Source organism: Lactuca sativa, chromosome 1, assembly GCF_002870075.4.
Source record: "Lactuca sativa cultivar Salinas chromosome 1, Lsat_Salinas_v11, whole genome shotgun sequence".
NCBI lineage: Eukaryota > Viridiplantae > Streptophyta > Magnoliopsida > Asterales > Asteraceae > Lactuca > Lactuca sativa.
In genome coordinates, this window is record NC_056623.2 from 27,264,887 (window position 1) to 27,336,975 (window position 72,089).

At 35.7% G+C, this 72,089-nt stretch overlaps 5 protein-coding genes across 5 annotated transcripts; 1 reads left to right on the top strand and 4 right to left on the bottom strand.

The window, feature by feature from the left end:
* Positions 1-21,578: 21,578 nt before the first annotated feature.
* LOC111876173 (uncharacterized acetyltransferase At3g50280) lies at positions 21,579-23,075 on the bottom strand. Its single transcript, XM_023872698.3, has one exon. The coding sequence runs from the start codon at positions 22,958-22,960 to the stop codon at positions 21,599-21,601; it is 1,362 nt and encodes a 453-aa protein (XP_023728466.2). The 5' UTR covers positions 22,961-23,075; the 3' UTR covers positions 21,579-21,598.
* Positions 23,076-29,018: 5,943 nt separating this feature from the next.
* On the top strand, positions 29,019-29,571 carry LOC111876314 (uncharacterized). The gene is made up of 2 exons (XM_023872862.3): positions 29,019-29,189; positions 29,274-29,571. Exons 1-2 carry the CDS (start codon positions 29,034-29,036, stop codon positions 29,508-29,510), a joined length of 393 nt encoding a protein of 130 aa, XP_023728630.2. The 5' UTR covers positions 29,019-29,033; the 3' UTR covers positions 29,511-29,571.
* Positions 29,572-30,285: 714 nt separating this feature from the next.
* LOC111876305 (uncharacterized) lies at positions 30,286-33,859 on the bottom strand. The gene is made up of 5 exons (XM_052769210.1): positions 33,796-33,859; positions 32,078-33,638; positions 31,540-32,006; positions 30,979-31,454; positions 30,286-30,897 (listed from the first exon to the last, which is right to left on the bottom strand). The coding sequence occupies exons 2-5, from the start codon at positions 32,135-32,137 to the stop codon at positions 30,833-30,835; spliced, it is 1,068 nt and encodes a 355-aa protein (XP_052625170.1). The 5' UTR covers positions 32,138-33,638; positions 33,796-33,859; the 3' UTR covers positions 30,286-30,832.
* Positions 33,860-33,878: 19 nt separating this feature from the next.
* Positions 33,879-37,431, bottom strand: LOC111876172 (polyadenylate-binding protein 2). Its single transcript, XM_023872697.3, has 8 exons — positions 36,838-37,431; positions 36,217-36,335; positions 35,473-36,129; positions 35,295-35,372; positions 35,137-35,226; positions 34,745-35,062; positions 34,414-34,656; positions 33,879-34,346 (listed from the first exon to the last, which is right to left on the bottom strand). Exons 1-8 carry the CDS (start codon positions 37,166-37,168, stop codon positions 34,080-34,082), a joined length of 2,103 nt encoding a protein of 700 aa, XP_023728465.1. The 5' UTR covers positions 37,169-37,431; the 3' UTR covers positions 33,879-34,079.
* A 33,265-nt stretch (positions 37,432-70,696) lies between these two features.
* Positions 70,697-71,537, bottom strand: LOC111876171 (ethylene-responsive transcription factor ERF010). The gene has a single exon (XM_023872695.3). The coding sequence runs from the start codon at positions 71,376-71,378 to the stop codon at positions 70,926-70,928; it is 453 nt and encodes a 150-aa protein (XP_023728463.1). The 5' UTR covers positions 71,379-71,537; the 3' UTR covers positions 70,697-70,925.
* Between the last annotated feature and the right edge of the window lie 552 nt (positions 71,538-72,089).

Below are 72,089 nucleotides of genomic sequence, written 5' to 3' on the forward strand. Positions count from 1 at the left end.
AATGAAGTCAGTTCCGGACTTCGGTCCGATGCAGTCAGTTCCGGACTTCGGTCTGATGCAGTCAGTCCCGGACTTCGGTCCGATGCAGTCAGCTCCGGACTTCGGTCCGATGCAGTCAGTTCCGGACTTCGGTCCGATGCAGCTAGTTCCGAACTTTGGTCCGATGTAGTGGGCAAGGCCCAGTATGTGCTTTATATGTATTGTATGGTATGTGGTAGTTTGGGGGAGCTCACTAAGCTTCGTGCTTACGGTTTTTAGTTTTGGTTTCAGGTACTCAGTTTTCAAAAGAGGAGCTCGGAGAGGTTGCAGTGCACACACCATTTGTTCAGCCTGGGATGTTTATACTCTGATATATTTGACAGTTGTTATGATATTTTGAGATATATTGTTTATGATTCTTATACGACGTCGATGAATATGGTTTTATTATTGATTTAAAACGAAATTTTCAGACTGTATTTTTGGGATGTTACAAGTTGGTATCAGAGCCTTGGTTTGAGGGATTCAGACATACTTGAGAGTGTGTCTGGACTCAAACTAAGGAAGTGGTATAGAGTTTTCAAAAGAGAAACCATGGTTACAAAAGGATTTTGAGAAAAGAAAACAATTTTAGAAAAGTATAAAGAAAAGAGTTTTAGAAAAAGCAAAAAGAGTTTTGAAAAGAGAAAAGGATGTGGTGCATGCAATCAGCCGAGCTCAAGTAAGTACTCCCAAATTACCCATACAAGTTATGTTATGATTATCAGTTCCAGTTTCAGTTTCAATTTCAGCTTCAGTTTCAGTAGAACAGCATGCTAGAATAGGACTAAGGATCTAGGATGATGCCTTATGTGCCTGCTTTATGTGTTTCAGCTTGATAAGAATTTCATGCTAGTAATGAGTAGACAGTAGTAGGATAACCTGTGTAGGTTATGCCTGATAGTATGAGCTTAGCATTGTATGCTAGTACAGTTTCTGGTTATGAGAATAGTTTTGCCTGAGTATGTTTCCTTTATCCGAATGCTGCTTGCTTTGTGCTTTGTGGGACTCTGAGTGATGGGAGTTAGCCATTAGGTGAATACGTCACACCACATGTGATCAGGGTTGAATAATCTCAGAGTGCTGGATTTGGCCCTATTGCGCAGCTCTTGTTTGAGTCCAACCGTTGTAGGGACGAGTCTTTTACTTGAAGGATTATCTGAGCCTCGTCACATGTGATGGTATTCAGGTGGTGGCTAATTGGCATTACAAGGAGGCCTTCAGCAGCTGAGGATTGGTTTGGGTGGAGTCAGAAGTTCCCTAGGGAAAGCCTAGGAAGGTAGTAGCAGAGATCAGTAGCAGTAAAGTGACTTGGTGGAGTCGAGGCAGTTCTTGAGGAAAGTACGGATAGATGTGGAAGGTAGTATGGGCCCGTACTACTGAAAGCAGAGGATCCGTACTCGAATCAAGGAAGGCTGAGATGAATCCAGGGAACTTGTAGTGTGTGAGATCCCTCGAGATTGGGTGAGTATTGTGATGTTAGTGATGGCATGTTGTCGAGTATAGTGACGCTACGTGGTAGACCATATGGTAGTTCTGGTGTCGACAGGGGATCAGGCTCGGACTCTGGAGTCGGGCAGATTGATGATCAAATGAGAGAGTTCATTTCATTTGAGAATTTTGCGCAGTATCACTGACCAGACTCCTGTGATCCTCAGTGTGATCAAGGAGGGCATTATGGAGATTTGTGATGAGAGGCCGAGTGCATTCTGCACTGAGATAGCAGTCATGATAGAGACCCATACGTTGATGTTTCGGGAATTCACAGTTTGTGAGGCTTCAGATTGTCAGGGGGTTAGGGACCCCATTGTTAGCGGCAGATGGTTGGCAGATGTTTCCAACACATTTCGTACCAGATGTTGTCTCGAAAGGAGACAAGATCTGACTTACTTCCTATCTCCTGAGGGATAGAGCACGAGATTGATAGGAAGAGGTTGGTAGTGAGTTGAGTGGTGACGTGGTTGATGTTATGTCATGAGATGACTTCCAGACCAGATTATGGGCAGAGTGTGCCCAGGCGATTGAGGCGCAAGAGTTGTTAGATCTCCACCAGAAGACTAAGACTGTGGCAGAGATCACTGCCAAGTCTCGGGAAAGAGCTTATATGGTACCATAGTATGCAGCAGATGAGGAAATGAAGAAGGTAAGTTATCAGAACATACTGTAGAATTATAGCAGGGAGATTGTGAGTATCTCGGGGTGCAAGACCCTAAATGATATGACTTCCATAGCTCGAGAGCGGGATATGGACTTGGAGCACATTGGTAAGAGGGAACCAGATTAGTTACTCATATTGAAGGGTCTCGAGAGGAGACCCAAGATTTCGGATTAGCTTCCGAGAGACCAGTAGGACCAGATTCGGTGTAGCACTTGCGGGAGTAGGGAGTACAACGTCATCTTGGTTTATTCCAAGACTGAGGAGTAGCAGGAGAAGCACTTGAGGGAGGTGCTAGAGACTTTGAGGAGGGAGAGAATTTTCGCAAGGTTCTCCAATTGTGAGTTCTGGTTGCGCGGGGTGCAATTTCTTGGGCACCTTGTCAATCAGAAGGATATTCTAGTCGATCCGGCTAAGTTAGAGGTCGTGATGCAGTGGGAGATTCCAAGGTCTCCAATTGAGATTCGGAGCTTCCTGGGTTTAGCGGGTTATTACCGGAGATTTATTCGAATTTTTAGAGTTGTGTGATCTTTTGGATTAGCTAGTGCTGAAACACTAGCAATGGTAAGTGTGGTTTCTAGCAGATTGGTCATGGGTGGTGAGAAGGATTGGGAATTCTTCCAGTTTTGTGTGTTGTAGGGCATTAGCTGAATCAAAGTGGGGGAGAATCACCCAAGGATTTAGAAGCGAGGCAGTTTTGAGAATACGATAAGTTTCGCATCCTTATTGGGAAAGAAGATAGCCCAAGTGGTTGTATGGTTTGAGGATAGTGTGAGATGGAAGTTCGTGAAAGCGTGCCAATAAGGAGATTGCATTCTCGTGATGTTACTAGTAAGCCTAGGGAATCAGGTTTGGGATTCCATTCAGGACATGAGTTCAATTGAGTGTGGGGCAAGCGCGTGTTCGATCCAGTATTAGAGTGTTGTAAGTCTACGGGTGTGGCCGTAGCATTCACTAGCAGTCAGATAGCATCAGAGTGTTGTAAGCATGCGGGTGTAGCCGTAGCATTCACTAGCAGTCAGATAGTATCAGAGTGTTGTAAGCCTGTGGGTGTAGCCGTAGCATTCACTAGCAGTCAGATAGTATTAGAGTGTTGTAAGTCTGCGGGTGTAGCCGTAGCATTCACAAGATTAGCAGATAGTACTAGAGTGATGTGAGTCTGTGGGTGTAGCCGCAGCCTTCACTAGGTTGGTAGATAGCGTGAGTGCGTTGTTAGGACGCAGAAAGATCAGTAGTACCCACCAGTTCGGGTGTAGCAGTGAGGAAATGGAAATCCACGGATTGGATTTTGGAATTTCCCAGACGGATGAGACATGGTTAAGCCAGTGATAAGATTGTAGAAATGCCACTATAGAGATGAGAGCAAGGAAGCAGTGGACTGTTTAAGGTCATTTATGACATAAGGCTACAATTGGTGCTGTAGCAATCGCGTTTAGCTTTGGGCTCGGTGACATCAAGATTCGACGCATGGAACCAATCAGTTAGAGCAGAAGGCCGTTAGGGCCACAGTGTCAGGATAACTAGTAGCAGCTAGATCCATAGAAGGATTTCGTCCAGAAGTCATGCGAGACGGCTAAGTAGGGAGTCCTTTGACTCCGCAGTTGGGCTGGAACCCGATATTTTAGATGATTGGCGGAAAATTGAGGCCAGGTAGGTCTCTATAGATGTCAGGAAGCAGCCACGTGGCAGCATACAGTTTCAGACAATTCAGTGTTTTGGGCAGTTCAGTGTTCAGAAAGTTCAGTGTTTCAGGCAATTACAGCTTTTGGGCAATGTTAGTAATTGTGCCCTAAGTTGCAAGTACAGACAGGATAGTTGGTTTAATGGGAAGTGACAAGTCACCCTCAGCGAGATTATCGGAGCATTGGCCAAGTATAAGTGAATCACAGGGATAAGTGGATTTGTGATTCTGTTTTCTAGTGTGAGCTTTGAGTTACCAGAAGTTGAGTAGGCAGCTGAGTAACAAGTGGATTGGATTTAGCAATCATGAATCAGTAGAGTGGTCAGTCAGGGATTCAGACCATCTCAAGACATCAGAATTTAGATGACGTAGATGTGATCTTGTTGAGAGGAAGTAGTTCGCCTACAGATGTTTGGGCTTTGCGATGATTGGTCACAGCTACCCTGAGAAGGTTAGGGTGTACTCAGGATTATGGCCATGTTACTTGGGAAGTGAGCGGGCATGGAATAGTAAGGAATGATTTCGAGGACGAAATCTAATTTAAGTGGGGGAGAGTTGCCCCGATTATTTAAATAAAATAACAAACGAAAGTCTCGAACTAAATTGTGAAGAATTCTAGAAGTTGGGGGTATTTATAAGATTAATTCTTTGTGTTCATAATTAATGAAGTAAATAAGTGAGATTTACTAATATCAATAAATGGTTTGAATATATTTCAAGTCCAGGGTCCACATAGTAATTATGGGAAACTTCTTTTAAGGAGGGAATCAAGCTTTGGGGAAAACTTATAATAGCACCAAAACCTTGAGGGCTACTTCTGACAATTTTTGGAAATTGGGTTCCATGTTCCCCCTGATAGCCGACAAGCGTGAATCGGAGTTTTGCTGAAGGCTTATTGTCGCGACCTGCACCAGAATTTGCTACCCTTCGATTATGCAACATCCACCTTAAATAGAGCCCCAATTACGATTGTGTGTGGGTGTCATTTATATGTGTGTAGTAAGAGAGAGAGAGAGAGAGAGAGAGAGAGAGAGAGAGAGAAATTAGAATGGAGCCTTCTGGTAATTTTTCCGATCATTAGCTGGAAGCTGTGAAAAAAAGAAGAAGAAGAAGAAACGATATGGAGAGGGAAAGGAGTTGTGATCTATCAATGAGAAGGGACCGATTGAAAGTAGTAGTTATTCTATTCATTCCAAATCGAGGGATTAGAGTTGTTATAGAAATGTACACGAGGATTTTGAGTTCAGGTGAGGTTCTAAATCGAGCCTGGTTCCGGCGTGTAATTTCTCCGACGGTGGTGCTTAAAGCCATAAATGGCAATGACGACTACCATGGTGTTTGACCTTCGTTTTGCCCTTGAGGAAATCACTGTTGGCGCCATAGAAGAATCAAGAGATAGGATAAGGATTAGATAGACCCGTTCCTCTCCAAAGACGACAAGGGAGGCTGTTGAGTGCTTCTGACAAACGTTTATTGTGTGCCGGAGATGGGAGCTTCGCCGGAGGTGAGGCTATCGCTGGAGTGGTAATGCAGAATCATTCAAGGAGGAAGGCGTAGCTTGGCGTCGAAACTGGAAGCAAAGAAGGTACTGAATCCTTTAAACTCTCCTGTTTGGATACTTAGGTTTGGTCACTATTGGGCTAATAAATTGTGTTGGGCCGATAAACCAATTGGACCAAAAGATGAGACTATCTAGTGTTGGACTCAGAATTCGAATGCACTAGCAAAACTTGATTTGGGCTGATTATATATCATTTATCAAATGATTAATTACTATGACAATTAGATGGACCATATTTAATTAAATAAGGTTAGTCGTAATTAATTATACGAACATGGTTATTTGATGTAGACCGGGTAATATTAGGTCATGAAGTTAAACATGAATATTGATGCGGAAATGGTGAATTATAAGTAGGTGGGTTTATCTAAGAACGCGTATACAGACTAGAGTATTGGAATGGGCTTTAGGATAAGGCCCGTTGGGCAGGCTTGGGTCCAGTTGGAAAAATTAGGCCATAGAGGGGCCATATTTGGGCCTTGAAGATTATAAGGTATTGGACTATTAGATTTCCAAGGGTTTGGATCAAAATAAATGGTTGGGCCATGGGCTTGAATCAAGCTAAGTTAGGGGTAATGTAGTCTTTTACCCAAGCAAAGACTTATGGATGTGTATTTGTGATCCAATTATTAATTGGGTTTAATTTGATGTTGATAGCTTGATGATCTGTCAGCCAGCAGCCCGAGATATATTCACAGGACTTCAGCAGTGCGAGGCGAGTTTCCTTCCAGTAGGGACGGGTCTACGGCCACAATGCCGACCCGTTTAGTTAGTAGTAGTTCCGGACTTCGGTCCGAAGCAGTAGTTCAGTATGCTTGATGTCTATGTGATTCAAGCATGTTTGTGTGTTATATGTTCCGGACTTCGGTCCGATGCAGTATGCATTATATGTGTTTATATTAGTTGATATGTGTTATGCTATGCTATGATCAGCCAGTCCCGGACTTCGGTCCGATACAGTCAGTCCCGGACTTCGGTCCGATGCAGTTAGTTCTGGACTTCGGTCCGATGCAGTCAGTTTCGGACTTCGGTCCGATGCAGTCAGTTCCGGACTTCGGTACGATGCAGTCAGCTCCGGACTTCGGTCCGATGCAGTCAGCTCCGGACTTCGGTCCGATGCAGTCAGTTTCGGACTTCGGTCCGATGCAGTCAGTTCCGGACTTCGGTCCGATGCAGCTAGTTCCGGACTTCGGTTCGATGCAGTGGGCAAGGCCCAGTATGTGCTTTATATGTATTGTATGGTATGTGGTAGTTTGGGGGAGCTCACTAAGCTTCGTGCTTACGGTTTTCAGTTTTGGTTTCAGGTACTCAGTTTTCAAAAGAGGAGCTCGGAGAGGTTGCAGTGCACACACCATTTGTTCAGCCTGGGATGTTTATACTCTGATATATTTGACAGTTGTTATGATATTTTGAGATATATTGTTTATGATTCTTATACGATGTCGATGAATATGGTTTTATTACTGATTTAAAACGAAAATTTCAGACTGTATTTTTGGGATGTTACATATATGGAGAAGTTGGCTAAGACCTATGTAGAGGAAATCATCCAGATACATGGAGTGTGATATGTGTATTTTTATATATATTTTTATACATTATATCTTAATATTTTGGCCTTTATTATTCTCTTTTAGAATTAAAAAGTATTCATAATGCTTTGAATTATGTTTTGCAGCTATTCGTTGACGATAAAACACAAAAGAAAAGATTGAAGCGGAAATCAGGCTTAGAGGCTAAAAGAAAGGAAAAATGTTGGAGAGCAGTTTACGCCCCGCGTAAGTTGCATGTACGCCAAGTGTAATGGCTAAATTAGAGTTACGCCCAAGGTAATATATGATTACGCCCCGCGTAATGGCTGGCATCAGATAACTCCAATCGCGTAATAATCTTCACTACGCCTAGCGTACGTAAGTCGGTTACAAGGGTTATAAAAGTCGATTATCAGCTAATCAGAAGGGGGGATTCGACTTCCAACCTAATTTAGTCGATATTAAACTTCTGTTAAGCCGTTTTGAGGGTCTAGAAGGCGGCCGGAAGGCCGTTAAGCTAACGGGAGCGGATATCAGAAGGATTGGAGAGCGGATACATGTTGGTAATCATATGGGTTGTTAACGTGACCATGTTTAGCATTCCATTGTGATACTATTATATATTTAGTTTCTGATTTAGGTGTAAAAATATTTTACCTTGCGTTTATGATTGAATGAAACTTTGATTATTAGACTAATTGCTATATTGAATTGTTTGTTTATGTTTAATTTATCTTGCCAAGCTTGTTAAAAGATCCTTACGTGTTAATGATAATTATTTGCTGTTAATTATTAAGTAAATTGAGTTGTATGAACATCTGCTTGATTGTTTGTCGCTTATGATTTTGATGACCATCGAGATTATAAGTCTAGGAATAACGAATGTGAAACTAGGATTAACTTGGGAATAAGTAAGTTAATGTATGAGCCTTGTCTGATGACCATCAACAATAGGTTAATTGAACGACCAATTTGATTAACTATATTTACAAGTCTTGCTTGATACGAGCTGAACACTAGGAAGCATGTTAGTTTAATCAACTGATCACTGTTTGAATTGACTTGTTTGCTAAAGGATTAGTTATAGTGAACGCGAATCTAATCATTTTAGGAATCAGTGAACATGAATAAATAAATTTGTGTATGCAATTGTCTATGTTTTTAAAGTGTATTTATCAAAACAAAGTACCTGAAGAGATTTGCTTTCCTGTTAGTTTATCGAAAGTTGTTAATTAATTGTTCATTTGAGATTTATCAAACTATTTCAATATTCTTTTCGTGTGACCTGTAACCTATAATCAAATATTTTAAATTAATTCACCACCGTTCCCTGTGATCGACACCCGACTTACCTAAGCTATATTGTAATTTGACTAGGTACACTGCCTATAAGTGCATAGTTAGTCTAAGTTTGTTCGGTTATAAATATTTAAATTAGTGGGTACTTTTGTGCACATCAAGTTTTTTCCCTTTATCTATTGTGTCAGATAGTGACAGTCAATTCACTTCCAGATTCTGGAAGATTTTGCAAAAAGCTATGTGCACGAAGTTGTGCCTAAGTACTGCTTATAATCGACAAATGGACGGACAGAGTGAGAGAACTATCCAAACTTTGGAAGATATGTTACAAACATGTGTCTTAGAATCTCCTGGTAGCTGTGATGACCATCTATTACTGGCCGAATTTTCCTACAATATTAGTTATCATTCAAGCATTAAGATGCCTCCTTAGGAATCACTGTACGGAAGGAAGTGTCGTACACTATCATGTTGGTTAGAAGCGGGAAAGAAACATTTTACGGGTCCTGAGTTGGTACACTAGACCACTTAGAAGCTAAGAGTCATCTGAGAAAGGATGGTAGTTGCTCAAAATCGTCAGAAAAGCTATGCAGATAAGAAGTGATGACCAATAACATTTGATATGGGTGATCAAGTGTTACTTAAAGTCTCGCTATGGAAGGGACTTATTAGATTCGGAAAGCGTGGGAAGTTGAGTCCTTGTTTTATAGGATCATTTAAAGTACTTCAAAGGATTGGGAATCAAGCTTACAAGCTTGAATTGCCTGACGAACTGCAAGGTATCCATAATACCTTTCACGTTTGTTATTTGAAAAAGTACTCAGGAGAAGAAGTTGATATGCTCCCACTTTTAGAGTTAAGGATCGATGAAGATAGAAGGTTGGTTGAAGAGCTTGAAGAAATCGTTGACCGTAAGATGAAGAAATTATGACACAAGATGGAGGACTTGGTGCTAGTGCGATGGAAACACACGACATGGTTGAACCTCACCTAGGAAACAAAAAGTGAAATGAAGAGTCGCTATCCTCATATGTTTGTTGTTGCATGATTCCGGGGACGAAATCATCCTAAGGGGGAGATAATTGTAACGCTCGCGTTTACTGCTAGATTAATTCATAGTCTCTAATCGCTTTGGTCAACCATTGTAATCTTTATATGAATGAATAAGAAATGATTATTCACATATTTATGTGCATATGTGTTCTATAGGATATTAGGTGTATTTAATAATAAAATAAATAAGATTAAAATATGTGTTGAAGATAAAAGATTACTTAGGACAAATAATCTTAACCTAGTTGTACTATACGTTATAAGGATTCCATAAATATAAGGAGCATTCAATTCCTACTTCATACGAAGAAGTTATGCTTCTTCGAAGTTTCGCGATTTAACCGGTACGACTCAACATCTCGTAAAAAGTAGATTTTAGATAAATTACTTTTTAGCCATAGTGATCTAAATGAGAGCTGAAATAGTCATTAAACCGAGAGCGTGCATATAGAGAACGTCCAAATCTGACTTCGCAAGAGGAAGTTATGATTTTTCTAGGATTTGGCATAGCAGCATTCTGTCCCAAAATCAAATTTTAGATCGGTCGACTTTTAGCCAAAATAATCTAAACGAGCATTGAAAATCTCGTTGTTAGAAGTCCAACAATAAAAAGTTTGTCGAAAATGGATGTTGAATGAGAGGTTGGCGTTTTTTTATACGGGCTTTAACAATCGAAGCCTGTGTGAAAAATATAAAGTCAAAATTAGCTAACAAAGTCTAAACGAAAGTTGTAGATCTCGTCGAGAGCTTTTCGGGGATATAAAGAACCTCAAAAATGGAGTTCACATGAAGAAGATGCACAATTTTGAAAATATGAAATTCGGCACGCGTATGCACAACGCACAATTCAGTCGATTTTCCTCTGAAATTTTCGATACTTAGCCCATTTTTCCTTCATTATAGCCTACAAAAAAGCCCCTAAGTACTCATCTGAGTAGTAGCCTTCAAGTAGGAGATCCGAAGTCAATATTTTGCTTGCGTCGATCATGATTCTCATCTATTGTACTTTGGAAGTGAGCTACACTTACTCTGCCTTTGTGTAATCTATAATTATAGTTATGAGTCGTTACTAGGAACTTGTAAGTATGATTTATCAATAATTCCAAGTTGTTATACTTCTGATCTATTTATGGGAATAATGCCTAGGTTGGATTCAGTGAGGTGTTTAAAGTGGGATTTCCAAACAGTATGCTCTATATACCAAACGAACCCTACCTCCAATATGATCCTACATGGTTATTCCTTATTTAGATCTTGAAGTGGACTTTGGGATTATTGAGGAATCTACACCTATAGGATAATAGACTAATTCTTAACATTATGTACATCTAGGTCTTTTGGAAAAGGTGTGAGGCGAAGCTCAGTTCGATTCACCAATCACCAGACACTTTTGTCAGGTAAGTGCGTAGTTACTATCAAAATCATAATCTAAAATAAAAGTATTATTTATATGAGACATTAAATGCATGCATGTATTATTTGTGCTATATGCTATTTTTATAATTAGGATAATACTATTGAATTTGAAATCGTATTAAAAATCGATTTGCCTTTAGTTATAAGTCTTGCCTTAGGTTAAGAATAAGACTTAGTTGAAATTAAGTTACATATCAATTAGGTCTCATGACTGGGGTAGGGTGTGTGAGATCAGAGCGGAGTGTTTCTCCTCTTTTTTGGATGACTAGAAATGGTAGGTCCAGATCAGACAACTGTCAAATATGTTTGGGTCATCGACCAGAGTAGATGACAACACTTGACTATTCTAGGCAGACTAGTGAATTGCGTTGCTAGCATGGACTTATAACCCATGGACGTAGATAAAATGGGATACCATATTTATCAAATCTCTGAACATTAGTTGTCGTATATGACTTACACTGGCCAAGGATACCCCTACATGTGTAGTCAAACAATTGCTCAAACGATTCATCAGGTTGGGTGATTCCTCCCGATAATCGTTGCTTTAGGATATATGAGGATCGGTTGGGTTAGGTGGTTGGTCTTAGGTCAAATTTTCTATAAATTATTTGATAACGTTGTTCATAGGAATCATATTAATTGTTATCATTAAACTATTATGGTTTTGAAAACCCTACGAATCTCACCAGGTTTTTCCAAACCCGACTAGACCTGGCAATGGAGCGGGTTTGGAGCGAATCAGCCTTGATCCAAACCCTTTTAACAAATTTCAAAATCTGATCCAAACCCGCTCTGTAACCCGCAGGGTTTTAAATAATCAGATCCATACCCTTATCCACTGAATCAACGAATATCCAAATCCGCCCCGTAACCCAAAGGTTTTTTAAATAATCCAACACATTTTAATTAATTCCTAAAATAAAATTTCTTAAATAAAAATGTATACAATATATTAATACTTAAAATAACATTTTTTAAATAAAAATATTGATTTAGAAAAGGACATTACATACTCGAGGAATTTCAGTCGGAATTAAAAATCACTATTGTAGCAACTTTGAATTGATTTATGACTGTCAGTTTTAGTGATAGCGAATAACAATTGCCAACTTTTTTCATGTTAAACAATGATTTATTGAATTAGAAATGGATATGACGATTTATTGATGAATATAAATTGAATGACATTATGATTCTTGATAGAAGTCTATAAGTTTAGAAACCGACTTATCAATTCCTATGTAAAAACATTTTTTTTCTTTGGCCTTTGCCCTTTGGACTTTTGATGGGAATTAAAATTAAACGTTAAGAAGTATAAAATATAAATGTATAATTTTAAAATATATATGGGGCGGGTTATAAATGGAGCGGATCGGTGATGATCCATACCCGACCCATTTAATAAAAGGGTTAGTGGGTATGGATCGTTAACGGGTAAATGAATCAAAAACTACGCTCCAAACCCATATAATGCTTGCGGGTTTGGATCGGATCAGGGTCAAAACCCGATCCATTGTCAGGTCTAAACCTGACCCACTCATTTTTTATGCATCACAGGTAGTGGAACCAAGGCTCCACTAGTCTAGTTAGGATGTTGAGTGGAATAAAAAGATGTGCCTAGTAGTTTCAGGACCTTTTAGTATTTACGTTGTAATGTATGTTTGGATATGAACGATGACATCCTCAAGGTTTTTAATAAAATGAAATAACTTTTGTTATCTCAAAATGTTTTGTTTAATTGGGAATTTCCGCACTTCAATTATATAAAGCGTAAAGAAAAATGTTTTAATTGGTTCTAAAAATGGGGGATGTCACATAAAGCGGCGGAGGAAGACGTCAGTGAGGCGTTGTAGGGAGTTGATGGACATGAAAGATAGGAGGTTAAAGGAGATAGAGGCAGGGAAGTGAACGATATGAGCGTGTTAGTCGAGAAAGGCGAGGGAGGTATGTGTAGAAAGGTAGGATATGAATGTGGTTGAAAGGGAGAGGTCGGCGGAGTAGTTGGTGAGTTGGAGGGAGATGAGGTGACGAAACAGACGTTGGTGGGTTGTGAGACGACGACTGCGACATAGTAGATGAGGAGGATGGGGAGGATTAGGAGGGATCCGGTGATGGAAGGTGTCATAGTTATTATGCGTGTGAGAGAGTTTGTGTGGTTGTGTTGGGTAAAGCAGGGTAATGTGTGTTTTGAAGTTTGTACTGAAAATACATGGCAATTCATTTAATCATAGACATAATAAACCTGATGATTAGAAAGGGGTTCACCAGGTAACCCTTTCACTTTTCACAAAGGGACGTTTGAAAAACACTAAAAATTTGATTTCGTACCCTTGGATAGCAAAAAAGGACCTTTTAAAACAAAACATGTAATTTGGTTGGGCTAAAATGACTAACTCTAAATTCATTATTTATAGCGTTATAACATACTCTTTAAGTCATCCGGTATGCCAAAATAATGTCAATTATGGAATTGGTACGGTACCAATTCATTTTTCTCTAAATCGTGTACCGTACCAATTATAATTGGTATAAAAAAACTGGTATCGGTACCGTACCAAGTTTACTTGGTACCAATTTATTTTGCTACTAACAAGTTTGGTTGGTAAAAATTGGTAATAGTATATACCAACTTCTTTTAATTTTCTATTGTAAGATTTAAAAATAAGAAAAGATATCGGTATTTTGATGTGTAGTATATAAATTAGTTATGTAGTTCTTTTAGTTTACAAAAGAATTTTACTGAAGTAATGCTAAAGTAATGTTTTAATATTGTGCTTTAGCATGGTAATAACTATTGACTAATACAACCAAATGACTAATATAATGTTATTAAAACTGTAAACACTAAATACAATTAACAGTTGATATATATATATATATATATATATATATATATATATATATATATATATATATATATATATATATATATATATATATATAATGAATTGGTTGGTACGGTATTACCATGGTATTCCAATTTTTGTATTATTACCGTACCAACATTGATAAATTGGTATGGTACTACCAACTAAACATGTTGGCTACCAAATATATTGGTTACCAAGTTTCTTGGTTCGGTTGGTAACATGTTGGTTGATTTTCCATGATACAATTTTGTCAGCCCTAGTTAATTATACCAAACATTGTAAACATAAATAATTGTCTTAAAAATCATAATTTTAAACGTCTTCCAAGTTTTATAGAATACTTCTTGATCTCACATGAAGATAAGTGTATGTTTCATTTCCAGAATAGTCTTCACAGTGTCTCTTTGATCTGAACGATTAGAGCAGGATCTAAGGTTACCTAATGATGTACATAAATTAAAAATACTTTTAAGAAAATTAAAACGAATAAAATAAGCATCAACCAAAATGACATCCAACATACATGTCATTTAATGGACGATCTGGATATTGACATTGGATTGGAAAAGACATTGGACTGAATTTCATTTTAGACCAACACATGGAATTTGATTCTAAATTTTCATTTATTATACTTGCATCATTTGTTTCATGATATTAATTTGTTTATATTTTATTACGATGTTATTAAAGTCGTGCTGGAATTGATATGAGAAGCATAACATAGACGATGTGCTTAAAAAAAGAAGCTTCCAGTAGATGTATTAAAAAACTTATTTTTGGACAACCTCCAAATGCACAACAAAAGTTTTAATTCATAAGAATGAAGGAATTTTTTGAAGCTAATGTTGTTAATTAAGAGCTTGATTTGGAATTTGTAGAAGCAGAGGTTGTCAGTCAAGACTTGGATGTTGAAGTTGGTGAATATATGGTTGTCAATCAAGACGTGGACGTGGATGTGGATGTAGAACATGAAACTCAACCAATACAGTAAATATGAAATAATATTTGAGCAAATTGAGGCTAGGGTGTATCAAGACCCAAAATTAAAATATTTCATGTATATCGAAAAAATAATTATATTTTTTTTTAATTTTTTTTTTTGGATAAATAAATGACGAAAATAATAATTAAAAAAAAATAGATTTTTCCTACTATTTTATAGTTTAGATTTATTTTAATTTTTTATTTTTTGATCTCCAAGGTAAGTAGTTAGGATCGTATCTCCATATCTCACAAAATTAACATGATATTTATATAATTAATTATATACATGCCATGAAATAAGTGTGTAGTTTGATGTCTAGTTTTTAATGTTTGTATGTATGTTGTCCACTTTTTTAATGTTTGTATGTAGTTTGATGTCTAGTTTTTAATATTTGTATGCATGTTGTCAAGAAATATCAACTTAGTATCCGTATGGCTCTTAAGATATAGCAATGTAGGATCCACATGTCTCTCAAGAAATAGAAACTTAGTATCCATATGGCTCTTAAGATATAGCAATATATGATCCATATGTCACACCCCAAAACCAAGAACGGCGGAAACGTTCTGGGGCGGAGGACGTCATGTATAGTATCACAACATAGTAAATGTAAATAAGCAAACAACATCATCCATTGCATTAAATATATAATTTTAATACAAGTGTGTTCTGTACAGTTATAGACACCAAAATAATGTCAATCAAAATAATAAGATGAGTCTTGAATACGCTCCATCTTCTCAAAAGCGGTCATCAGGTTGACACCTGAGTTGGCATCAATCTCCATGACCCGGTCGATAGCTGCTCGACCTTGCTCGACATTACGAGCTATTCTGCGGATAATGACAGGCAGAGCTCTATCAGCAGAGCCACCATCGCTGACGTTGTAAAAGGTTCGGTCCCCAAAGTATGGTAAGGGTTGACCCTGTTCATCACTCCAGCGGTTCAGGTTGTTTGCCCACATGGGTGTAGGACCTGGAAAAGCTGGTCAAGGGTTGTTGTTCGGGGCTTGACCTACAAGCGATAGGTTGTTGACTTCAGGCTCGGAGTCAGATCCGTCAGAAAAGCCTTCTGCGAGGTGATCATCCATAGGGATTGGATGCTCATCTCCGGGCTCTTCATCGATCCACCCGGCATTGCCTTCATTGGGAAAGTATGGGTCGCCATGATGGAATCCAGCCATTTAGATCTACGCGAGAAGAGAGGTATAAGGATATAGTATACGTGTAACTAGTAGTACAAAAATACACTTATTGTATTTTAAGTTTAAGTTCTACTGATCTTCTTGTGGTATTGTTGGTAAGTTTTTAGACTTGTTAACATATCACAACCATTCTGGGGCATATGCTAATCACTCCTAGGACCATCATAGTTGATCAGGCTATGCCATTCCCAGGACTGACCATACATCCCCGAGCTCACTTGTGATATTTAACAATCGTAATACTTTTGTTCTTGTCATTGTGACACTGGTTTTAGTATGAATGCAGACTAGGATACTTAATTAAATATTTTAATATTTAAAGTATAGACTCTTGGTCAGAGTGTTTTAATCCCTTTTGGGTTTATAGTTTAGTATATCTTTTATGGGTTGATATACTTGATTCACTATAAACAATGCTCTGATACCAATCTGTCACACCCCAAAACCAAGAACGGCGGAAACGTTCTGGGGCGGAGGACGTCATGTATAGTATCACAACACAGTAAATGTAAATAAGCAAACAACATCATCCATTGCATTAAATATATAATTTTAATACAAGTGTGTTCTGTACAGTTATAGACACCAAAATAATGTCAATCAAAATAATAAGATGAGTCTTGAATACGCTCCATCTTCTCAAAAGCTGGCATCGGTACCTGTCTACTGATGACCTGAGAATACAAGTTATTTTGAAAGAGTTTATCAGCATTAAGCTGGTGAGTTCATAAGTATTTTAGTGTCAATGTTTGTTGTCAAAAACGTTTGAACTTGTCTTAATGTATAAGTTTGTAAAAATGTAAGTAAATGTTTGAAAGTATCTGTAAAAGTTTGAATCTCTCAGAAAATCTTATATTTTCTATAAAAGTAACCTTCTACCAAGGCTTAACTGTCTTGTATACTCGTTTGATGTAAAAGTGTGTAATTACCCAAGTATAACTATCATTTAATAAAATATAGTTTGTACATTAATGCTTAAGTGAGATTATCACTAAAATATGTAATGGGTAAATCATTGTAGTACTGTAGCTTTGTATAATAAGAACTACTGTTGTACTAACTAACTACCTTAAACCGGATTTATATTAAGGTATAATGTGATAAATTGCACCATGCTATCGACTGGTAACAACGACATAATGAATGGTCGTAATAAAGAAATGACGTTTGGCACCCGCAAACCTGCAAGTCCGGCTGTAGCTAGCAGCAAGGTGTAGGATAGTCAATCCAGTATAGATCTAGATGCAAACTTAAGCTCTCCCTCCAAGAGAATTCTGGCTACAACTCGGGCCATGACATTTAAGGCATGCTCCGATACAGTGGATCACAATTGTTAACGTATTCATGTATATGTAATGTTTCTCGTTCTAGTATAACTGTATATGTTCCTGCTTCTAGTATAGTTGTATATGTACATGTTTCTAGTGTAGTTGTATATGTTTATGTTTCTAGTATAATTGTATATGTACATGTTTCTAGTATAGCTGTATATGTTCCTGTTTCTAGTATAACTGTATATGTACATGGTTCTAGTATAGCTGTATATGCTCATGTTTCTAGTATAGCTGTATATGTACTTGTTTCTAGTATAGCTGTATATGTACTTGTTTCTAGTATAGCTGTATATGTTCCTGTGTTACCCCGATGGTAACTAACTATTGATGTACTGATAAGTATGAATATGGAAGTACTTTTATGTCTATACATGTATATATGATATATAAGTAATATGGAAACAACCTTCGGATGGTCACCCGAAATCCCACCAGACCACATCCAAATCGAGAAAAAGGAAATAGGGCGGATGGCCTTCCTAAGCCCTTTAAACATTATTTATACATCTATACATATATGGGCATGCATTTGAATATATAAAAGCATAAATAAGTTTTCATAAGACATTTAAAGCATAAATATAATTTCAAGAGAAGATCGACTTGATGTCAATCTATAAAACAATTTGAAGGCATAAGTTGATAAAACAGTTTTAAGTATAAGAAACATTTGTTTGAAATCACAGTTTGCAAATAAGTTTGGATAGTAAAAGAGTTTGTAAAAACATTTCAAAGTAAAGCAGTTTGATAAACAGTTTGAACAGTGGTAAAAATCATTGGTTTCCTAGTTATTAATCACATGTGATTAAATGCAATCACATGTGATTGAAGCAATAACTATAAGTATTTGACTTGTATTCCCCCCATAAAGTATTTAAAACATTTAAAATCATTTCAAAGGTTGATTAAAGGGGTATGAACTCACCTGTGGTGAGTTGTACGAATTGCAGTGTCGGATACCGTGCTAGGTGGCAAACGGAGACTTGTTTACACGCACGAGCCTAGTTATCATATAATAAGCATATATATAACTAATTAGCCAAATAATAACTTAACAAATAAGTTAAGACACTTAGGAACATGTAAACACTTTTCATAAGTGTTAAAGGTCCTAATGGTTGCATCTAAGTTGCTACGGGACAAGGCAAAAGGGTTTGAAGCATCAAATGGCTTGTATAAGAGTTCACCACCCAACAAACCCCACCCTTTGGAGTTTACGGCCGTAAACTCATGGGTTTATGGTCGTGAACTCCTCACTTGGTGGTTTTGGGTGTTTTAAGGTGTTATCTTGATCCTAGAACACTCCTAGCTTTGTTGGAATAATACATGAAGTAGTTTAAGGCCCTAGAATGATCCATAGGGGAGTTTACGGCCTAATGTCCATATACCCTAGAGTTTACAGCCGTAAACTCCTATGGGGTGATGGCTTTTAATTCATTTGAGGCACTTGCACATCTAGGATAGCTTCCATGATTTTATCTAAGGCTAATGGGGACAAGAGGCACACATTTATGCCTTCACTTGGAGTTTACGGCCCAAGAGATGTTCCTTGGCCGTAAACTCCCTTTTAGGGATGGTTTTGATGTAGTTAAATCCCCATTCAAGTCCTAGGTGTTCAAGGGTAATTGTCTTAAGGCCTTAGGGGTGTTTGGAGTGCTTTTTACCCTAGGAAAAGGGGTTTACGGCCCAAGAGATGTTCTTGGCCGTAAACTCCTATAAACTTATGATTTTGAAGTGTTTTGATGTCTAAAATGGTTACAATCATTTGAGGGTTAAAGTCCTTAAGCTTTAGGGGTAGTTTAGGGCACTAAATGCCCTTGAAAAGGGGTTTACGGCCCAAGAAAAGTCCTTGGCCGTAAACTCCTATTACTTGTTGATTTTGGATGCTTTCTAGTCTCTTATGATCATATACTAAGTCCTTAATAAGTTGCTTAACAAGAAAATGGGTCTAGGTAGCCTTAAAGCTCCATTTTGGAGTTTACTCCCCAAGAACGTTCTTGGGCGGTAAACTCCCGGATCTTGCAATCTAAACATGTAATTGATGTTATAAAGCATCTAACAAGTATTGAAATACATTTAGTAAAGTAGACTCACAATCTGGGATGAAAACTCGAAGATCCGTCAGAGAGAAAATGGCTTTTCTCTATTTGGAATTGTGAATAATGAATTTATTTAATTCAGAAAACTATTTATAGTCCTGGAATATTTTGGCAGAAAATATTTTTATTCCGGATATTGGACTGTAACATTATGAAACTTGGAATGTTCAAATTTCACAAGACCAGGAGCATCCACTCTCCTGATATCTCCTTAAACATAAACCCTAATGTACATAAACTTGTTCGGAAAAGTATGAAAATCACTGAAACTGGATTAGCTTCTATTGAATAGATGATGTTCGTACAAATGGAAATTTCGGGTTGTCACACCATATGTCTCTCCAATCGAACCTAGTTTTTCGAACAAGCCTCCAACCAAACTCCATAATAAAAACTTTTATTTTCTCACCAAATATTTCCCTTTACCTATAAATCCTGGTTCTTCCTCCTTACAAAAGTTTTCCATTCAAAAATTCATCCATGGTTGCTGATAGTTACTTTGCTTCTAAAATCTATACATGGTTGTCGATTTATGCACCACCCATAATCTCACGCCCATCATCAGAGCAACACATACATTTCGTATTCAAAACGTATACACATATGTGTGTGTGCAACAACAAGCCATGAACAAACTAGTTTTCAGAAACAAAAACAAAAATGAAAGTGATTTCATAAACTAGTTCTTGAACACGGTTCTATAAAAACCAAGAACAGACAGATTGTCATAAACAAAATCAAAAGGTTTTTTAAACACAGGTGTACAAAAATGAGTTTGAAACTGATGTTCAGAAATAAATTTGAGTTTAAATGTGTGTATGTGTTTATGTGAACAGGTTCGATTCCGTACACTATGTGTGTGTATTTCAAGAATCGAGGTGTGTGTACTATAGGTTCGATTTCATATATATCGTGTGCGTTTATGTGTTTGTTTTTTTTCTAGAACCAATATGTGTGTTCTTGACAAGAATTTTGGAGTATGTGTACTTGGCAAAGTTTCTGGAGTGTGTTCATGTCTGTTCTTGACAAGAACCAAAAAATATCCAAACAATAACCAGATGTTCATGGGTTTTGAATTTGTAGCTTGAATTCATGTTCATTGGTGTCAGATTTTTTCAGACATGAAGGGGAAAGACACCTAGATTCAAAATATATACATGAAGCTCGATTCATGTGTTTGTTGGTTTTAGGCTTAAAAACATAAAATCAGAACACATAGCCAGAGAAAGCGAGAGAGAGAGAGAGAGAGAGAGAGGGAGAAAGAAAGAAAGAAAGAAAGAAACAAGAGAAGTGAACAAATGTTCCAAGGTCGTCTGAAGGTCATCGAAGGTGAAAAAATATGTTCTGAAGGTCGTCTGACTTGAGCATTTAGAGCACTCGCATGGAGTATTTGAGTTCAATAGAGCACTTGGAACTCAATGGAGCTCTTGAGATTCATGGAGCATGTGACAAATGAATGGATCATCTGAGAAAGGAATGGATCTCCAGACAAAGGACATGATAAGCCAAAGTGTCATGAGATGTCACGAAGTGACTTGATATGTCACCAAGTGATACGATATGTCATCCATGAGGTGGATGCACGATCTTGATGCAAGGATGCGCCACTTTGTTCCTTGATATGTCATGGTATCCTTGATGAACCACTTATGTTGTGAAGTCCCCTATGATGCTCAATGAATACACCTTGATGCGCCGCCATGATGGATAAAGCGCCACTAGTGTTCATGATGCTTCACATGTGTATCATGATGCGCCACTATGTCCCATGATGCTCCATCATGTGTGTTGTTGATGCTCATGGTTGTATGACATGGATGAATGTTCGAGAAGATGTTGCATGGCTGATTGTGACTGGTTGACACTATTCATGGACCTATGAGCAAATGGGTTTAGGCCATTAGAGTTTTAGATCTGATCCCTCAAGTATAAATAAGGATGCATACTAAGTCATTTGTGTTGTGTTTTTTGTATCCTTAGTGAACATGACGAATCTATGTTGGTTGTACTTGTAATCTCTATTTGAGAATTCTATGAATAAAAAATATTCTCCTCCTGCCTGTGGACGTAAGCCATCTTGGCCGAACAACGTAAATATTGTGTTTTTGTGTGATTTTGGTTTCGTATGTTATCTATATTACTTTCTAACAAGAGTCATCAAAACTTGACAAGTGATTACATATTTATTTTGAGTCTTGACAAGTATGATCTGTTTTCCTAACAATATGTTTTACGGGTAATACCTGGTCATAATGATTATAAACGATTGTTTTCCTCAAACATCATTATCCCTTTATTTAGTAGCGCAACATGAAACTAAAGAAAAAAAGAAACAGCCACCAAGCAGTTCAAATGAGAGAAAATATGAAACAAGAAGTAAAAGTTTTATAAAAGGCAATTAAGAACATTCATGAATTCTTCATCACATTCAAAAGCAGCCATGTTTTCCGGCAACAAGCAGACTTCTAGATCCATGCTTCCTCCGCCCTCCCGTCCTTCATACAACGTCACTTTCCCGTCGAATTTATTAGCATACCCGCTCAGAACCGCCACTCCTTTCCCTAACCCGAATTCATTTCCGTACATGTCAAATCTCGGCGAGCTTCCCATCTGTATGCTATTCGCATCAAAAAGCCGACTCATTTTATACACAAACGGATTCTTTACCCACGAATCCACAAATTCCCTTATCACTCTATCGTCATGATTAACCACCGCTTCGTGCAACCGCCATGCCGCCCACCCGACACCGTGATCAAGCAACTCCCCTGCCGTCGCTGTTCCTCTAACTGCAGCAATCGAGTTACCCAAGTACGTTTCAGGTAAAGGCGGAGATAGCCTGCGTCTGTTGTTGAAGGCCAATCTGCAACCGGTTTCCCGGTCTGCCGGTAACCGCCGTGCACGCGTCACGCACCTCCAGACAACGGCTGAGAGGGCTTTTAACGATGAAATCTTTGTTGTATTGCACTCTGAATTCACTTTCGCTTTTAGCTTAGAGAGAGAAGCCGACGAAAAATGAAAGATTCTCTCTCTTAACAATGGAGCATATGGTCTATCGATGAATTCGTCTTCATGGGTAAATGGTAGGGTGAGAATCGGGTCGGATCCTTCCGGGATCCATCTTTGGATAACAGGAGGAAGTGAAATGGGAATTAAGTCACCATTTTTATATGCTTTTGATCTGAAAACTTCCGACCAGGAGTTGAAGAAATGCCAGTAGGAGGATCCGTCAACTACCATGTGGTTGATCGAACAGCCGATGAATATTCCGTCGGTGAGTTCCGTCACCTGAATCGACAGCAACGACATTTCATGTCCGTCGTGATCGATAGCTTTGTGGTGATCGAAAAACGATTGAACAATCACCGGGACATCGACCGGCGTAAGTATCTCCGCCACCGTTAAATTAACAACCGAATGGATAAATCTGGCTCCAGGGCTATTCTCAGGATTCAAGAACACAACAATGGAAGGCGGGTTTTGTTGTTTTACGGTGGCTAAACGGGCGGCGAGTGGGTGGAAATGAGTAAGTGTAGCGGAGAGAGAGTCTTTGAGCTTCTCCAAGAATGTGGTTATGGAGAAATCTTGATTTTCCGGCCGGTGGAAAAGCAGACCCTTTTGGATATAATTCACATTTACCATGACTAGATCCCATGGTGACAAGTAAATGGGCTTTTTAGCCTCTTCTGATACAAATTTTGGTTTGACGAAGCAATCTGAGATGATTTTAACAGTTGGGGCCTCCATTGAAGAAGAAGGATTTACTTACTGGATAAATAGGTTGAAGATGATCCTGGTTTTTATAGTCCTGCTTTCAGCATCAACGTTCAATGGGGGTTGGTAAAGCATTGATTATAGTACAATATAGGACAATGATCATTAGTCAACTGAAGACAATTTGATGAAAGTGAAGAGAAAATACATAAAAATATAATATAATGTCAGAATTTGAGATAACATCACGAACTAAAATATTTTTCTTATATGTTTTTATAAAGATTATTGGTTTGTTCATGCTTACTTTGAGAAGTAGGGAAGGAGGTAACATGTGTAGTTGATTTTCTTTTAGTAATTTAACAAAATAGAAGGTCGTAACCAATTTGTACACTCATGTAGACTAATATTGGTGTGCATTAGCGGAAACATCAACTAATTAATAATTAGGAACTTTGTTTGTGGAACCAAATTGAAACAACAAGAAATTGCAATTGAATGAACTATTTCTTTTAGAATGACATATGAGAGACTAATGGTAGGCCAGGTAAAAAAACAATTAACAAGCGTTGGATATCAAGTTGAATTGTGAGAATACATCTTAGCTTCACTTCATGGCTATGCATTTAAGGGCATCGGAAATTTACATAAAAGACCATATACTTTTGAAGATGTAACACAAAATATTAAATTACATTATCTAACAGTATTATAAATTTTATGTTAGAATTTACCAAATCTGGTGTATTATATATGTGGTTCCTTGGGCATAATAAAATACATCTTGCATAGTTTTCCATGTATTTTATGAAATCATGAAGGACCACAATATATGCTTTTCATTGAGTCGTTTTATGGAAATTGAATATATGACTTTTTCTTTCGAACAACTAAAGATTTTTTATTAAAAACTTAGAGTATAGATTGTGTTGTTTCTTATTGTGGCTGAGTTGGCAGCCCATAACGTCATTATAACATCAAAAACACCCCCCCCCCCCCCCCCCCCCTTTGTTACATCTTGTTGTAGTGCTTCTTGTTGTCTCCATGACAAGAAGAAACGTGATCACCTATTGGCTGCCAAATTATCTCTCTCTATCTCTCTCCTCTTAACATGGTGTTATAACATCATAAACACCACCCCTTCATCTTGTTGCTTCTTGTTATAACACTACTTCAAGTTGTCTATACCATATGCTTTTAACACAAAACTAACAAAAATTTTACAACGGAATAGAAAGAATAAAGTTTAACAGCCAAAACATTTTGTTAATAATGAATTTAGGTTTTGGGTTGGAGGTACCAAGGGGGTCTCCAAGACCATTGCCCCTCTAAGAGTGGTACCTTACATTTACTTCATTCAGCAGGTTATCCAATCGAATTTCATCCCTCTTTCTTTCCTTTTCTCTTGTACTATAGGCTTAAGAACTTGTACATATGTTGTTTTGTATGTTTTTTAATTTAATGGATTGAGTGGGTTGAAAAATATGTTATTTCTGTGTTGGGAAAGATGGAAGAAATAGGAGAAAAAAAAAACGATTGAAGAAATAAAAGAGATAAAAACTGATGTGGAGATAAAAACCGATTGACAGAGGAGTGAGTGAGTTGAGAGTGATCCACTCCTACCTTCCTAAGAATAATCGATCAATCTATCAATCAACATATTTCTTCTAAATTGTGACCATTGAAAATATTATCGTTACCAAAATTCCAAAGGATCCACCACATGATAACGATTGTAGCCTCCAACACCATTGGTTTCACATTAGAAAACCGAGACATCTAGATCCAATGTACTACATGTTTACATCCTCAATAGTGACAAAAGCATGATAAAATCCTACCATCTTCCAATGAAACTCCATAAGGCAAACGCCTCCAGACAAGAGATTACATGTCTTTCATGTCCGAGTTGCAAAAACCACAAATAATGGAAGAGATGTCATAAGATTGCTATATAAGATTATGTTTATGTGGAGAAAAAAAAAATTTGTTCAATATATCATAAAGTTTTAATTAAACCAGCAACTTGTAAGACGATTTAATTTATACAAATATATTTTAACTGTTTTCAACAATAATAACAATTATAAGCCTGTTATGTGTGATCAACTAACTAGTAATTCACAATTAATTGGATGATTAGATTCGCATCCTAGACGGATTAGGAGTGTGACATATGCAGTGACATATTAGAATGGTTCATTGTCCGGTAACGTGAGATCAAGGTTGGTCACTAACTTGTACTATATATATATATATATATATATATATATATATATATATATATATATATATATATATATATATATATATATATATATATAAAAGTGAATATACCCTTAAGGGTATATAACCTTAAGTATCCAAAATCATCATAGTACGTCGTTTTATATCATATAATACATTCTAATTGTACAATGTTTTTGTAATTTAATTTCTAACTTGATTTACTTCCATTATTTTTATAAATTACACATTTATCTTCATTTTATATAATTTTCATTTTCAACTATAATATATAAAGCCTAGCAAGTGTTTGACAAAAAGATGTGATAAAATAGAAAGATCATAGTGAAATTTCGAAAATGTTGAAAGTAAATCAAGTTAGGGTTGAAGTTTAAAAACTTTATAATGAATATATGAAACAAAACAACATATTATGGTGTGTTTGAGTACCTAAGCTTATATATTCTTAAGGGTATATTCACTTTTCCTTATATATATATATATTATTCATTTTCTTAGAGTTGTATTATTGTATATATTTATAGGAATCCAACTTTATCAAGATGGAATTTTTACCAAGCTTTTTTCATTTGCCATATCATATTTTGAGCTTTCGTTTTGTCTTAAGTCTATGTACCAGAGTTTAATAAAGGAAAAAAGAAATAAGAAGAAAAAAATAAAAAGATGTACTATGTTTTCGTTTTCCTGAATTCGAAAGAAATGAAATGAATGAAGTTTTTTGATGGAAAATACAACGTGTATTAGTTGGTTAGAAAATCATTATTAAAAAGGCTATGTAATTTTTTTTATATTAGGTTGAAGGCAAAAATCTATAAATAAAAAAAGTCCTTATATTTGAATTAGATTACTTTCTTTCCAAATTCATTCATTTTAGAAAGAAAAATAGATGGGAAGATTATCAATAATCTCCTACCAAATGTCTTGACATTTGACCTAGTGATATCTAGGTGTATTAAAAGGTTTCTTATTTAATTGAATGTAGACAAATGATCTTTTTTTATTTGTATCGCACCATTAAAAATTTTGGGAAAAGAAATTCTCAAAGCATAATATAAAGATAAAAGGTGATGTTTCTTTTTGATTTTATAGACTTAAAGGAAACAAATTTAATACATAAAGAGATATATGCTTGTTTCATGATATATAAAACACGTTTTATTGGGACCAATGAGGTCCAGTTCAACTGGATAGTTTTCTCCTTCTAGGGGTTTTGTGGATGGTAACAAATCCGATTCGTGTCCAAAGCAGTAAAATCATTTTAATGGGAAACTGGATTGTTAAGGATGTTGTTATCCTTTCGTGGATGGATCGAATCAGGATTCGTTAGGTGTTATGACATACTACTATATCAATGTTAGGCCTAACAACTCGTGGAAACACATGGAGGGCTCAACGCAATGCAACGCGCCCTTCTCATGTTCTTCCTCTATTCTTTCCTCTGGTAGTCTTCTTTCTTGGCCTCACGACGGCATGGTTCATGAACGAACACCATCCCCCTCTAGGAGTTGTAGAGAGAAAAGAAACATTGATAGTGATATGGCAGCATGGTAAGTGGATACCATACGAAGCAGCGTAATCAATATAAATATATATATATATATATATATATATATATATATATATATATATATATATATATATATATATATATATATATTCCCAATCTATATAAATATAATTTTGTATTTATATAACGTGGCTGATGATGTGATATTAAATGTTATTATGTAAAAAATGATTAGAAATAAAACCTATAAAAACCAAAAGGGGGTTTGTAATTGTGAACATGGTCCTTCCAAATATATTTTTGGCTCTGGACAAAAGAGAAAAACAAGACCCATAAAATACACAAACATTTTATCAACTTTTTTATATTAACTCGATGACTGAATGAAAATAGTGTTTACTATCATTTATATAAAATAAAGTTTATAACCTCTTGATTGTGAACCAAGAAAATCTCAAAAAGGGTAGGTGCTGTCCAATGGAATGTATGTCAACACGTCCCATCCTTAGATTACCAAAATGTACATGCAACGAAGATTGATCACTTAATTTAAGTCAAAGTTATGTCTATTGATTGTTGCTAAGTTAAAATTTTTCTGTACAATTTACTTTTAGTTTATTATCAAAACACATAATTCATGGTTAATAAACTGGTATGCATCACATTTGAACAACCCCCCCATCAACTGCGGCAAAAAAAAAATCATATAACTTGGGGCAGTGATAGGAATGGCAACGGGGTGGGGCATGGCTTCCCAACCCCGAGCCCGACTTTTAAATGTGTACCCGAACCCGACCCGAAACCCGACGGGTTTCTTATCGGGGCGCCCTGTCGGGGCTGAAAATTTCCCCGAACCCGACCATAAACCCAAAACCCGATAATTACCCGAAAACCCGACCCTAAAACCCGAAATATGGCAGAAAAAAAATAAGGAAAAACTATAAATACAATGATAAATTAAGAAGTTGCATAGGCTTAAAATACCAAATAAGTTCTTAAATCACAAAACAACTCAAATCAAAATCACTCAACAAATCTGTCTATATAAATTAGAAATCATAACAGATCAAATTCACTCAATAGATCAGTCTAAGCATATCAGAAACAGATTAGAAATCAGAAAGCATATATTCAACTCAAACCAATGTCATATCAGAGTATCATACTCAACAAATATTATGTTCATTTGAAAAGAAATCAAATAATATATGCATTTAAATATCAGAAATCAGATTATCGGTACAAATCAGTTGTATTCAACATTATCCAAAATCAATATAAAAATCATATTCGAAATTCAAAATCAATTCATCATAAACAGTAATTGGATTCGAGAGTATCAAGTTCATCATAAATCATATTCAAATCCATCACAGTTCGAAATTATCAAGTTCAATTAAGCATTATTTTTACCGATTAGATGAGTTCGAAATTACTAGGATTCTCCAACGATTGCCGATTCTCCAACGATTGAAACTGTGAAACCAACGAGGACGAGCTTCAAGTCTTCGATGAAACAGAACTTCAGGAGTCGGGACGTTGCTTTCTGGACGAATGACGATGGTCGCAATAGCTGAATAGCTTCCTGTTGCTCGCGATGGTTTACTCGATGAAAATGAAGTATGGATTTGAAAACGATCGACCGATCATCACCCTCGGACCATAGCTGAAAAAGTGAACATTTGATTTTGTTGATTTGGAATATTGAAGTCGGCTGGAACTAGAAGAGATCAAGAGGAGCGTGACTGCGAGAATGACTGAATGTGTGATTTTAGGGTTAGTCTTCAGGGGCAGAAGTGTAATTATATATATATATATATATATATATATATATATATATATATATATATATATATATATATATATATATATTCGGGGCAGGGCGGGGCGGGGTAGGCACTCCCCACTCCCTGCCCCGAACCCGAAAAAAATACCCGATAAGGACCAGAAACCCGACCCGAAACCCGATAAAAACGACCCGACCTGGCCCGAAAACTTCGGGGATCGGGTTTCCCCGTCGGGTTCGGGTTTTTTGGCCATCCCTAGGCAGTGAAGAAAAGTGCTCCAAGAATCTCAAATTAGGACCAAAATAGCAAAGAGAAAATGTTGGGATAATGACTTGAGAGGGTAACATACTATTCCATTTTGTCACATTTGGTCACTAAACTTTTTTTCATGCTCTAATAGCCATTTAACTTGTTCATTCGTGTAAATTTCACCCCTACGACTGATTATAGCCGGTTTCAATGGACTGGTCGATCCTACGTGTCAGTATGATCCTACGTGGCATGTAGGCTAATGTTATTAAAAGAGGGGTGTATGTGGTTCCTTGATTGTGCCCTAATACCCCCGATGGCTTCCTCCTACAGCTTCTCATCATCCCTCAATCGATCAAGCAAGAAATCAACTGCGCACGATACAAAAACTTGTGATTGTGGGTTCCCTGCACGTATTCTAACATCAAAAACACCAAAGAATCCAGGGAGGCATTTCATGGTGTGCAATGAGGTAAACTATTTCACTTGAATCTTCTCCTTTTTCTGATTCTTTTTTCCTAATTTGAAATCTCATTACGAGTTATTTGTGTTGAAGGGTAAATGCAAATATTGGAAATGGTTGGATGTAGAACCTGTAGAAATGCCTCTAATGGAAGTGGTGGAGGGAATGAAAGTTGAATTAATAGCATTAAAGACCGAAGTAGAGAAGGTGAAGGAAGACATGGAACAAATGAAGAAGGAAAAGTGCTCTGATGCCATTGCAATGAAGGAAAAAATATATAAGTTTACCATAGGATTTCTTTTTTTGATCATCGTGTATATGATGAAATGATGTGAATGATGTATTGAAAGATGTTGTTTGAATGGAATGAATGTATTATCTTAACTTCTTATTGGAATGGAATGAAGTAATTTTGACTGGAATGGAATCACAAAGTAGTAATTTTGACTGGAATGGAATCATAAAGTAGTAATTTTGACTAGAATGGAATCACAAAGTAGTAATTTTGATTGGAATGGAATCACAAAGTAGTAATTTTGACTGGAATGAAGGCATATATGTACAATTAATAGCATTACACATCAAAGACTTCTTTCTAACTCCAGTCAAAAGCTTAGCTAATTCCAGTCAACATCTTAGCTAATATGACCATAATCTTTCATAATGCTCTATTAGACTTCCTTCAATTAATAACATTACACATCAAGATGTTTAAATAACTTGTAATAGACTAGAAAATAGGAATTGACGAAAATACCGTTAGTAGTAAAAACTGATTAACTGTCATTATCCCTTAATAACATTACACATCAACATGTTTAAATAACTTGTAATAGACTAGAAAATAGGAATTGACGAAAATACCCTTGGTAGTAAAAACTGATTAACTGTCATTATCCCTTAATAACATTACACATCAACATGTTTAAATAACTTGTAATAGACTAGAAAATAGGAATTGACGAAACTACCCTTGGTAGTAAAAACTGATTAACTGTCATATTATCTAACAATATAGGATTCCATTATTTGACTGTAATGGAATCATTGAGACAACAATGCATAGAAATAATAAGAAACTAATTGAATACGGTGGTTGAATTCATTGCAAATACTCCATCAATATTCTAAATTAAATAAAGGGTGAGTACTGAGTAGTTGTCTGCATACATAAGGACAAAAGATTCCTTCTAGGGACCACAAAAGAAGGCCAACCATGTGCCCACAAACCCAAAAGAAAAGCATAAATAACACATAGTATTGTCTTTACATCACAACTTGATAACAAAAGATGTGCCCACCCACTACCTACACACCTACTTAATTAAGGACTGCAGGGTTCTCTGCACTGCTCCCAACCCCAGGTATGTTCCTCCTCAATGCCATTTTGACAATCCTTTCAGAATATTTCCTCCGTCTAGTTCTACCAATTGGGGCCCTTCTTGGGACAGGCCTTGCAGCTGGTGGTGGTGGTGGTGGTGGTGGTGGTTGGGCTGCTGGTGGTAGTGGTGGTGGAGGTGGTTGGGCTGCTGGTGGTGGTGGTGGTGGAGGTGGTTGGGCTGCTGCTGGTGGTGGTGGTGGAGGTGGTTGGGCTGCTGGTGGTGGTGGTGGTGGTGGAGGTGGTTGGGATGCTGCTGGTGGTTGACTTGGTCCTACTCCACTACCCCCTGATGAACTTGGTGGTTGACTTGGTCCTGCTCCACTACCCCTGGATGAACTTGGTGTTGCAACAAAAAATTGAAGTCTCAAGATTACATATTAAATTAATGTATTATGTTCATATAATTGGGACATTTACCTGATGTATTTGTTTGCTGCTTAGATGGACACTTTATCTTGTTATGACCTGGTTCCTTGCAAATACTACACTTTATCAGGGATCCCCTTCTTGTCACAGAATGTCTAACTGGTCCACTCAACTCCCTTTCCACTGCATCCCTCTTCCTTTTCACTGATGGCCTACCAGGTAATCTTCTTCTTTTGGGAGGCAAAGGCTTTCGATAAGGAACTTCTTCCCACATATCACTACCATTGAGAGGGTTAATGCTATAATTATAGCATTTTAGAAAAGCCTCTTTACTGTATGATTGGGACACATATGTTTCTGCATCTTGATTCAGGGAAGAGATTGCAGCTACTCCATGTAAGCATGGTATCCCTGTAAGTTGCCATATTCTGCATGCACAAGTCTTTGCAATCAGATCCACTCCATATGCTGCATCATTGAACCTAACTTCATACTTTTGATAACCACAAGGAGTAACCCCCCACAATCTGTATAAGGCAATAATGACTACAAATTAATAACTAATAACACAAACTAATACTTGGATAGATGAATTGTAAAACTACATGTTACCTCTGTTTAACCTTCAAATCTTGTATACGCTTCCTAATACTTGGACAGATATTCAAATCCCATTCAATTCCTTCTACTCTTTGACTGTATATCCTCTCCATCACAAATATCCTAATCTCCTCTAGCATAGTGATGATTGGTTTCCTTCTAGCATGCCTAATAGCAGAATTGAAACTCTCACTCACCCCATTCTCAACTGCATCACAATCTCTGCCCTCTTTAAAAAATGCCTTAGACCAGGTAGTAGGATCTCTGTCTATAAGGTACTCATATGCTTGAGTATCTAAAGATTTGATCTTTTCCATTACATGTTTGAACTTTTGTTCAGTACTAGCTCTAACAGCCCTCCAAAAAAGCTTCCTGAAATGTTGACCGGTAAACCTTTTAGCAAAATTAGCCACAATGTGCCTGGCACATTGTCTGTGTTCAGCTTCTGGACACCTTTCTTTTACTGCTTCTAGCAACCCCTACAAATAACAACAACAAAATTAGTGAAACATGCATAAAACCATATGTATAAATATGAACCAATGTTCACCTTGTGTCCATCAGAAAGAAGGGTAATGCCTGCACCAAGACCACCATCAATATCATCCATGAGGAGATCTATGAACCACTTCCATGTGGCCTTGTTCTCAACTCCAACTACAGCCCATGCTATAGGGTAGATTTGGTTGTTTGCATCCCTCCCTACAGCTGCCAAAACTTCTCCCCTAACAATACCCTTTAGAAAGCAACCATCAAGGCCAATCACAGGCCTGCACCCTTCCTTCCAACCATCACTTATAGCTTTAAAGCAGACATAGTACTTAGAAAAAAAAAGTTGTGGAATCTGGCATGATGTCTACATCCATCCTCACAGTAGACCCAGGGTTTGTCCTCAGAATTTCATGACCATATGACCATAATCTCCCATAATGTTCAATTAGACTTCCTTCAATTTCTTGTAATGCAAATTTCTTTGCATTTCTGCATTGCCCCTCACTCACATTTATATTGAATGTTGTTGAAACTTTAGCTTTCATCTTCCTAACACTCATTTTTGGCTTCTCTATAATTTCACTCATAAACTGTTTTCCTAACCACTTATAAGTTACTATGGACCCAAACTTAAACACCCTGCTACAATTATGTTCACTAACTAAAGATTTTATCTGAAAAGTCCTCTCTTTACTCATCCAAGAGGCCCAAAGTCTAAATGGACAATTAGGTGACTTGGTTTTTTTGCAACACTTAACTAACAACCTTTGGGAGTCATTTTTTTCAAACCAGAGATCATATCCATTAGCAACTGCATAGTTGCTCAACATGTTTTTAAGCTCATCAGGGTTAGAAAATCGCATACCTAACAGTGGTTTCATCTGATTCCATGGTTGTCTATCATCATGTACAGGGTATCGAGGTTCAAGATATTCAACATCTTCATCTAATGTGTCTACACAAAGTTTGTTTAAGAACCTGTCACCCTTGGTTTTGTTGGCTGGGAATGGATATTCAACATCATCTTCTTCATGATCAACAGAATAAGTCTCCGAGAATACTGAGTCTTCATCCTCTTCACAGCTGTAGTCTTGATCTTCAGTTTCCTCTTCCTCAATCCATTCGAAGATTGGTTCATTATAGTGGTCCACATACACATTCATTCTCCTCTCATTTGCATAAGCCAAATCCAAAAATTCTTTGTAATCACCGTCATTCACCAGTGTATGAATTCCCTGACTTAAAGACTCTTGTGGAAGGCAGAAGTAAATGTCTTTGCTTCTAGTTCTGGTGAGCTTTTGAAGGAATTCCATGAACTCCTCGTACTCAAATGCACTGAAGTCAACATCTCCTACTGATTGTTTGTCGGGATCAAAAGTATACTAATGGGTTGGGTGCAAACGTTCCATTATAGTGGAAATCCACTACAATGAAGTTTCGATCTATGGGACATTGAGATGAAGTCATTAAAGAGACCGATTGAACATTGAAGGAGAAAAAATCGGGGGTTAATGAGACTTGGTGCCCTAATCGAATTTAAGGACCAAACGAGACTTCACTCTTAACTTTAATGAGGATGGGAGGCAAAATCGGGGCCTACATGCCATCTCATTGTCCACCTAGGAAAAAAAAAGTCACATCAGACCCATGCAACCGGTGAAACCGGCTATAATCAGTCGTAGGGGTGAAATTTACACGAATAAACAAGTTAAATGGCTATTAGAGCACGAAAAAAAGTTTAGTGACCAAATATGACAAAATGGAATAGTATGTTACCCTCTCAAGTCATTATCCCGAAAATGTTTTAGCTACATTGAAAGACCAAAAATGCAATATACCCTATAATGGAAAAAAAAAACTGAGCAAAGCAGTTGAGGTGGGATTTTTTAAACAAAACCACATATCAAAAGCAGTACCATAAAATCCAAAAGAACCAAGGCAGGCATCCTCCTCTACTAGTCTAATAATGTTTTTCAAGCAACCAATCTATAGAAAAGAAAAAAAGATTAAATTAAATAAAATAAAATAAAAAAGCCTCATCATCAATCCTCATCATCTACTCAAGAAACAAGATTCTCATTGAGAGAGAGGGAAGCAAGCTGAGCAGCAGGAGGAGGCGCGTTGGTGTTGTTATTTGCAGCTTGATGCTGCTGCTGGACATTCCTAAGAACGTCCATAGCCTCAGCAACCTTAGCCTTCAAAGCTTCTGGCGACTCCAACAAATGCAACACTTCTGTCTGATCCATCTCCAGCAGCATCCCTGTCACTTTAGCAGCATGCTCATGCTCCAACTGGTCCACCAACGGATACAAACTCTCCCCCAACATCTGTACCAATAAAAACCATCACCATCAAACAAAACACCAATCAATCCACTTTCTCATATTTACTAACCGTTCTTTGCTGCTCAGGTGGTGCATTCGCAAGAGCAGAAGCCAACGCTGTAATAGGCACTGGTGGCTGCTGCTGTATGCCGCCGGTAGCAGCACCATCTCCTCCTCCTCCACCTCCACGTGGAAGTATGCCGCCCATGTCGTAAGGCACCGGAAGCATCCCTCCTCCTCCTCCTCCCATGTTTCCATCTCCCATGTTCCTACCCGGGTAACGATACATTCGTCCACCCCCTCTTGGAACCATCTGAAAAAAATACAAGCAAATTTCCTCACACATGGTTGATATATATAGATATAGATAATTAGATACTAAATGAAAAATAATCATATACCTGCTGTTGCATCATTGGGACAGGCTGCTGATTTTGTTGCACAGGACCTGCTCCACGTCTTCCACCCATGCGTTGACCTTGTTGACCTTGTTGCACAACTGGAACAAAGAAGTTTGGCATGGGACCCCCGCCCGGCCTCATTCCGGGCACCAGCTGCTGCTGGTAACCGAATCCAGCCTGTGGAGGAATTATAGCAGGGGGCGCCTGCCCATAAAATAGCTGCTGCCCCATTCCCGGTCCACCTGGAGGATACATTGGCATACGTGGCGCCATCATTGATGGTGCCATTGCAACTGGCCTCATTTGTGAGAATTGAGCCTAAAAATCAACAAATTACAAATATTTTAAAAACCAATTAACAAATCATAATTATTTCCTTATAAATCACTTACCTGAAGCCTTGCCCTTCTTTCTTCCTTACGTTGAGCAAGTGCAACATAAAGTGGTTTGCTAACAATCATTTTCCCATTCATCTCACTAAGCTGTAAATGAAAAACCTCGTTAATTTTTCGTTAAAAAATATAGTAAACAATATTTAATAAAATCTTACAGCTCGAGAAGCCTCTTCAGTAGACGAAAAGGCAACAAAACCAGAACCTCTACTGATTCCGCTAGGATCACGCATAACCTAGTAACACAAAACCAAAAAAGGTTATCTTTTTTTCGGATTTTCCTAAAACACCCTTTAATTAATTAACTAATTAATGAAGTTAAATTCGGAAGCTGACCTTGCAGGAAGTGATAGTACCATACTCAGCGAAAATTTCCTTAAGCTTATCATCATCGATAGTGTCATCAAGATTCTTGACATATAAATTAACACCTTGAAACTTATCAACAGCTTCTTTAGCAGTCTGTTCAAATCGGCTCTTGAGTTCCATTTCTCTTTCGGATTTCTTCTGAGCCTTTCCAACATACCACTCCTTATCATCAAATTTCTTCCCATTTAAAGCCTCAACAGCATTAGCAGCATCATCTGCATTCTCAAAGTTGACAAATCCAAAACACTTTGATTTCCCATCTCCATCTCTCATAACAACAGCACTTGTTATTGTTCCATATTCACCAAATGTCTGTTTCAGATCTTCATCAGTTGTGGATTCAGAAAGATTCTTCACGTACACGTTATTGAACTTTGTCCTGCTTAAAGAAGAGTCACGTTCTTGCTTACGAAGAAAATGACCAACATAGACTTGTTTGTCATTCATCAGCATGCCATTTAGCTTATCAATTGCAGTTTGAGCAGCTTCTTCAGTGTCAAATTGCACAAAGCCATAGCCTTTTGATTGGCCTGTGCCATCAACTGCAATCTTGCAAGACAGAATGTTACCAAAGCTTGAAAAGGTGTCGTGAAGGGCTTTGTTGTCAATGGACTTGTCCAAGTTCTGTATACACAAAAAAAAAATAGGTAAATACATGTATGTATAATATATATAGTAAGAGGATAAAGGAAGTGTAATCAATATACAAACCTTAATAAATATATTTGCAGTTCCACTTTTACGAATGCTTGGGTCTCTATGAGAATACATGATGCGAATCGCCTTTCCATTTACAGCTGTGAAATTCAGTACATCAATAGCCCTTGCAGCTGAAAACAGATTGACATGAAACAAATAAATAACTAAGAACACAATCATGAACTACAAAAATGGTATGAAAATGCCCAATATTGAGAATCAAGGTGAATTCACAGCAAAACCGTTCAAAAATATACAGAAAAGGAAACACTGATGTAAACAACTTACATAATTGAGCTCCACTTGAAAAATAAACAACGCACTAACAACTTTACAAGTTATAATCAACAAACAGGGATTCACATATGTTCATGATTCATATTTCATACATTTAGAGTAGAGATCGTGTCAATCGCTAATGAAGGTGGCTGGTTTCCCATATGATCTGTTGTTATAGTTAAATATTGCAATTGTATATTATGTCAAAGGAATTCAATTCCATAAATTCGTAATGCAAAGAGAACAGATCTTTCAACGAATACAAAAAATTACATTGATCAATAACGATACAAACCAAATGTAAAAATCTCAACACAGAAAATCGGAAAATTACAAATGCAGGTAGAGACTGACCATCAGGAGGGTTGCTGTAGTTAACGTAACCATAACCAAGGGATCGCCGAGTGGACAAATCCCTACAAACCCTAACAGAGACAACCTGCCCAACTTGGTTAAACAGATCGTACAGCTGCGAATCAGTAACATTGAATTCAAGGTCCCCAACGTAAAGCGACGTCGTGACAAACGACTGATTAGCGCCGGCTGCCGCTACCGCCACCGCAGCGCCAGCAACAGCCGCAGCAGCAGCTACACCGCTAGCATTGGGCGTCGTCGTCGTTGTTGCCGCAGACGCCACACCATTCGGTCCAGATACCGTAAGAGGCTGTACCTGAATCTGCGCCATTTTTTCTCTTTCTTTGTCTTAATTAATAATTAATTTAACCGAATCAAACCCTAACAACTCAACCACCCTCTCAATTCAAAACTTTTAAAGATTTTTTTCCGAAAAATTTACCAAAAAGGGATAAAACCGCCGGAGAGCCGATAACGGAGATACTCAACGACGACGTTGAATAGATAAATCTAGAGATCAAAATGCGTAGAGAGCGAACGAGCGATTGTTTCTTTTTTTGGGAGGGCAGACAGCCTGCACTGCACCGGCCGGTGAGTATTCTACAGCTTTATATACGTAAGAGAAAACCCTAGCTTTAGAGTGCGTGGTTGGGATGATCTGAGCCGTTGATTTTATACATGTATGATGTGATCGTGAAAGTGCGGACCAAGCATTTACCGTTAGATTTAGAGGCTTAACGTGTACGATTGAGATGTCTCGTCATGTGATGGTGCCGTGATCTAGTGCTTCGCGCCACATAGTTACCGTATACGATTTATATGAACTATCTGGGCTTGGACAGTTTCCTCATTCCTGGGGTCAGTTTGGTAGGCCACCTTGATTATAATATTGGGCTGTTTATCCCAATAATATACTTTATATATTTTATTATTTTATAGAATGCTATAACTTCACGTTTTCTAGTAGTTAAACAACTAAACTAGTACTGCAAGTTATATAATAACACCTTTATAATATAAAGTTGTTTTAAGGTAAGATTATTTGTTTATTTTACATATCTAAAGCAATCCATTTTGAATTGTAAGATCCATGTCATATTAATTTATTTATGACTATTTGAATATGTTTTCTTTCCACGTATATTGGTATACATATTAAATTGGGACCGACTTATGAACAGTGTTAGTATCCAACCGTATTGTTCTTGATTTGGCCTAATCGGCTGATTTTTTTTTCCTTTTTTTTCAATTGTTCATTTATTTCTTATGTATTTTCGTTGTGCGCGGATGAATAGAAGATTTTAAGCCGGATTCCTTTCTGCTCATTCAATCCTTGATTTTCTGTTAGGAATGCGGGAGGAGCAATGATGGATTGGGGAGGAACAGTGGTGGAAGTCTAATAACTGTTTAATAGAATTAAGAGGCTTTTAGTCGGATTCATTTATGTTTATTCAATGCTTAATTTTTTGTTAGAATGTGAGAGGAGCAGCGATGGATTCTCTTCTTTCCGAAATATCGTCATCGATTTTATAGATAATCTTCATCATAGAACCCCATACACGGCATCACTGGATAGCGCAATGGACGTCGTCGCCTCCTTCGGAAATAGAACATCATCGTTGAGAATCGTAATGCCTTGAATAACAGTAAGTAGAAAATGGTTTTGTTTAAAAATGAAGTTGATGTTAACCCAAATATTCTCTAGGATATGCTCATCTATTCTATATGCATTTATTTTGATTTTCATTAAGGTATACTATTTTTGTATTTGCATCTTGGGAAAATTCTCAATCTACGGTATCCATTTTCTCATCATATTTGTTATGATTTTCATCTTCCATCTATTTTAAAATTTGAAGGTCCAAACCTAACTCAATACCTTCACACGCTTTCTGTGGTTTACTCTAAACTTTGGGTTGCTCTACTCCACTTTGTGTACTTATGTTTAAAATTTCATCTCTCATTAATTATTCAAAACCACAAACTTTACATATGTAACAATCATGCCCCTGAAGATGTACGTGCGGGAATTTGAGAGAAAAGGGAACGAGACATAAGATAGAGAATGATATTATAGGTCAAGAGCACATGGGTTCCCAATTCCTATGTGTTGTGTGGTCATAAGAACAAAGAAGGCAACGGGGGTTGGTATTGTGTCCGGGAGATATCACATGTGGCTATTTTGTGGCTATGCAACAACGATTGTGAGAGTGTCCAGTTTATTAGGAAAGCAAAAATAGTTACATACATCATGGTCCTTTAAAATTGATGAGATTGAAGAGGTAAAAACTTATAATTCTCTATAAATGGGTGACTAATGTAATTAGGACTCTTTTATGAATTAAATACTTGATAATTAGGGGTTGTAAAGGTTGAAATTGTAGTTATTATGGCTAAAATTACCTAAGCATAAAGGGTATGATTTTCAATTGTTTTGTTGAACCCGCTATTGAATATGATTCCATGTTAAAGGTTTTTGTACGATCTGGAAATTCCGATGCTCAAATGATATATGTTTAGATTAAAATTTATTTTGAAATATATAACTTTAACACTTAAGAAAGAAAATTACAAGTGAATGAATATGTAACGTCCCAAAAATACCAAGTAAAAATTTCATTTTGAATTCAACCAATACATTCATTCATTACTTCCAAAAAGATATTTGAGTATCAAAAGTGTTTCTAAACAATCATCAGAGTAATGGTAAAATCAAAAGTACGGAATCTCCAGTGGATGTGATGCAATCATGTCGGACCCTTCGCTTTGGAACTGGATGTACCTAAAAACATTTTAACATAAAATCATACACACAAAGCTTAGTGAATCCCCCAAAATAACACATATCATACATACATTTTTCATGGGCTACCCCCATGGTCTTACATCCAAGTGTCATGGGCTACTCTCATGGTCTTTCCTTGAAATGTCATGGGCTACCCCCATGGTCTTCCATATAGTTGTCATGTGCTACCCTCATTGTCTTTCATGCAATTATCACAAAGACAACTAGCATCATACATAGTATAATTAGAAGACTCATCTCGAAAGTGTCGTAAGCAGCTAACAGTCTATCGCAGTCAAACAAGTGCTAAACACCACCTAACAAGCCATACAATGTGAACCCTAAGTCCACCTTCTAAAACTAGCAAATTGACCAAAAGTCAACCAAGTCAAAAAGTCAATGGTCATAGTCAGCTGCCCAAGTCAACTTCAACGAGTCACCACGTTCGTGGTAGAATAAAGAAAATAGTTGACTTGCCCCCCCCCCCCCAGTCGCCACGACGTGACGGCCAAGATGTCACTTCGTGAGGACTGGATCTCAACAGCTTAATGGATTAAGTCGTTTTCCATCCATTACATGAGCTCCAATGCTTAGAACTTATTCTTCCTAAGGTCTTGATGGATAAAGTTTCCAACTTTATTCATTAAGACATCCCAATAAGTCAAGCTCCCTAAATCTAGGTTCTTAATGGCAACTTAAGGCATGAAGTAAACCATTAAGCACTTAATCATTAAAGTCTCAAGTCCATAACTTCCAAAAGGTTTTCCTACTCCTAACCCGCAGTAAAAAAATCAATGCTTTATGGACATGCATGTCTAATGCATGTCCCTTCCAAATTAGGTTAGAATCATGGAAGAAAGAGCTCAAACTTGTGTATGAGACCAAATATCCTAAGGAACCTTAAATTTGGAACATATAACTGATGGGTTTTCTATGGTATAAAAAATTCCATGTGGTAGCCAAACACTTAAATCCTTAAGTTCACATGCGACCTAGAAAGGAACAATGTTTTCTCTATTGATAGCAATAACTTATGAACATCAAGAAACCCTATAGAGAGGTTATGAAAATCGAAATTAATATAAAGATTAGGGTTAGATGCCTTTTGATTATTATAGAAAATAATCAAATCAAATCCTCTTGAAGTTCGTTAGAAAGCAAGCACCAAAAGTAGACTTATAACTGATTGATTAATTTGATTTATTAAAATCAATTTAATATATGATTGGTCGTCATATGTTAGCTTCTATAATTACTTACCTATTTTTTTTATTTAACCCTAGGTTTTAGTCAAAACACTAGTCCTATAATTTTGTAATTCACAAAGATCATAAGATTCAAGTTTAGTCAAGAATGATGGTCACACAAACTTAACTAGACTAATCAATAAATAGAAAAAGTAGTTCTCATAAGCATAGAAGGTTCTTTAATAAGCTAAAATAACAAATAACCAACTAGACATCATCCAAACCATAAATCAAACCGTAAAAATTCAAGAAATCTAATCTAAACAAAAGTCATAGGTTTTTAGCCCATGATTTCAGCAATTAAACACAGAAAAATGAAATTCAACTTAACATTCATGATTAAACTTAAGAAGAAAAACATAATATGATGTTGTATTGCCTCAAATCTCTCAAGTCCAAGCTATAATCAATCTTCTGCAACTACAAGCTCCAAAGTGTGTTCTTGGCCTTCAAAATACGACAATAGCTCCAACAAAAGTTTAATTTCCAGAGGATTATGATTTCTATATATAGTTTTCCCGAAATCATTCCACCATGTCGTAGCCTTCGTGTTTATCTCGTATTCAACAAGTATTCTAGATCCATCGGGGAAATCCAAAACACCACATTTTGGGAATGTCACCTTGACATGGTAAGTATATTTTTCTTCATTTTAGCCTTGATCCAAATTCCTAGCTTCCAGCTTCCTTTTTGCTCACAGCATGTCTTTTACCCCTACATCACAATATATAATAGATTATGTACCTTTTGTTCTATAATGGGCATAAAAATAGCTAAAAATATTAAGATACGATGTAAATTATATGTATAGGTATGGACATATCAATACATTTTATACTATGATGGTCTTTTGGAAATAATGAAATGAATAGTTAATTTTATATTAAAAATGAAATTTTACTCTCTATTTTATGGACATTACTAGTTGGTATCAGAGTCTTGGTTTGAGGGATTCCGGCACACTTTTGGGTGTGTCTGAACTCAAACTGATGAATCAGTAAAAAGAAAAAGAATTTTCTAAAAAGGATTTTTATAAAATGGGGTGTGATGTGTGCAATCGGCCGAGCTCAAGTAAGTATTCCCAAAAGACCCATACATGTTTATTTGATTTAGTATGTGGAAATGTAAATAGCACGCTAGATTAGGGCTAATGATTTGCTCAGAATGGTTAGAGCTTGATGCTTGAATGCTGCTTGCTTTGTGATTTTAGGAAAACTGTTAATACTATTTAACTATTCAACGAATATGAGAGGCCACATGTTACATAAATTAGATAATTTTTGAAGGCTAGGTTTACCTCTGTTGTGCAGCTCTTGTTTGAGTCCAGTCGTTGTAGTGTGGGACCTTACAGTAAATAAAATAACTAGTGTCTGTTGCATGTAATTATATTTGTAAGGTAGTCAGCGGGTGTTATAGTTAGCATGAATATTATGTATAAGCTCTGAATTGAAACCCCAAACTATACCTATTATAGTTTGCATGAAAATTATGTATTTGGATCATGGATTGATCTGAAAACTATGCAATTTGACAGTAAGTTGAAAGCATCCCTTATGCTCAACATAATACAAAAGGGATAAAATATCTAAATGTTTCATGAAATGTGGAGCCCGTATTACATCAGTTTTAAGTGTTTTGAAATCCCTTTGTTTAAATACACAAAATCATTTGTGTTTGGCTTGTACTCTTCCCATGAAAACATTAAAACCATAAAAGCATAGGGCTATGAACTCATTGTTGGTCGTGTGAAAATTTGGACAACGAAATTGAGAGCGAAGACCCTCGGGTGGATGCACGCGGTACTTAACGGGATCCTAATCAACAATTAAATACATAGTTATATTTTATTAGCTAAACCATTATTTATAGTGTTAGAAAAACACTTGTTTTTGGTTTAGGAATGTTACCGGGACTCGATTGAATCGGAAAAGTGGGTTTGCAGCCAAGATTCACGATGTGAGGCTGATTGCGGCCGTGAAGGAGATTACGGCCATGAACTATTCTTGGTCGTGAACAGCCCCTTGAAGGGTTTACGGCCGTGAACGGTGTTCTTGAAGGAAATATTTGATGGGATTGAGCCAAAAGAACATTCTATGTGCTCATGCAAACCTTAATGCTTGGATCTTGGTTTATTTATTGTACATGCATTCATCCAAGACTTGCAAACCCTAGATCTAGTGTATATAATCAAAATTAACACAACAAAACAGATCTAGATGTTCACCTTGTTGTTGATTGAAGAACTTGAGGCCTCGAGAACTTTAGAACCTCAAGTGTTGTGCCTCTAATGAATCACAAACACCAATAACAATTAGAGGAAGCAAGAGAGAGGGGGGAGAGGAAAATTTCGGCTCTAGGACTTCTAGGGTTCAAGTGGCCAATATTCCCATGCATAGGGGTCCTTTATATAGGTGTATGAATTAGGGTTTCATTCATTATCCTTATCTGGTTACTTAGCCACCAAGCATCCCATAAGATAATTCTAGAATCCCTATCATGGACGAATTCTTAAGGCTTTATCCTTAGAATTCGTCCACCCTATCTTATTATGGTTTCCTTGTCTAACTTTGTAACTATCACATATTTACAGTTCAGCCCCTTAAGTTCAATTAACTTCTTTTGATCACAAAAACTAATTCTCAATTAATTATTGACCAATATTAATTAAATGAATATATTTTTCTTTTAATATATTATTCTTATAATTTATTAATAAACCATAATCACCTCTTTCTATATTATTCCTTTAGTCAAGTTGCTTTGGTGAAGGCAACCCAAAAGGACCATGCACAACCGGGTCTAGTACATACCAAATATAGTTACAGACTTAGACACTAATCCAACAGTCTCCCACTTGGATAAGTCTAATAACTATAAATGCAAATGTAACTTCTGGATTCGATTAGCAATCACAGTTCTCAAAACTCTTGATCTTATTAATAACCTGTCCTTAAGATAAGGGATCATATAATCCTTTGTTCTAGATATCATGCGGACAATTACATGGAACATAGTCATACTTATTGTCCAGCAGTTTGTTTCTCGATCTCTGATTCGTTTGACATAGAACTTAATTGAACACATCAATTCAGTCCTGACCGGGCCCAACACATAAGTCAAACCAAATCATCGAGGGGCCCTGATATCTCTTTTAACCTCTTAGGATAAAAGGAACAGATAAACTTCGACTTATATGCATTTACTATCCACTAACCAAATCATACACAACAATGTGTGTTATAACATCAAGTTACTGATGCATTTATGCACTATCAATGCACAACCAACTAGCAAACAATAAACCATATATCTAGGTTTTAAGACCATACGATATTATCTTCTTGCGATTACTCATGATGAATTCCATGAAGTGATTCCAGCAAGCGTGGGTTTATTCCAATGCTCAAAACTTGTACATAAGCACTCAGGAACGTTGTAGAAAACTTTTGTTATGTCTAATACACTTTAGACAATCTACACACTAATTCATGACAATCATCATTCATACCTACTTCCAACATATGAACGACTGTGGACCGTTTGAATAATCTGCTGGGTTATCCTTTGACGATACCCTCTTCACTACGAGGAATCCTTCTTCTATCCGATGTCGAATAAAGTGATATTTTATGTCGATATGTCGAGATCTACCGTGATCCCTCGGTTCCTTGGTCAAGCCAACCGCTCCTTCATTATCACAGAAAATTTCCATAGGGTCCTGTATGGCCGACACAACTCCAAGGTCTCCAATAAAGTTCTTCGACCATATTGCCCCCTTTGACGCTTCGCTCGCTGCAATGTACTCTGATTCGCACGTTGAATTAGCTACGGTCTCCTACTTGGAACTTTTCCAAGTCACTGCTCATCCATTAAGGGTAAAGAGCTAGCCCGACTGTGAACGGTAGTTGTCCCTGTCGGCCTAAAAACTGGCGTCACTATACCCTCACACCTTTAAGTCGTCACTCCCATCGAGGACTAGAAACCATTCCTTGGTCCTTCGAAGGTACTTAAGAATATTCTTGATTGTGGTCCAATGTGCTTTGTCATGGTTCCCTTGATATCTGTTGACCATGCTCAAAGCAAAGGCCACATTAGGGTGAGTAAAAGTCATAGCATACATAATTGAGCCAACTGCGAAAGCGTATGGTACTCAGCTTATTTCTGCTATCTCGACTTCGGTACTCGGACTTTGAGTCTTACTCAACTTGGCATTACTTTGGATTGGTAACTCTCCCTTCTTTGAATTCTCCATACTAAAACGTTTTAGTACCTTATCCAAGTAAGTATTCTGACTAAGTCCTATTAGTCTCTTACTTCTGTTTCTCACTATCCTTATTACTAGAATACAGGCAACCTCTCCGAGGTCCTTCATAGCGAAGCACTTCCCAAGCCAATACCTAACTTCTTGAAGTGACGGGATGTCGTTTCCTATGAGTAGTATGTCATCGACATACAATACGAGGAAGCTTACTATACTCCCACTGGCTTTAACATATACACATGATTCATCCTCGCTTCATAGAAAACCAAACTCTTTGACTTTCTCATCGAAACAAAGATTCCATCTGTGAGACGCTTGCTTAAGTCCATAAATGGACTTCTCAAGCTTACACACTCTGTTGGGAAGCTTCGCATTGACAAAACCCTCTGGCTGAGCCATGTAAACATCCTCAGTCAACTTCCCATTAAGGAAAGCGGTTTTGACATCCATTTGCCAAATTTCATATTCATGAAATGCAGCAATGGCCAGCATCACCCTAATAGACTTTATCTTCGCAACTGGTGAGAAGATTTCATCATAGTCAAATCAGGGAGTTTGAGTGAAACCCTTCGCGACCAATCGCGCCTTATAAGTGTGCACATTCCCATCCATATCGGTCTTCTTCTTGAAGATCCATTTGCACCCGACCGTCTTACGACCTGGTACATTGTCAACCAAATTCCAAACTTGGTTGTCATACATAGACTGAATCTTGCTGTTTATCGCCTCTTTCCACTTCGCAGACTCCGGGCCTGCCACGGCTTCCTTATAGCTGTTAGGTTTGTCCAAATTTATTAGTGTAATATCACTAATATACATATCCCCTTCTGTAGTAATATGAAAACCATATAACTGGGGTTGAAACCTAACTCTTTCAGAACATCTAAGAGGTAAGGACTCGTCAATTGGTTCAACCGAAGTTTCCTCCTCGGGTTGAGTGCTAGCGTTAGAGGTTCCTTCATCGCTCAAATCTTGAATCTCTTCAAGATCGATTTGCCTCCCACTGTCCCCTTGGCTTATAAGTTCTTGTTCTCGGAAAACCCCTCTCCTCACGACGAAGACAACGTTGTCACTCGGTCTATAGAAGAGATATCTAAAGGACTTCTTGTGGGTAACCGATGAAAATACACAGCTCACTATGAGGTTCGAGCTTGTCGTGAGTCTCTCGTCTTACGAAAGCCTTGCAGCCCCAAACCTTGATATGTGACAACGAGGGAGCTTTCCCTGTTGACATCTCGTGAGGTGTTTTGGCAACCTTCTTCGTAGGGACTAAGTTAAGGATATGGGCGGCAGTCTTTAAGGTATACCCCCAGAATGAGATAGGTAGCGAAGCACGAATCATCATGGAATGAACCATGTCTAGCAAGGTTCGATTACGCCTCTCATCCACACCATTCAAATGCAGTGTCCTAGGTGGCGTCAATTGCGAAATGATTTCGCATTCCTTGAGGTAGTCGTGGAATTCAAGACTTAGGTACTCTCCTCCTCGATCGGATCGAAGCATCTTGATTTTCCTGCCCAACTGATTCTCCACTTCTTGTTTAAACTCTTTGAACCTTTCAAACGTTTCTGACTTGTGCTTGATTAAGTAAATATACTCATATCTGCTATAATCATCGGTAAAAGTCACATAGAAGCAGCTCGCATCCTTTGTGGTGGATCTAAAGGGACCACATACATCGGTGTGTATGAGATCCAATAAACCCTCACCCCTTTCACAAGTGCCAATAAAGGGTGACTTGGTCATCTTTCCAAGTAAATAAGACTCGCACACGTCATCATCCTTAAGGTCGAATGACTCCAACACTTCATCATTTTGGAGTTGGGCTATGCGTTTCTTGTTGACATGTCCAAGACGACAATGCCACAAGCATGCTTTATCCATACTATTGGAAGAATCAACACACAACACATCATTTACTAAGTTATCTACGACCATCACAGTTTCATAAATTCCATTACAAGGCAATGCTTCAAAATATAAAACATTATTAAGATAAGCATAAATAGAACCTTTTTCATTATCAAATGATAATCTAAATCCTTGTCTATATAAACCATGAAATGAGATGATGTTTCTTGCCATATGTGGCGGATAGAAACAATTGTTTAAATCTAAACCTAATCTATTACTAAGCACTAAGGAATATACTCCAATCTTGGTGACAGGCGACGATCTTCTATTTCCCATGATTAGGTTTATCCTTCTACGCTCCACATCCCTATTTCTTCTTAGTCCCTGCAAATCAGAACATATGTGAAACCCACATCCCGTATCAAGAACCCAAGAAACAACATGCGATGAATCATTAGATTTAATAGTGTAAATACCTGTGAAGGACGGTTTGATATTCCCATCCTTGATAGCTTGCAGAACCAACCTTGGTTCCACTAGAAGAGGTACCATCTTAGGACTTTCCCTTGTGGTGGCTCTTTGAGGGAACTTTCCTCTTCTTACCCTTCCCTTACCCTATTGCCAAGACAGGGGCAGCAACGGGAGTTGGAGTTGATGCAACAGACTTATCTTTGAGATTGCTCTCAGCAGTCCTTAACAAGCCTTGAAGCTTACTCAAAGTGACCTCTTCCTTATTCATGTGGTAGGTCATGCGGAACTAGTTATAGCAGGGAGGCAAGGAGTGAAGGATGATGTCGATTGTCAGCGCTTCATCAAAGTTAACATTTAACTTTAGCAGGTGATCAACATATCTTTGCATCTTTTGCAGATGAGCGGTAAGGGACTCTCCATTACCCATTTAGGTAGCGATCATCGAAGTGATGATCTCATACCTTTCTTGCTTCGCACTTTGGTGGCACCGGTCCAGCAAGTCTTGATGCATTTCATAGGAATTTTGGAGTTCTGCAGTCATGGTCGCTAGCATGATACAATGGACTTTCGTGGCATCACGCTCATGGGCCTCAAAGGCGGCGATCTCTTCGGCAGTAGCAGTGTTGAGGTTGATTTCCTTCAGCTTCTCATCAAGTACATACTCTTTGTCCTCGTAACGAGTGACCATTCGGATGTTGCGGATCCAATCATCGAAATTGGACACGTCAAAGATCACTCTCCCACACAAGTTCATGAGTGAGAACAAGCCGGAGGAATTCGAGCCAGAAGCATTGTTGTTGTTCAACATCTGAAAAGGAAAAAGAACAAATTTTGATTAGAAATGAATCCCTAATTAAACACCCAAATGAGAAATTAGGTCTAGGATCCAACAACATTATTTACAAATTAGAAGAGGGATGTCGTAATCTAATATGTAAATAATTTGAAGGTAAGTGAATGACGATTTACTAATTCTCCACCATGAAAAACAAAAAAGAGATTAAGTTTTAAATGTATTGAAAACTCCTAGATCTTTTGAGATTCATTGAACTTTTCAATAGATTCATTGAACTTTTCAATGGCATGTTTAAATCTTGATATGCCCCTAAAGTTTGTGACTGGGATACCGAGGATCAAAAAGCAGGTGTGAATAACCATGAAAATGTACATGGTGCCCTCATTGTTACAATCACCTATTCGATGTGTCGGTTAACCACACATGATCCATCGAACTATGACAAACAATAAGTCACCATTTGTCACCTTTGCTTAGAACCCAATTAGTGTGTCAGTTAACCACACACGCTCCACTAACGTCTTAGCAGGGTACAAAGTGTAATTTCATGGAATTACATCAATTCACTTTTGCCTAAAGTAACTAAGATTGGGAATTTTGTAAAAACATTTAGTTACTTTTATAATTCATTATACTTATTAATGAGAAAGGGTTGCCATATCCTACACTTTCGCGGCTAACGACCCTCCACCAATCAAGGAAGCGGTGGGTGAGAGTGGACACCCATTAAATGGACATTTTATAGGTCATAACCTTATACCCCCCTTATAGATTGCCTTCGTGAATGAGGCCTACTAACGGTAAGACTAGCGTTTAAGTTATATATATATATATATATATATATATATATATATATATATATATATAATTCTTGTAATATTATAAAGTATAAGGTTGAATTTTAAACTTCTAAAATTGTAGGGTTTGAAATTTAAATAATTTAAATTAAACTTTGAATCATAAAATTTAAATTTCAAAACTTGAGTACAAGTTTTGAACTTTTCAAAACATAAAGGATCAAATAGCAAATAATTTAAATTAAACAATTAATTTAATGATTATCTAAATTTGACCTAGTCAATTTTATTTACAAGATAATTCAACAATTAATTCAAATAATCAAATATTATCAAATAAGAAATTTATTATTCAAACAATCGGTAATTATCTTTTGATTTGGTAAAGATAATCATATAACAGTAATAAAATTTGGATTTTATTAGTCAAAAACGATTTAGGCAATTATCCTTAAGCAAAACAACAAGAAATCCCGAAAATCTCTCTGTCTAACAGCTAAACTTGTCGAGTCCACATTGGAACTCGTCGAGTTCTCTATGGAACTCGTCGAGTTCATCAGACAGACATCCCAAAAATCGAATTTAAAGCATGAATGAACAATCAAGACATCAATACAATAAAAACCAAATATACTCTCTGATACCACTGATGGGTTTGAGCCAAAAGAACATCCTATGTGCTCATGCAAACCCTAATGTTTCGATCTAGGTTTTTCTATTGTACATGCATTCATCCAATACTTTCAAACCCTAGATCTAGTGTATATAATCGAAATTAACACAACAAAACAGATCTAGATGTTTACCTTGTTGTTGATTGAAGAACTTGAAGCCTTGAGAACTTTAGCACATCAAGTGTTGTGCCTCTAATGAATCACAAACAGCAATAGCAATTGGAGGAAGCAAGAGAGAGAGAGAGAGGGAAGAGGAAAATTTCGGCTCTAGGACTTCTAGGGTTCAAGTGGCCGAAATTCCCATGCATAGGGGTCCTTTATATAGGTGTAGGAATTAGGGTTTCAGTCATTATACTTATCTGGCTACTTAACCACCAAGCAGCCTATAAGATAATTCTAGAATCCCTATCATGGACAAATTCTTAAGGTTTTATCCTTAGAATTCGTCCACCCTATCTTATTAGGTTTTCCGTGCCTAACTTTGTAACTATCACATAATTACAGTTCAGCCTCTTAAGTTCAATTAACTTCTTTTGATCACAAAAACTAATTCTCAATCAATTATTGACCAATGTTAATTAAACAAATATGATTTCTCTTTTAATATATTATTCTTATAATATATTAATAAACCATAATCACATATTTCTATATTATTCCTCCAGTCAAGTTGCTTTGGTGAAGGCAACCCAAAAGGACCATGCACAATCAGGTCAAGTACATACCAAATATAGTTATGTACTTAGACAATAATCCAACAATATGAATTTTTGAAGGGTGTACAGCCGTAAACGGTTTGTGGCCCTTGAAGGTTTGAAGATTCGAAAAGTGTATGCCCGTAAACTCAAGAACATCAACACTTTATCTTGATGAAAAACTGATGATTTGATGCTCCAAAATGAGTACATGGCGGATAGAACAATAAATGAAGAGAAATCTTGTGTTTCCTTGTGTTTTCGAGTGATGATTTTTAGAGAGAGAAAGTGTGTTCGCCGCTAGAAAAGTTCAAATGACGGTGGGAGTCTCGTATATATAGGCTGGGGGTATGGTCGATTATGGGGTCTAGCCGTGAATAGGTTTACGGTCGTGATCGGGTTCACGACTGTGAACACCAGTCAGGCTGGATTTTCGCTTATTTTCAAAGGAAACTCGGGTTTTCGCGTGATTTTGGTTCCGACTCATAAAAGAAAATTCTATTATATAACTTAAATGATTTTCCAAATCATAAGAATTTGACGGAATTAAACAAAATTCAAATTTTATTAACGAAATCTGGCTAACATTAACGGAAAAAGATTCGAGTTGTCACATTATGACTCTTGTTGGTGATATTTTATGCTTACCTGTAGGGGTTAAGTAGACTCAGTACGGGTTAGAAGATACTGAAGGAGTTAAAATAGACTCGGGGGTGAAATAGACCCAGTTACGGTTGAAAGATAACAAAGGAGTTGAAATAGATTGAGGGGTTGAAAGATAACAAAGGGAATTTAGCAGTATTTGATTGGTTGAATCCTAATGATTTCTTCGTTGAGTTGTCCAAATTTGAGTAAGCAAGATTTCTCCTTTTTGTTGTATCTTATTTAATCAAAACCATTTTATAAATTAAGAATAAGTAGGATGCTATTGTACCCATACTTAAAATTGATGCTTCCGTCAACAGTTGGTTGTGTCTTAGTCACTTTCGCCTACAACGAAGCATGGGAATCCTTCTAGTTGGTATATATGCATGTGTGCTTGTAAAAGAATATATTTCATCATGAGTGAGTGTGATGTAGTTCGGTCTGGTTATTGGCAAAAAAACTGAACCAAAAATCATAAATGTGGTTATTAAATTTTAGAAACGGAATGGTTGGGTTAATGTAGCAATGTAGTTGTACTATTATTTTATATGGTTGCGGTTATAGGTTTTAACCGCGTGAGAGTGGTGCAGTTTTTTTTGTGATTTTAACCACATGGATTTGATTGATTTTTTTTATGATTTAAGAGTTTAAAAATTATTAGTTGTAATAATATAAAAAACAATAAGATAGAAACATCTGCTATGAAATATCAGTTTTTGAATAATCATTGGATTCCTCATTTATCTCATAACTCTCCATCATTATTTAGCGTTAGTAACAATCATCTCAATATGTTATGTTTTATGAGTGTAATAAAGCAATATATAATAGAGTAAATTGCACGAATTGTCCCTATGGTTTAGAGTAATTTGCGTGTTAGGTCCTTGACTTATTTTTTTAACTAGAAACCCTATTATTTGTTTTTGTTACGCACTTGGTCCCTGTCTTACCTAAAAAGACTATTTTTTTCCCTTAATTTTTTTTAATTTATTTAAATAAACACGCCTTAAACCCCACATATTCAACTTACTTTACCTACCCTACCAATTTCCCTATTTAAATAATAGTATTTTTAGGTAAGACAGAGACCAAACGCATAACAAAAACAAACAGCAAGGACCAAACGCGTAACAAAAACAAATAACAGGGACCTTCCGTGTTAAAAAAATAAGATAGTGACCAAACGCACAAATTACCCTAAACCATAGGGACCATTCGTGTAATTTACTCTATATAATAACGTGAATTCATATTATAACTCTTATTTCATCTTATTTTGGTGGTAAAAATGGTGAGTCATATTATTAAAAGGTTGGTTGTTTTTACCACAAATAATAAAATAAAGTTCTTTATAATCTTGTTTCCTACTTTGTTCTTTTAATGTAGCTTCATATTTTATAATAACAATAACTTAATAATATAAAAATCAATAAGAAATAAAACAATAACTTAAAACACTAACAAACTAATAAATTAAGTACTCAACAATTAAAATCTAAAAAACGTCAAATTTCAGTAATCAACAATTTACGTTAAAAGCATATGAAGTACATTCTTGATTTTGATAGATTTGAAATTGATAAGTTTTAATAATGTTTTAGCAATGCTTATTCTTTAAAAATGTTTTTTTTCCATCTACAACCAGTACTATCCTCCTAGTATTTTGAAATGAAATTGGAGCTTACCTCTTTTTGGCAAATGACAATGTTAAGCCTATGTAATGATAAATAAGTTTCACACGCATAACCTATTTATATTGACATGCATTCAGATTTGAATACTTAGTTGAATGACAAATTTAACATTCCAATGCAATCTTTTATATGGAAACCCTCTCTAACATTTCAATGATGTTGTAATCATTTACATAGGAACCCCCTTTTCGCAAATGACAATGCTAAACCTTGTTATGCTTAATAGCCATCAGAGTATCTCGCAACAAAACTTCATCAATCAAAAGTGGATTCGTGATTGTTTATGAAGGAACTCTCTATGACGTAACATTCTTCTCTACTCAAATATAAAATCCCTAGTTTTTTTAATTTCATATTAGCTAAGCAAAGTAGAGATAGGCTTCTCAAGTGTCCATAAATAGAGGAGATGGTTATCAAAATAGAAGAATATGACGAGGGAAAAGGACGATCGAGATAGGTGGACAAGTTCATTGGTGGTTGGGATTTATTGGTGACGGTGTGGGCCTTCTAAGAAAATCTATATATATATATATATATATATATATATATATATATATATATATATATATATATATATATATATATATATATATATATATATATATATATATATATATATATATATATATATATATATATATATATATATATATATATATATATATATATATGTATATAAAACTAACATTTTTTCTTAAACCCCATGCATTTAAAGCTCTCATGCATTTTTCCTTTCACCATATTAATTCGAAACTCTCATGACTTTTCAATTTATTTCTAATAATAATTATAAGTTGGTTAATAAGGTTAAATAAATATCAAACCTAAAGTTATAAACTAAATTTCAATATTAAAATAATATATTTATTTCTACTTATAAAGTTATGCTTTTAACTTTTAACATATTATATTTAATTTATTAGTTTTAATATATTGTTGGATGTAAATGATTATCATTTTAAACATATAGTTTTGGAACAATTTGTATAAAATGGTTAAATTATTAATTTAAATATAACATTACATGGTTAATTTAAATATAAATTTTACTTTACCTTAAGCAACCCAAAAAATATTGTAAATAGTTAAAGGTGATAAATTGTAGTGATAAATACAAAAACTAAATTGTACTCAATTTAACTAAAATATTTCCTAAAGTATATTTTTATAATCATTAAAAGTTTTAAAATAAGTAGCTTAAAATAACTTACAATAACAATAGTTAAAAATAACTATATATAAATGATTATATTGTTACCTTTAAAATCAAAAAATAATGTTTCATGTTTTAAATAATTATAATGATAGAAATTAAAACATTAAGCAAATAAATTTTAAAAACTTTATTAACAATAACAGTAACTATAAATAACATTACACCATATATTATATTTAATTTTATTCATATGTAACTCACGGGTAGAAGTTATTTAAACATTGAGATAATACAGTTATAATAGATGTATATATTATCATATAATTAAAAATAATCAATGTATTATATCAATTTAGTATACAAATTATTATATCAAATTTAACAACAACATTATTTTATATTTAAAAAAAACATATATTTGTAAAGACTTCAATTATATAGGTGTTTCTGTGCAACGCGCGAGCATTTGTCTAGTTATCTTATAAAACAATTGAAAAAACATAATTACATATTATTAAAAAGATGAAACCTATTTTTACAAACACTTAATTGTATGTCGGTGTTAGAGGAAGCGATCAACGCTGCAAAAAAAAATACAAGGAGGAATGGTTGGGGGTGTGTCTTGTTTCGGAACCGGAATAACCGAAAAACAAAAGTGACAAATCTTATAAGCAAAAACCATATAGTATAAGGAAACTGGTTCTGAATTGAGTTCTTGTTATAACAAAAAATACTTGACTCATTGTCGTGAAACCCAAAATAATCAAAAACCCGGTTTGGAAAGGTAAATAACCGAAAACTGAGACTTTTTAGTACAAAAAATGTGTAAAGGGAGACTTTCACATCATGTGCAAATGAAGGATCAATCACGATGAAAAAAGTTAGTTTTTAAAATATAAAAACATAATCGTTTTGATATCATTTGTATATGGATCTATAATTCAGTCCATATATAACCAAGTAATGTGTTCATAGAGTTTCAAATTAATACAAAACATCATATTATATGTTGAAAAAACATTAAGTCGATTGGAATTATAACGAATCATTTATGACAGTTTAAAGTAGAGCAAAAATTATGCACAATACAAAAAAAAAAGATAAAAAAAAATAAAAAAAATAAAAAACAAAAACAAAAACAAAAACAAATCAACTTTGATACCCTTGTTTAGGTCTTGTAAGCCACTTGATATTTAACCAAATAAGGTGTTTTCGGTGCAATATTAAGCTAAAACATTGATTTACATTCTAGTAAAACAAACAGGACAATGAAACTTATAGTTTAAAATGGAGCAAAAGAAAGTCTCATATAAACTACCGATTTTGGTCCCCATAACCAGATTACCCGGTACTCGATAAACCCCAAACCGATATAGCCGAAACTAGAAATGAAAGAATTAGGGAACTAATAACCATGTTGAGTGCACTTATTCAGTTCCGATGTAACGCCCGTAGATCCGGGCTAGTCAATTTAGAGATAATAGGGGTCGAAAACGACTTTTCGACAAAAGATTATTTAGAATAAATAATCTTAACCAAGTTGTAGAATATGTCTCAAGGGTTCCATACATATAAAGAACGCCGAAATCCGAGTTATAACAAAGAAGTTATGGCTCGTCGAAGTCTTTCGGCAAAACCGACACGGCACCGGGAGACGTAAATAGTGAATTTACGATAGAAGAATTTTTGGCCTTAGTAATATAAACCAAATTTGTAGTATACATTAAACGGAGAATATCCATAAAAAGAACGCCCAAATCTGACTTCGTATGAGGAAGCTACGATTTTTCTAAGATTTGGCATAGCAGTGCACGACCCGAAACTCGAATTTTAGTTCCAGCGGTTTTTGGCTTATGCAACCTTAATGAGAGTTAAAGATCTCATTAATAGGAACTCAACGGTAAAAATATAGACGAAAACGGAGTCCGTATGAAGGAGTTACGAATTCTCCGCGGTCATTTAACAATCTAATCTCCTCCTACTGTTAAATTTAAGATCGGTCAAGAACTAGCTGACGAAGTCTAAGTGAAAGTTGTAGATCTTGTTTTTACCTACGCGTGGAAAAGAAGAACATCGAAAACGGATTTCGTATGCGAAAGTTATGAACTTTTGAAAATCGGCTGATTTCCACCATGTGTGCATCGCCACGTGTCAGAACCAGGCGAAGCCTTGGAGCCTACGCAACACCACGACGTGGTGAGGGCCACCGCGAAGTGGTGACACTCCAGGAGCACTATAAATAGAGGTGTCGGGGCAACCCTCAACCTCACACCTTCACCCCTTCTTTTTCTCTCTAGAAACTCTCTCTAAACCTCCCAACCACCCCCCCCCCCCCCCCAAAAAAAAAAAAGTCTAGGGAAGCCCCGGAGCGCCTGACGGATCCGAAAGGAAGAGCCTTCGGCTCAAAAACTCTGCTCCGGCAGAGCCCGGTTTCCAAGGAAACCCGCTGTAAGTGAGCTATACCTACCATATCTTTAGTATAGCTTATGTTTTAATATAGTAACGTTATTAGGAACTTATAATTAGTATTTAGGCTATTATTATGAGTTATATAAGAGTGTTTCTTAACTCTTATATAATAGTAATAATATCTAGACTATTAATTAATCGCGGTTAACGTTAGACTAAACTCTAATGGTAATGATACTAGGTTTTGTCCGAGGGAAATTGTTTTAACAGTAACGAAGTGCTGTCCGAGTACCGAGTTATCACCTTATCAGGTGAGTGCATAGTTACTTTCATCTTACACATAGATATGAAGTATTTTATATAAATTACGTGTTATGTGTGCATATTATATGAATACTTGTTGTCTATGTTAGATGAACGATTTTATACATATTTTAAATGATTTAAACTGTATATGTATTTTATATCTATGATAATGTTGGGGTAAAACATGGGTATATGTAATAGATAAAATATGATTTGGATGATGAGTTGAGAGGTGTTATAGACCACGAGGTGAGGGTGAGAGGTGGACGATCTGAGAAGCCTTTTCCCAAACGATGGCCCCGTCATTCAGCAGAGTATGGATGACAACCACGGACTATTCTAGACAGTCCAGTGGAACACTAGCAGGCTCGCAACCTGTAGGTATTGTGAACGATGTGTTCACCCGATGTACTCTAAACCTAGGTGATCATGCAGACTTGATGCCTAAACCCTGGTGATCATGCAGAATTGATGCCTAAACCCTGGTGATCATGCATACTTGATGCCTAAACCCTGGTGATCATGCATACTTGATACCTAAACCCTGGTGATCATGCAGACTTGATGCCTAAACCCTGGCGACTATGCAGACTTAGTACTTGTTGTGTAAACCGTGGCAACGATGGACTTTGTGCCGATTCCTTAGGATGATCCTTAGGAATGAATGAACGAGGAATAGCTGATTCTTAAGGTAGATCCTTAAGACTAAAGAAGATAATGGGGATGGGTAATCGGGTTGATTGTTTGATTGTTAAAACATAATAATTATATTATTGTGGGTTGAAAACCCTATGTACTCACCAGGTTTCCCAACCTGACCCACTCGGTTTATTTATATCAGAGGTGTCGATATGAAGCTACATTACACTGAGAGATTAAGGAGATATAGATCACTAGTGTAAATGAATGTAAGTTTTGTTTATGCTTATGTTTCTGTATTGACGATGCCATCCTAAATGTTTTAAAATGAATAAAATACGTTTCTTCGGAAATGCTTTGATAACGTATTTATCGTGATTTTATGGGAACAAATTCCGCAACATTTTTATTAAAAGAGGTACTCTGATTTTCATAAAGCATAAACACAATCGCTCTTTTCTGGCCATGAAAATGAGGATGTCACATTTGACTAGTTTCTATTTTGGTTTGACTTTTCGGTCAAAGAAACTCATCCTACAAATGGTAGGAGCCAGGAGGGAAAAAAACTTAGACTCAAAGTAATGTTATAATGTTGTGTAATTGTTGAAATCTCTCTTCCTAATAAAAACCTCTTTAAGGTGTCACATGAAATTTTTCTAGACCCTGTATTTGCCACCTGTCATCTTTCTAAGCCCTCATTTTCTTTCTTCCCGCCTAAACAAATGATAAGCCGATTTTATTGCCTTCAAAATTCAGTTTCGTTTTTACTATGAAATTATCTGTATATTCAAGCCAATCCCAAAAAATTAGGAATCAAATCTTATTCAAAATTGAGTACACGTTATCTCGACTTCATATATACATTCATTCTCATAAAATTCAAACTGTACATGCAATGTCTCACTCTCTTTGCTTTTCTATTTTTTTCTTTTATTATTTTTCCTATTTAATCTTGCTTTTGTTTGTTGAAGAAAATCAAAAGAAATTATACGAGGATTTAATCCATCTTTGATGCTTTATTTATCCCAATTCTTTGTTGCAACCCTCTCGATTTCTTCTAATACAGTTTCATTTGAAGAGTATTAAGACCGTAAAGTTTCATTTTCTATGTTCAGCTTTCAATGAATCTATTATGGTAGCGATATCCATGGAATTACAATTTTTAAGGGGATCTGCATCTTCGGGCCTCCTTTTTTTGGTATGTATTAGCCTAATTACAATTTTTAATTTGTATGTCAACCCACTAATGCTTAATATGATTTGAATAACAAGGATCAAGTAGAATTATAGGTCTATTCCCAATCATGTCATTAGTTCGATCTCTGATAAGCATATTTGGGTGATATTTTTATTAGGAGAGGGGAATATTTAGGTTAAATCATTTCACTTGGATCGTTTAATCAGTATTTTTTATGTTTTTTTGTTTTGCAATTTGAAATTTTTGTTTCTCTCTTTATTGTTGGGACGGTAGGTATCAGCTTGGAGATTACCTTCATGCTAAGCAATGTGGTGGGTTAGATCTACTTTATGGTTTAAACAGTTGTATTAAATTTGATCAATGATCATGTGATTTTGGTTCTTTTGACGATTTGTGCAACTTGTGATTTGTAATTTTGATTATCACACTTCAATATCCCCTTTCCACATGTAACTTATATTTTGTTGAGTAATTTCTAACAGGTCCAATTTGTGCATTTTTTGTGTCCTCTTAAATAGGATCATTGAACATAAGTTTGGTTGGACCTGAGCGTACTACACCTGAAGATTCTTTGGTTGAAGGTTGGTAATTGTTAATTTCAAATTGCAATATTGTATTAACTGGTGATTTGATATAAGGTTTGTGAATCATATTGGCTTTTCTTCTAATTTTTTAGACGAAAACATTCTTTTAAAAGTAATACAATGATTTTTACTTTTTGTTCTTTTTGGAATCCATGAGGAATTTTAGTCACGTGGAACAGGATATTAATGTATTCTCTGTTTTCCATTATGCATCCCAAAGAATGGATAGATTTTGGTAATATCTCTAGAAGTTCTCTTCTTGCTCTACCACTGAGTAAGTTTTATTATTTATGACTTTTTTTTTGGTTTATGGAAGTCTGGTTGGCCTAGGATCATGAATGAACAAAGAAAGCTTAATCACTTAGCATTTGCATTTAATTTTATAAATATTGAAGTGCATGAGAGTGTAAGGATTATGGTTGTGCTACTCATGGTTAATGAATATATCTAGATTATCCTTTTTGGATTTTAAGTTAATTATTTTGGATGCTCATTAACACTATGGGTTGTGTATCATGATTTCACTTGTTTATTTATTTAATGGTTTTTAAAGGTAAGACATGGTAACCAAGTTACAGAGCACTAACCCCTGACCATCTTTAGAGGAGTAGATTGAAGTGGGCGTGTAACATCCCAAAAATACGAGCCAAAAATTTCATTTTTAAAACATATACTTAGTAAACATTAGAATTAAAATGTTCACCAATCATATCATTTCATAAAACTTATCGCATGTCTTGAAAAACATTTTATAAAACATAATAACGTCAGAGTACAAATTCCCAGGAGGATCTCATAGTGCGGAATGCAAAGCGTGTATGTGATGTGCCACTACCGCGCCGGCTCCTTCCCCTTCGCAGAAGAGGTACCTGAAACCAAAACTGAAAACTGTAAGCACGAAGCTTAGTGAGTTCCCCCATTGTACCACATATCATATAATCACATAACATACATATACTGTCGAGCATATCTGGGTGCCCGACCTACCCCTTTGGTCCTCTCGACCGGATACTGCCTAGCATATCTGGGTGTTGGCCTCCCCTTCGGTCCTCACGATCGGATACTGACTTGCATATCTGGGTGCTAGTCTCCCCTTTGGCCCTTACGACCGGATACTGACTATCATATCTGGGTGCTAGTCTCCCCTTCGGCCCTTACGACCGGATGCTGACTAGCATATCTGGGTGCTAGTCTCCCCTTTGGCCCTTACGACCGGATACTGCCTAGCATATCTGGGTGCTGGCCTCCCCTTCGGTCCTTACGACCGGATACTGGGGACTATTTCACCCCCTACTGCTACCACATAACACATATCACATAGCATCATATCATACTAGCACATAAACATAACACAGGTAGTAGCAACCTTAGATGAATATCACAGAGACAATCATCTATCATACAACTTCTACTGTTGGGCCAGCATTGTGGCCGTAGACCCACCGCTACTGGAAGGTAACTCACCTCGAAAGTAGCTGCTGATGTCTTTTTGCTAAGCGCCTGACTGCTGAATCGGAAATCCTCCGGCTATAAATCATAAACATAGATTAGCCTCTCATACATACCCTTAGGTCAGATGACTGACCCACCCTTAGTCCAAGGTCAACTCCTTGGTCAAGGTCAACTTCCAGTTGACTGGACTCGCCGAGTCATGGCACCGACTCGTCGAGTCCTTCTCCCACTAACCCGGTCCCACTCTACAAGTCCCTTCTTCCCACTCACTAAGTCGTCCTTAACTCACTACTCGGGACGATAGGACCGGCTCGCGATTCGACCCGCCGAGTCCATGCGAGCAGACTTCCCACTCGCTTCCATATCCTCATCCGAACATCCTTCATGAGAATTTGGGTTTTTGGGACTATCGGAACACGTTAGATTGCTAATTCTACATGCAAACACGAAGGGCTGGACTTCTGACACTTAAACCCTTCGTACACAGTAACAGTTCATACAACTCGCCGAGTTGTTCATCCAACTCGCCGAGTCTAAGGCCATATTCATAGAACTCGCCGAGTTCCACTTTGGGACTCGCCGAGTCCCTTGACCCATGTCCCATATGAGCCAAATCAGAGACATGCAACTCTTCAAAACCACATATCTATGTTCTTAGGGCATGCCTAACACGTAAAGTTGCAAACTTTACGTGCATGCATGGCCCTATAAGCTCAAAAATGCAATTCCAAGCTCTTTAAGAGGTCATGCACTCCATGGGGTCCTCAATCACTTCAACCACAACAACTTTATGCTTCTAACACGTCCATAAGGTCTAGATCTGAAGTCCTTTCGGATCATTAAGCACAAACACATGGAGTTTGGTGTTTTAGGGCTTGAAAACCACCAAATTGGGACAAAATGGTATCTAATGAACTAAAGATCAAGGTAGAGGCTTTACTACCTGAATGGAAACTTCTCCCAATGTAGATTTCGGATCTACTCGCTCTCTTGCACTCTTCAATCTCTTTTTTTCTTCTTCTAAGCTCCAATTCCCTTCACCAAGCAAGAACTCACTCACAAGCACAATATGGGGGACTAGGGACTCTCACTACAGCTCTCTGGAAGTGTTAAGGACAAGGGGACGAGTTAATGTGCTTAAATAGGGTGACAATACTCGGGTTAGGGTTTTTGCCCAAACAGGGCCTACTCGCCGAGTTGGGAGACCGACTCGTCGAGTCCAAGGCTCGGACCCCGCATCTCATCTCGCTCCTACTCGACGAGTTGGTCCTTCAAATCGTTGAGTCCAAGGCAAAAATGCAAGAATTAAGAATTTTAAATTACAAGAAATACGTACCGAGAACCAGGTGCTACAGGGCGTTTAATAGTAATCAATTTTACAAGAAACCTATGTGAACAAACCTTCTCCAAAACAAGAAACATTAGTCCATGTGGTTGTTAATGGTCCTAAAAGCAACGATATATATGATGTATAAATTTTATTCATCGTTATCATAAAGTTGAGATTTCTTATGGATTTAACATATATTTTCTATCGCATCCACCTTTAATGCTCAAACAGTCGAGCCTTGAGGCAAGTTAATTCACACATGAAAGTCAACTCCAATACATGTTACTAGCCAATTGTGACATCCCCAATTTCACGGCCAGAAAAGACCAATTTGTTTATGCTTTGTTTTTAAAATCAGAGTAATCGTTTAAAGAAAACTGTTGCGGAATTTGTTCCCAAAACAAAATATGATAAGAATTTATCAAATCATTTCTTTAAAGAAATGTATTTTCATTAAATAACAAAATCTCGAGATGTCATGTTCCGATACAGACCAAAAGCATAAACAATATAAAATAGACCTTACAACAGTTATTTATAACTACTGATCTATAATCCAAAATCTCTTGTCAAGTCCACCAACTTAACTCCTGTGCCATTACCTGTAATGCAAAGAAAACTGAGTGGGTCAGGCTTGGGAGCCTGGTGAGCATATAGGGTTTTCAACCCACAGTAATATAATTATGATATTTAATCATCAAACAATCAACCCAATTACCCATCCCCATTATCTTCTTTATTTCTTAAGGTTTTACCCTAAGAATCAACTATCCTTCATTCATTCATTCCTAAGGATTTACCTAAGGAATTGGCATGAAGTCCATTGCTGCCAAAGTTTATTTATCAGGTACTAAATCCATAACTATCAGGCGCTAAATCGATAGTCACCAAGGTTTATGTAACAGACGCTAACTCCATAATCACCAAGGTTCACTTAACTGGCGCTAACTCCATAGTCACCAAGGTTCACTTAACCGGCGCTAACTCCATAGTCACCAAGGTTCACTTAACCGGCGCTAACTCCATAGTCACCAAGGTTCACTTAACATGCGCTAACTCCATAGTCGCCAAGATTCATCAAATAGGCACAAAGTCACATCGTCGCCAAGATTTATACAATAGGTGCTAACTCCATAGTCACCAACTATCCCATCTACCCATGTTCTACCCAACATTTTCGTAGATACAAATACTTACACAGTTTAAATCATTTAACACCTGTATAAAACATCAATTCTATGCCCATCTAAAATAGACAAATAATATATAAACACATAGTACGTATTTCATAGCAAATACTTCGTATTTACGTGTTACAAGAAAGCGACTATACACTCACCCAAAACATATACTTAATACATTCAAACAATACTTGTATTAAAATCTTGTTTATGAAAGGGACTACACATTCACTTGATCAGAAGATGATCGGGCAGCACTACGGCTCTAAGAGTAGTATTTCTTTGGTGAAACCGGGATATCTTCACAAAAACCGGCTTCTCGCGGGCAGAGTTTCGGCTCGGGAAACTTTACTTCTCGGGATCCTCGGGGCTTCGGGATTTGCTTCGGGTCTCGGGATGATATCGAGGCTTTGGGGTATAATTTTCACGTAAAACGATGTAATACGAAGTGAAAGAGAAGAAAGGAGCAACAAAATTCAGAAGCCTAGCTTCCTTTTTGTAGTGGTTGAAGTTGGCCTCGAACGCAAGGCGTTCCCACATACGTCACTTCTTACGAACTTCGGATCGGACCATTGACACTGTGCCCCGAACGCGGTGCGTTCCCTGAAGGAACGCATGGTGTTCCCCTCCAGCCCAGCCTCAAAGTTCGTGCCCAATCTTTGAACTTCCGTAATTTTCGTGTACGATCTCCGTTTTCGACGTTCTTTATATCCACGCGTAGGTGAGATTATGATCTACCACTTTCGTTTAGAATCCGTCGGCTAATTTTGACTTTTATTTTTATTATATTATTTTTAGTAGGCCGGGACAGGAAAACTTCGTTAGAAATTCCTAACTTCTTCATCTGACGTCCGTTTTCGTCTGTCTTTTTACCGTTGCACTACTATCGACAAGATCTTTGATTCTCGTTTAGATTGTTTCAGCTAGAAATCACTCGATCTCAAATCCGAACTTCGGACTGCATACTACTAAGCTGAAATTTAGAAAAATCATAACTTCCTCATACGAAGTCAGATTTGGACGTTCTTTTTATGCACGCTCTCGGTTTAACAAACTCTATGACTTTCCTTTAGATCGATACGGCCAAATATCGCTCTAACGTAAATTCACTATTTACATCGCGCCATGTCGTGCCGATTCTGTCGCGAAACTTCGATAGGTCATAAGTTCTTCGTTATAACTCGGATTTTGGCGTTCTTTATATGTACGGAATCCTTGTAACATATACTACAACTTAGTTAAGATTATTTATTTTAAACACTCTTCTATTAAAAAGTCATTTTTGACGCTTATCGTCTCTAAATTGACTAGTCCGGATCTACGGGCGTTACACCTATGAGAGAGGTAAATACCATTCTTTTTTTATTAATATTATTTCTTTTCAAGATATGATTGTAGTTAAGGCAATAAATAGTTTACCTTTATGGTTTGATTGGCTACATGTTCTTAAATAAACATGGTTTAAGAAAGAAATAGAAATGTATAGTCCCCTTTATATGTTATTTTGAATAATATATAAACTATAGATAGAATTTCATTAGTTTTAGCAATTTCATAATTATGTCGAGTTAATCTATGTTTTCAATTTGTATTTATTATCAGTGGAAGATCAAAGATGTGCTCATTAACCATTTCAGGCCATGCACTATAGCTTGACTGTTTTCTATTTTTCATATCCTAAACAATTTCCACTTTGAAGTTTGTTCTTTTATGTTTATTGCAGAATATATGCATGTAGCAGAAATGTTATAACCGGTAGCTTCTATACTCATTATTCTTTTATACTATCATACTTTCAGTTCTTACTTTTATTAGACCAATACACATATATACAATCATACATACACAGGAGCACATATACACATAACCCCAAATATACATAGAAATAGACACACATACATTATACTTTCAAACGCTACCTATATATCATTCTACTCACAAAGTGGAATGCTTTAATAAGAAAACAAAATATAAAACTTCTGTAAAAAAAATTTAATTTAATATTTTTTACTTGATTCCAAATCATGATTCAAAACCAAATGTCGGTAAAGGATTAATACAATGATTTTTTTGGAAGAGATACGTGATTCCCAGCAAACGATTCAAAACCAAATGAATAAGATAATTTGACTTCTAACTTCAAAAGTTTCTAATGCTACAATGGCTTGATTCTTTGTTTACCAAAATATGGAAATGGTAATTGTTTATAAGTTCATTTTTTTAATTTAGAATTCTACTTAGGATGTACAAACTGGACTATGCAAGATTAACATCTTTTTCACTCTAATTTTGACTAATCTCTTTAGTGATGTAAAAGGTTTATTGTGTAGATTTTTTAAACTAAAAACAATAATAAGAAGGTGCTCTATATAAGGGATATAGTGCTTATATCTCTATTGATTCCCTAACTATAATTCCATAGAAATAAGAATATAAAGGCGTGTTCTTTATATATTCTTTATATATGTAGAGTAATGACTAAAATTTCATCTTATGTCACTATGAGTATTAAAATTAGACAATTTATACCAACATACTTTTATTTACAACAAACATACACATAATAAGACATAAATATGAAGTATGATGCTATTAAATGAAAAATCATATGAGTTTACATTGCTTTAATTTAGGCTGCTATTGAACGAAAAAACATTTCAGAAACATATTCAAAATTAAAAGAATAACTGTGAATTCAAAAATTAGTCAAAGTTTTGGGTTATTTTTCAAAATATAGTGTCTAATGAGGAAAAATTATAAGAACATTAAAACATTTTTTATATGTTTAAATACAATAACAACATAGTACTTTCTGTATCTGATTTAATTTATGCTACATTTAGTTTGATTATCGATACTTTATAATTACTTATTTTACCATTTGCTTGATTATTTGCATAGTGTGTTCAACTCGTGAACTTATGTATTTGTCAAAGTAACAAGTGTCAATGTCTTACTTTCACATTATTCTTATTTAAGCATTGTACTTTTTAAATACCATTTCATAATTGTAGTTTCAGTTTACAAATAGCATCTTAACCTTACAAAGTACAATGTTATTTTTTGTTTGTCCATGAAACTACAAGGCTATTTTTTGTTTCGCCTATGAATATACAATGCTCTTTCTATTTTGCCCATGAAACTACTCTTTTTGTATACACATAGAAAATAAACAAACATTTTACCTCTATTATTTTTTTAATAAAATATACTTATTTTGGCTAATAACAATAATGTTATTTTTATTGTTGTCCTTTTTTAATTAATACAATTTTATAACTTATAGCAATGTATTTTGAAAATACATTTTTGTAATTTATAGAACTTCACATTATTTCATGTTTTCTTACAACTAAAATTGCACATTATTTTTTGTTCATATTCTATTTTAATATTTTGCCTATAATTATAAAAAAAATAACAATCATGATTTTTAAGGGTTATAACCTAATGATAAATATATGCAATATTTTAATTAAAAGTAATGCTATAATGTTGTGTAATTGTTGCCGGTAGTGGGACGAGCACGTGAGTAGCTCGTGGAATTGATGGCACGCGTTAGGACCTTAAAGTGATAAAATTAGTAGCTTTTATAATCATATTTTTGAGTTTATTGTCAATCCTTACCAAACTCATCAAACAAAGAGTCGGCTGAATTTTGAACTAAACTATGTTTCATGATTGGCCCTCTGATCTTAAATCAATTTATGATTAATTCTCCCCAATCAAATTAAAATTATATAAATATTGAATATCTTTTAAAGAAAACAATAATATTTATACTGGATTGTATAACCTATACCACGTGATAAATTACTAGTACGCTACTTTGCAGCGTGAGGTACAATTTTTTTTAATCTTTTTAATGGACCTTTAAAACCATATCGTACATAACAACTTTTTAATGCACCGAATATTTTTGAAATAAAAAAATATGTAAAATGTTTTTTCGATTTGTTTAACATAAAAGAAGAGTTTTTTATTTGCAGAAAACCTACAACATAAATCCATAAAGTTATTATAAATCATAAATAAAATTTTATAACGAAGGTTCCAAATCAGTATCGAACATGCTTCCTTTATGATGCTAAAACATGTGCAACATGACACTGATCGAAACGGTTTACATAAGTATTTTTTTTATAAACTTTGATATCGTATAAGAAAATGAATTCAACATTTTCTTTTTTGGAAATAACTAAAAAAATTAGAAGTTTCAGCATCGTATTTTTGGCAAATAACTATAAAAACAAGAAGTTGCATTATTGATTCTTAATAAGAAAGGGGAAAACAGAAGATCCTATTACGAACGTGTAACTTTGGCCTATAAAAATTATATTTAATATATATTACTTTGTAAAATAAATTTTAACAATTTCTTGTAAACACTAAAGACATTTTACCATCAATTCCATATACTATTGATGACGTGGATTCAACATAAAATATGATTAATATCATAAATAGACAAAAATATTTTTGTTTTTTAAAAATCATTGTCTTTGACGCTGAAAATAATCAACTACTACAATATTTTATTCAAAAAATATCATAAAAGTAATAAGTTTTTATTAACAAAAAATTCAATTGTTTATTTTAATAAATTAAAAATTCTGTTTTGTATAAAATATAATTTTGCTATTTATTTATTAGTTAAATTTATTCTCAGGTTTAAAACTGAAGTGTAGAAAATTTTATTTATCAGTTACATCTTGTTCTCAGGTTTAAAACTCAAGGGTAGAAAAAGAAAAATAGAATCAAAGGGAAGGAAAAAATGGAGTGAAATTTTCCTTTCCAATCATCTCTTTTTTTAATGAATAGATTTTGAGGGGAAAATGTTTAATTTTATTTTCTTTCGTTTATTATTTTTTTTTAATCTTTTTAAATGAAACTTGGAAGATGACACTTTATTATTATTATTTCTTCTTCCTTTTAGATAAAAAAAAACCCCTTAAAAATGCAAATTTCATATTATTTCGTTCCTTAAAAAAAATCGAGAACAAGACATCAGTCTAGGGGTATAATCATTGTAATACATTAGAAAACTCGTTTCATAATCATTTTAATACATTAGAAAGTTTGTTTCGTAAAAATATATTTTTACTATTTATTTATCAATTAGTTTAAAGGATGAGAATTTGTTCATTGTACTTGTAGCGAGTCCATCAAAACTATCGTAGACTATAGTGAACATCATCCCCTTCTTTTATTTCTTTCATCGTAAAATCATGATCAACTTCCATCATGATAAACACTTCTTCATTTTTTTTTCTTTTTATATTTTGTTCTTTTATATCTACCGTATGAATGTAATTTTAGTGGAAAAATATAGTAATAGTTTAAACTTTTCTATGCAAATAAATAAATAAATAAAAGAGAAATTGACTTACATTTGGGTAACTATTTTGTTTTTATACAAATTTAAGTAACAAATTTGTTGGAAATGTTCAAATATAACCATTATGAACAGTTGTAATAGGTTATATCCAATCATAATGACCATATGTGAGCACTTTCAATAAATTCGTTACTTATATGTGTACAAAAAAACAGAAATTACACAAATATAAACACAAAGAAAATATAATTATCATGATAAATCAATATCCATTTTTATTAAGATAGTCGATCATAATGTTTTCCAACAGCTTCGTTACCTAGTTGTGTGAACATTTCCAACAACTTCATTAACTATATGTGTACAAAAAAATTACCTAAATGCGAACAAACTCAAAAGTTAATTAACTTAATAAGTCAATTTTCCTAAATAAGAAGAAAATGAATAATATCATGACAATGGTAGCAAAAGCATTTCCAAAGTTACTTAGAAATAGAATTATTATTAAATAATCATTCCACTAATTTTAACCTCTAAACAATTCTTTCAATAATTATCATGTTCTCATAATTTTTGTAAAAAATTAACTAATTTATCCATATTTATCTAAAATATTCTATAAATCCTTTTTTATTTGATTAGTCGTTTTTTCATCGTATTTTAATTTTTTAGTAATATTACAATATATTATTTCAAAAATTATACTATCATATGTCGTTCGTTTGGAAAATTTTATACATTAATACAAACAAAATATTACGTCAAAATTATAAAAAGAAAAAAAAAACTATATAATCATTATAGTTTTATATTTCACAAATAAAATGTAATTAAATATTTATTACAAAATATTTAATTAGTAAATCATAAATTACATTAAATTAAAATATATTTATGAAGTAATGGAAATATAACCAAAATATATTGATTATCAAATAATGTGTATATTGAATGGTCAATAAAAGACAAATTAATGTGAAATCTCGATAGGGATAATGACTCATAAGGCTAACCAATTGTTGAGTTTGTTCACATTTGATATATTTACTTTTTTTTTACCTAATATATCATTGAACTTGTTGTTTGCGATCACCATAACCCTTTTGACCGGTATGTGAACAAACTCAACAATTAGTTAACTTCCTGAGTCATTTTCCCTAAAAAGTTAAATGAAATTACAACTACAAAAATATTAAAGACTGCAACCTTCTAAAAGACAATAACATATATGAAGGGCGTTTTGAAATTGTAGCTTGGTCAAAACATGGTCTATTTTATACTTACTGTGGTTAGTTGTCAACAACCCCCTACAAAAGGATATTACTACATATAAGAAGTATTTTTATTAGCATAAACGTTTAGATCACGGTACATTATGATGTTATGTCTGTAAAAGTTGCATGATTCTATACATATTGATGTTGTATCTTATCCCACTCGATCTTATATCCAAATAAACTAAAAAATCATAGCATTTGTGATTCCATTCGTTAATAGACTTGTCCAAAATCTATGATACGATAAATCATTTGTTTGGAAATGTAAATATAGTCATGAAATGCAGATATCAAGATTCCTCTAATAAATATGCAAGTGCATTAAAAAGTTGTACATGTATGAATAATGTTCTTTGTGGGTTATATTTTAAAGAGAAGCAATAATGAATCTTATAAAGTCATTAATATAAGCAATAGATGATGAGTGGTTTTCTGTAAATAAGTAATTGAAAAATGAAATGTGAGAGTTTGTTCACACATGACCCCTTTCCTTTTTCTTTATCCAATAAAATCTACCATCAAACTTCTTGTTTGTATACCATAAGCTTTTTAACCGGCTATCACATGTGATAGTTTATCAAAAAGATTATGGTGAACACAAACAATAAGTTCGATAGTATATTGATTAATATAAAAAGAGAAACAAAATGTGAACAAACCAAACTCCATAATGTCTCAATGGTTTAATTAAAACTTTTATTTTTTAAAAAAAAAAGTTTCAATTATTCAATATAACAAAACAGTGCTTATTTTTTTCAATAAAGTATGACATCATAAAATTAGATAATCAACGTTTTTCTGTTAAAATAATAAAACTAACCTAAGTTTTTATCATAGATTTCACTAAAATATATTTTTGAATATCAATTAAAAAAATTAATAATAATATACTAGAAAATAAATTATTGAAGAAGCTCTAAGATAGACATTTCATAGTCTTGTGGTTTTAGTCTATAAGACAATTCACAATGTCATCTTCATCTATCACATCTCGAAATTAATAAAAAACTAAATAATATTTGTCCAATGATTCTTACTAAAAAAGGAAAACTGAAATAAGAAAAACAAATAAATAATAAACCTCTTTCGGGTTTTTTTTTGCATAATTTAGGAAAAATAAAAACAATATTTTCAGATAATAAAACATATAATCCCTTCGGATTCTCCATCTATCCACCTACATAATCTACACCCAACCCACCAAATAATATTTAAAAAAAGAAAAAAGACGATATATCCCTCCGAAATTAACGCCGTCAACCCCATGTGAACAAATGACATTTGTCGTTATCTCACCGTTAATTCTCGTCGGAAGATTCTGGACTCGGGTACTCATTCAAATCCGTGTTTAAACAGACGCGACCCGAAAGTCCTCCGGTTGACGGCGAGTGGTGGTGGGTACCTCCGTGCTGATTCTGGAGAGCGTCCACCTTAGCTCCGACCTCAGTCGCCTTCTTTCTAATCGAAGCGGAGGAGAGGTCATGTAGGTCACCGTCGTCTCCGATTGAATCAGGGAAATTAAGACGTGCCGATGGGCCACGGAGGTAAAAAACGGCGGTGTCGTAGGCACGGGCGGCAGCGACGGGGGAGGAGTAAGAACCAAGCCAGATACGAGAACGTTTATTGGGTTCTCGAATCTCGGCAACCCACTTCCCCCACTTCCTCATCCTGATTCCTCTGTAGGGTTTGTTGGTTTCAATCGAGTGAATCTCCTTTCTCTTAGATGATGAACAGCCGCCTTCTACCTCCATGTGTGGCGGTGGCGGAGCGATTGGTGAAAGTGAATTTGGGGAAGAATGATTGTGTATTTATAGAAGAAGATGACGGATTTAACAAAAGAAGACAAGTAAAGTGTGCGTTGGCTGCTAACGGAGGTGTATGTTGTCGAGTCGGCACGCCCGCTACGTTGGTTTTTATTCGGCTTTCAAGATAAGCCCAAACCTGGCCGACACATACCATCAAACCATTACCTATATCCTATCACCACATTATTATTATTATTATTATTATTATTATTTCTTATAAAGAATTGTAGCAATCACACGATTTATTTTTAAATAAAGTATGTATTTATTTTTATATAATTAATTGGTTTAAATGACATCTTTATGTATTTAGTTATTATTTCATATGTATAGTTGGAGGAAAGGTGGACTATATGGCGATATATTAATGGTCATATCATTTAGATACTTAGATTTCACTCAACTTTATAGGATAACTATGGTTTAGCTTTGTAACATATACTATAAAATACTTCCTTCGGCCCATAATAATTGTCCACTTTTGACTTTTGAAGTCTTTATTCATCAATTTTGATCTTAAATATTGTTATTTGTGTTATGTATTAATCATTGAAACTTATAGCAATGAAAAAATATTTAAAATATAATTCATTCATAAAATTTTCATTAAGTTTTATATATCAAGGACAAAAATATTTAAGGTCAAAGTTGAAGAAT

Excerpts from the sequence above, each read along its gene's own strand:
- LOC111876305 (XM_052769210.1), bottom strand. The coding sequence starts at position 32,137 with ATGGATGATATTGATGGTGGTCTTGGTGCAGGCATTACCCTTCTTTCT. Across the intron at positions 31,455-31,539 it reads GATTTGAAGGTTAAACAGAG|ATTGTGGGGGGTTACTCCTT; the intron begins GTAACATGTAGT and ends TGCCTTATACAG. Across the intron at positions 30,898-30,978 it reads GCAGCAAACAAATACATCAG|TTCATCCAGGGGTAGTGGAG; the intron begins GTAAATGTCCCA and ends TGCAACACCAAG.
- LOC111876171 (XM_023872695.3), bottom strand. The coding sequence starts at position 71,378 with ATGGAGGTAGAAGGCGGCTGTTCATCATCTAAGAGAAAGGAGATTCAC.
- LOC111876173 (XM_023872698.3), bottom strand. The coding sequence starts at position 22,960 with ATGGAGGCCCCAACTGTTAAAATCATCTCAGATTGCTTCGTCAAACCA.
- LOC111876172 (XM_023872697.3), bottom strand. The coding sequence starts at position 37,168 with ATGGCGCAGATTCAGGTACAGCCTCTTACGGTATCTGGACCGAATGGT. Across the intron at positions 36,336-36,837 it reads CTACAGCAACCCTCCTGATG|CTGCAAGGGCTATTGATGTA; the intron begins GTCAGTCTCTAC and ends ATCTGTTTTCAG. Across the intron at positions 35,227-35,294 it reads CTGAAGAGGCTTCTCGAGCT|CTTAGTGAGATGAATGGGAA; the intron begins GTAAGATTTTAT and ends TTTCATTTACAG.
- LOC111876314 (XM_023872862.3), top strand. The coding sequence starts at position 29,034 with ATGGCTTCCTCCTACAGCTTCTCATCATCCCTCAATCGATCAAGCAAG. Across the intron at positions 29,190-29,273 it reads ATTTCATGGTGTGCAATGAG|GGTAAATGCAAATATTGGAA; the intron begins GTAAACTATTTC and ends TTTGTGTTGAAG.